General features: G+C 42.0%; 6 protein-coding genes across 6 annotated transcripts in view; 4 read left to right on the top strand and 2 right to left on the bottom strand.

The window, feature by feature from the left end:
• rab25b (RAB25, member RAS oncogene family b) overlaps positions 1-10167 on the bottom strand; it is a 13024-nt gene extending 2857 nt beyond the window's left edge. Inside the window, exons 1-4 of the mRNA XM_026183869.1 lie at positions 10011-10167; positions 9817-9919; positions 2112-2307; positions 1-45 (exon numbers count right to left, since the gene is read on the bottom strand). The exon at positions 1-45 is cut by the window's left edge and continues 149 nt beyond it. Of these exons, the coding sequence (XP_026039654.1) occupies positions 1-45; positions 2112-2307; positions 9817-9853 (278 nt within the window). The 5' untranslated portion in view covers positions 9854-9919; positions 10011-10167. The remainder of the gene's footprint in view (positions 46-2111; positions 2308-9816; positions 9920-10010) is intronic.
• A 1686-nt stretch (positions 10168-11853) lies between these two features.
• lamtor2 (late endosomal/lysosomal adaptor, MAPK and MTOR activator 2) lies at positions 11854-15836 on the bottom strand. Its single transcript, XM_026185869.1, has 4 exons — positions 15597-15836; positions 14304-14466; positions 14069-14158; positions 11854-12401 (listed from the first exon to the last, which is right to left on the bottom strand). Exons 1-4 carry the CDS (start codon positions 15662-15664, stop codon positions 12345-12347), a joined length of 378 nt encoding a protein of 125 aa, XP_026041654.1. The 5' UTR covers positions 15665-15836; the 3' UTR covers positions 11854-12344.
• A 1936-nt stretch (positions 15837-17772) lies between these two features.
• Positions 17773-19094, top strand: LOC113032798 (uncharacterized). Its single transcript, XM_026185922.1, has 3 exons — positions 17773-17820; positions 17965-18037; positions 18131-19094. The coding sequence occupies exons 1-3, from the start codon at positions 17790-17792 to the stop codon at positions 18975-18977; spliced, it is 951 nt and encodes a 316-aa protein (XP_026041707.1). The 5' UTR covers positions 17773-17789; the 3' UTR covers positions 18978-19094.
• Positions 19095-27706: 8612 nt separating this feature from the next.
• LOC113032023 (transmembrane protein 176B-like) lies at positions 27707-35156 on the top strand. Its single transcript, XM_026184659.1, has 7 exons — positions 27707-27802; positions 30682-30879; positions 30993-31106; positions 31704-31760; positions 33581-33847; positions 33968-34090; positions 34814-35156. The coding sequence occupies exons 2-7, from the start codon at positions 30703-30705 to the stop codon at positions 34877-34879; spliced, it is 804 nt and encodes a 267-aa protein (XP_026040444.1). The 5' UTR covers positions 27707-27802; positions 30682-30702; the 3' UTR covers positions 34880-35156.
• Positions 35157-43934: 8778 nt separating this feature from the next.
• Positions 43935-44890, top strand: LOC113032848 (uncharacterized protein K02A2.6-like). The gene is given in 2 exon segments (XM_026185999.1): positions 43935-44079; positions 44082-44890. Coding segments are annotated over 2 exon segments (954 nt in total).
• A 1048-nt stretch (positions 44891-45938) lies between these two features.
• LOC113032024 (uncharacterized) lies at positions 45939-60743 on the top strand. Its single transcript, XM_026184660.1, has 7 exons — positions 45939-46051; positions 47598-47804; positions 47918-48031; positions 51067-51123; positions 55050-55295; positions 55416-55538; positions 60351-60743. The coding sequence occupies exons 2-7, from the start codon at positions 47619-47621 to the stop codon at positions 60423-60425; spliced, it is 801 nt and encodes a 266-aa protein (XP_026040445.1). The 5' UTR covers positions 45939-46051; positions 47598-47618; the 3' UTR covers positions 60426-60743.
• The last annotated feature ends 10489 nt before the right edge of the window (positions 60744-71232 follow it).

The following is a 71232-nucleotide window of genomic DNA, read 5'->3' as shown; positions in this document are numbered from 1 at the left end:
GTGATGTCATAGACCAGCAGGGCTCCAACAGCACCTCTGTAATACCTGTTAGGATGAGGCAGCCTTTACAGTTGCACACAGAAATCTTTACGCTTGAACTAAGCAGCTAAATGACAGCGATAATTATGAAGTGATTTAAAAAAAAAAAATCAGATTAAAAATCATCAGAGTGACATCGTGTTCATAAGGAGGGAGTAGATGGACATATGTACTCAAGTGCTTATGGTATTAGCTTCAGCTGTCGCCAGTATGGAAGCATAATAGGCAGCTCCTGCCGCCGTCCATTGAAAAAAATTAATTAATGACTTCTGATTGCTCTGAAGTTACGAACCAGTCAATACTTCCCCGACAATCACAATTCTGCTCTCCTCTTCCAGCAGCATAATTAATTCCACTTTAATAGGTTTTAGCTGCTTGTTACAGCACAAATGGGAAATTCCATGGGAGTGAGAATTTGCATACTGGAATAAGTTGGCCAGTAATTACTCAAAAAGCCACGCTGTCAGAAAAGAGCTAATCCAGTGGTGTAGCATATCCTCAGATTTCCCCGTGTCTTAAAAATAAAACGGACATGGTTCTATTGTTTTAAAACCCGTTTCCACACTCTTAATCCTTCTAGTTTAATTAGGGAAGAAAAAAAATACTGAATCAGTTGGAAGAGAGAAGCACTGAGTGTTCAAAGGAACATCACTGTCCTAACAAGTGGATTTTAAATGTGCCAGTTGGAAAGAAAATGGAGACAAGAATGTGCTTGTGGTTTTTCAGGTAATGCGGGAGGTAACCGAGGATCAGCACCTGTCCTCGTGGCTGTTTTGGCTGATAACAGCACCGCCTTAAGATGTCGACATACAGGTTTGCTCAACAACTAAGCAGCAGGAAAACAGGCATGTGGACTGCAAAAGCATTGTGCGTGTCGGTTTGCAGGTGTGCATAAAAGTCACACATTTTTAAGATGCATTCTTAATGAAGAACACATATTAGTGACAAAAGAAGATTGCAATGTGAACCATTATTTTATACCCACCAGTTTAGATTAATAAACTTGATTTAAGACAAGAGTTGCACATACTGATTGTTGATTTTAACAAACACTGATTGCAGCAGAGTTTTCTGCATGTGCTAGCATTCAGATAGAATGGCAACCTGCCCTGACCTATGAAAACTGGAGTCTCTAGTTCCCCCTATCCCATATGGACTGATACAATGACCTAGATAAAATAGGGTCATGCAAGATGACATGACTAGGTTACAGCCTCCTAATGTGGACTTTGTAGGTCTATAAAATGGGACTGTTGTATGACAACACTGATGTTGACAGACACCTTGTGCATAATGGTGAGACTGTGGTGACAGCTGACAAGAAGGCATTATGTGACATCCTGGAAAAAGAATGTAATGATTTTTTTCTGGACTGTAGCGTTATTCATTAGTGAATTTAGCTGTTTCAGCCCAACTACGCTGGCCAAGTGGGAAGCAAACTGTCAATACAGATGATCTGAGGGAGTTGCCTTTGTGTCCTGTTAAGCACAGGATTTTTGTCACGCCTGCTCCTGCACAAGGACACAGTTGGTATGCGTAGTTGAGTAGAAAGAAAGTAGTTCCTACAGGAACCTGATCAAAATGACGTAAAGCAAACATGAAGCCAGGGGGTCGGAGTTGGCCTGGCACAGACTTCAATCCGGCACACTGGATGTTCATAAGTTGTGCAGATTTTCCTACTGATAAAGACTTCCCCTGTAGCCATTTAGGCTATGCCAAAGTAATTAAATATTAGAGAAACAATTAAAGAAAGTGGTTTTCACTATCTACTATAGAAATTTGTGATTTTTTTTACAACTCAACAGTTTAAAAAAGGACATTTTCTGTCAATTAACAAATGACAGAACATAACTTGTTCACAGTGAAGTTTTACTAACACGACATCTGCAGACTGGTTCTTGTTGACGTTGTATTTTGATAAGCAGGAATGAAAGTTCACATCCTGATTTGAACAATAACCCCTATTATGCATGTGCATTTTATAATTACAATATAATTACTGGGTAGTGAGCTACCATAACCTTCTGTAATTATTCTCATTTATTAGTGGGATATTAGTAGTATATACTCACGCAGATGTGATGGCCCGGTATCGCTCCAGCCCAGCAGTGTCCCAGATCTGAGCTTTGATGGTGAAGTTGTTGAGCAGCACTGTCCGTGTGCTGAACTCCACCCCAATGGTTGTGCGGCTGTCATGGTTAAATTCATTTTTGGTGAAGCGGGACAACAAATTGCTCTTTCCTACACCAGACTCTCCTATTAGAACCACTGCAGAGGACAGAGAGAAATTTTAATTAGACATTTCTTTTTTTGTTGAAAGCCTGCACTCAGCCATTGCAAAACTAACAAAGCCAATCCCCCGAGATCCACTTCATCCTTTACAACCATTTTTGTCTTATGCCTAGGTGTGTCTCCTGTAGTTGCTCCATAAATCCACAGTATTTGCTGTCTGACATTGGGCTAATTGCACAATCAGGAAATAACTTCATGGTGAAAGAGTTAATTATTTGAGCTAAAGCACGCAGAGGAAAGAATGCAGATAGAGGGCAAACAGAGTTAAACGCCTCTGCTTAGTTGTAGTTTGTGGGGTTTGAGTATATCTCAGTGTACACTGGACGAGAGGGTGGCTGTACAATCAGCTGCTTATTTGATTTATTAACAGCAGTAAATAAGTGTGACAGTTTATTTTTTCTTTCACAGTTTGGCTTTAGGCAGTGTTTTTATTTCTGAGTGAAGCTGTGCAGCACACAGATCCTAACCTTTTTCTGGGCCGTTCATTGTTCTTGGTGTGACTGATTAATATTTTTAAAATGTATTTTCTTTTAATGCGCTGCAGATTGTGTTTTTTTCTCCTTCATTTATAAATTCTGTGAAACACACGTTTCCCTCCTGGAAAACTGAAAGCCTTTGGGGTCTTTTTCTCTTTTCCACGAACAAGCCGTTGTTTTTGGAAATAAAACCATCTGCAAAGTTATTCCAAATCAGGTGGAACGAGTTCAACTGCTACTTCCTTTTTGCCAGAGCAACCTACCTACTGAGTAAACAGGAGAAGTAACACAGACACCCCCTGTGTACATGTCAGTGACTAATATTTGGGTTTCAGTTGTTAAGTAGCTGACTCAGAGAGAAAAAAGAGGCTTGGCTTAATTGACAAAGATAAAAAAGTATGACCACACAAAGAAAACAGAAAAAATGAGACCAGTGAATAACTGGATAAGATGAAGTTACATGTAACTGCTGTAGATTCAGTGAGCCAAGGTGTTATGACATCTTCAAGGCCATTAATTATGACATACTGTTTTTGATATTTGTTAACCCCATCTTGTTCCTAATCTCAGCTTCAGCTCATTATTAACGAGGAAATACAAGCCTGATGTCTATACTTCCTGCCCGGATGTGGCTCTAAAAAATGTAGTTTTTCTGTATCTTTATCTGTATTTATCTTTATCTAGATTAGTGTAAATAAATACTGAAGAGGCAAACAACTAGCCTGGCAATGTTGTCCCATAAAACTAAACCTACTCAGTGCATCAAATGTCATTTTGTAAAGAGTTTCTAAAGGTGTTTTAAGGGATAAATCAGTGAAATTTTAGATGTGGTAGTGAATAGATTTTTTGGATAGAGTCAGCTGGCAAGCAATTTCTATCCATGCACATTATAAAAAAACATCAATGCAAGAAGTTATTCAGTGGTTTAGTGAAACTTTTAAGTTTGAGGTGAGCTAAAAACCCTACCAATGACAGAGATGGTTTACCTGGGCAACCAGAGCCTGGACCGACCGCTATAGTGACCAGCCGTCCACAACAAAGAAATGCGTGATGTCGGGGTGTACACATGTCCAAGAATAAGAGGATTCTACAAAAGTATTATTTATTTATTACATAAATAACTAGTGAGTCTATGATGTCCCAGTGAATATTAAAGTAAAAGTTACATTTTAATAATGTTTTAAAATTACTGCGCAAATAAGTTCCATGGAGCTCTACACAGACAGCTGCTGAGTGGTAAGTCTGCCTTTGGAAACAGGGATGTGAAGTAAACTGGGACTGTTGTCCCAGGAGGGCCATACCAGTAAGCTTATACAAGTTCAATTTAATAAATTTGGGCAGAATTGAGTTCAGCTTAGTGGTGCAGCCCTCCACAGCAGTCCCAGGCTCTCATATGGCTCCTTGGAAACATTAATTCCCCACCCCCGTTCATCAGTCTAACTATTACAAACGTGAAGAGCTTATTTCTCCCTGCAACTGCATGGAAAATTTAAATCAAGAATTCTCAAATAGCAAAAGATAAATTTTTTTGTGTATCTGTGCAGTTACCGGGAAATCTAAAGTACTTAAAGATTTTTATCACGAGACTAAATTCAGTATTTGCCAGTTTAAACTCACATATGCTGAAAACTGTTATTTTTAGAGACAGACTCTCAGCAGGGTTGAAGATATTTAAAGTAAAGACGTGATCAGTTCTTCACCTTGATAGCAGTAAATTGTTGACTGCATGAACACGCTATTGGAGCTGTAGCAATGTTCCATTACCACGCTAAATGCTGAGAAAACAATCTCACCATAAGATCTAGTTCTTCGTAACTGTTCTTCATCATCAGGGTTGCCCATTAATGCAACGTGTTAATTTTCCACTTCCATCTGCTGAAAAAGCCGGTGTGATTTACAATGTCAGAGCAGTTACTAATTTAACTGTGGAGTGACACTTTTTTTTAACTTATCTTCTTTTCTAAGTCTTGCGAAGGAACTTTGAACCTTGTCTAACATGGCCAACAGCTTTCAAAAATGTGAAAAAGAACTCCAACAAAACCAAACAACAACTGAGCAAAACTCCATCTGCTGTTTTGGATTTATTGAAAGCTGCAGAAAAGCAAATAAATTCTGGGAGATTGTTTTCTCCACACTGCTGTTTCCTTGAATCAACATCAGTCAGGGTTTGAAAATAATTTGTTTTCCTTTTTTTTTTAACTCTCTGAGCCACAGGACATAAAAAGTGCTATTTTCCGCACCTTAACACCGGCTGAGTCCCATAAAATCTAAAAAGACAAATAAGTAAGCTGTGCCTATGTTTGACCTGAAGTCTGAGGTCCTGCTGAAGAATATTTTAGGTTATTGTTCACCAAGATAAGTGCGCTGCTTTTGCTCCCCCCTTTTCTCCTTGTCTACTGAGTAACTTCTAATCAAACAATGCCTCATGTTTCCATAGCAACACAGGACAAGCGGCCTTCGAGCATGTGGCCAGTCTGGTTTGATCCTCAGGAGGCCAAAAGCTTAAATTTTCACTTTCTTTGCTTTACTTTGCTGTCATGACCTTCAGGCCTGGAAATGTAGTTGGTGTAATGTACACAGTTCTGCTGCAGGTTGAAACTAAACACCTTAACGGGTGAATGTAGGGTTCACTTACAGCAGTGGGAGGAGCTTGTGGTCTGCTGGTCATCCCCCAGGAAACACTTCATTTGGGGAATTTTGCTGAAGTTTTATACACCAGTTAGGACCTTTTACATGTTTATGGTGGAAAGGCTTCTTTTTGTTTGTTTCTTTCTTTAAGAAAAATAAAAATCAGGCGTGAAGCTCTCTGGCATTCTGTACCATTGTCATGGTCCTGGGTCGTGCGACCCAGTGTTTTGTGTTTTAGCCTATTTTGATGTTTATTCTTTGTTTAGGGTCACTAAGGCAGTCCAGGCATTTGTACATATTACCCGTGTATTAAGTCTCCCTTGCCCTTCGTGTGTTTATGTCTGCGTGTCTTATATTGTCAAGTCCATGCTGTCGGTTATGTCATCTCCCCTGTACTACGTCTCCCCGGTTCATGTGTCTTGTCTAATCTCCATGTTTCCTGTTTTACTTTGAAAGTCTGTATTCACGGTCAGTGTATTCAGTTTCACTCCTTCTGTCCTGTCGTTAAGTTCATGTGTGTCAGCTGTGTTCCCATGTGTGGCCACTTCCCCTGATCATCCCTCATGTGTATTTAGTCTCTGTGTTTCATACAGTCTGTCTCGCGTCGTCTGTGTTACCACCTCCTGTGTTCTGTACCTCCAGCCATAGTCTTTCCTTAGTTTTGTCCAGTTTAGGTTTTCTGTTGAGTACTACACGTATGCTGCCCTCATTCTGTTTTTGTTCTTTTCATCAGCCATAATAAAAGGCTCATTTTGTTGGAATCCACTCCTGCATCCTCGTTTGTGTTCGCACCTGGGTCCACCACACACCTTTCCGCACGGTCTGCCTCCGCAGACCGTGACAGTACCATTGTCATGTAATTATTCTCAGCTTTTCTATTTAATATTGTCCCTCCCGAGTTAGCACACATGTGGGTATGATTAACTCTTTGGTCCCTGTGAGAGCTGAGGCTTCTGTCCGATATCAGTTTTATTTTGTTTGAGCAGCAGCCTGTTTCAATATGCACGTAGAGCCAAACCTGCTGTCATTTCTAAACACCTGGACTTTATAGCTCAAATACGATTTTGCAGGATTTGTGTCCATGCTCAAAACTCTCTGCAGTTGCAAATGCTTTGGATGATTTTTATAAATCATTTACATTTCAACTGGCTTTAAATCTAAGGAGGACAGGCAACATTATCTTAAGATTAGTCAGCAACCTAGCAAAAACACTTCTGAACAAAGAGAAAAAACTATTGCATAACTTACTCTACTAACTACATTTTCCACAAAAGGTTCAGTAATAGCGCTTCCACCACCACATTATTTATTATATTTTATTAAGATGCCATGGTACACACCCTACAATGTTTCCTGTAACCCAAATATCATGTATACAGTGCATGTAGTGTTTTTTTCTTGTATATTGTTTTATTTACTTTTGCACCTTTGTAATCATAATTCTTAATTTTACTGGGGGACAAATGTGTGCGTGTCACCTCAACCCTGCCTTCAGATCTACAGTTATACTTAACAATACCAAAACCACATTAAATGTTCATAATGGCATCCTACATGTTCATTTGAAAGAGTCAATATTAGTATGTACATAAGCCTGCTAATTAATTTTAATATCTAATTACCAATTCAATTTTATTTAAATTTATACAGCAAAGCATTTTAGGCAAAATGAAGAGACAGGAACACCAAATTTGGCGCTATATAAATAAAACTGAATTGAATTGAACACTAATACAATACCTCCTTTTCCAAAAATCTGCTCAAACTGATTTCACTGATTAGTTTCTTTGAGCTATCGTTGGATGGATTGAGGCCTGCACACATGCTGAAAAAGGCCTCTAGTTTTGGTTTGGTAGATTTGGTTTCCTGGGAAGTTTGTTAACGTTTATCAGCCAGAGAAACATCCCTTCACTGTCAAGATCAATACTGCAATAACGAGTGTCCATTAGAAGCAAAACTTCCAGGGAAAAATGATTTTTAAAACCTCATTTTGGTGAGAGCTCTTTTCAGAAACACAAAAACTTGGTGGTGATGTGCTGCTCTCGCTCCTCGTGCATGCAGTAATTTGTCCTACAGCAGGATGCATGATGGTTTACAGTGTCTGGATGGTGACCACTGGTTGCACACTACTTATTATGAGGCACAGTTAGATACTTTTAGTGCACTATTTAGGGTATAATGATACTTGGTGAATATCTGAAGATACACCCACGTTTGCTAACACCTTAGGCCAATTAACCAATTGACTAACATGTCTTTGGACTTTGGCAGAAATCTGGGGAACCTGGAAAAATCTCAATACAGACCAGCAGGTTCACACCCAGATCACTGATGCAGTCAGGCGGCAGCACAAACCACCGTGCTACCCCTTTGTAAGAGTTACTATGAGTCACATTTGCATCTCATTGCCTGTAGGCCTTTTTCACAACAGATTATTTGTCTTGTCAAAGCAGGAAAAGCACAGGTATGGATTTCACTACACCAACAATGACCCCAGCTTCATTAAGTGTTTCAGTAAACTGGTCCAGTGAGCCAGCATTCACAGTGCTGAGGCTCTCCTTAAGCAGAAGACAGGAGTCATTAATGTGATGAATTCACTTGTGGCTGCGTGCTGATAAATTAAAATGTTTGGTGTGAAAACACTGTGGAAGGAGTAGCCAACACACGCCTGCATGCTTTGGTTACAATAAAGCCCCCTTTGTCCTGTGAAGTGTTTAAAGATTAAAGTCTTTATCATACCGACAGAGTTTTTGTGGCAAAGCTGTGTCGTGATTTTTAAGATTCTTTTTCGGTTGTTCTGATTTTATCTGGGAATATGGACACAGAGCGTTAGGACATACACCACAATGCTCTATAATCCACAATAATACCATTTGCTGGGTGAGTCTGTGTGTGATCCCAGTGCCTTTGGAGGCAAATGTAGACCTGAGGTAGGGGGTCGGTGTGTGGACAATGAATAGTTGCTGTAGCATCTTAATAAATAAAAAGCCTGCTATTATGACTTGTCCTGCCTATTATACTGAAGTACAAGGTGAAGTATATTTTGCACTGTAGTGTTCTGCAGTCGCGTCCATCTGGCCACAAAAAGCGTGGGCGTCTGCAGGGCTTCGTGTTCACTAGCTGATTCGGACTCTCACATTCATGGAAGTGGAAACTCACACTAGCATGACAGTACGTTTCAGACTGGGTTTTTTTTTCTTTTTTTGGATATGATGTCACAGAGAGTGGGTTGCTCTTTCTGGCTGTGGATGCAGGAGACCCACTGTGCTGTTCCACCCTCCTCCGAGAGGGGAGACGTTCAGAAAAAAATGTATTAAAGCTAAAACTGAGGGGCTGATCCAAGGCCCAAGCATGACTCATGCAAAGCTACTTTAATTCCAAGAATAAAGATGAGCTCATTAAGAGAAATTCAGCACCTTAAGCAGCAGGATATTAGTTTTTCCATTAATTGGGAGTCTATGAAAGTAGATGGTATCAAAAGTTGGAATAAATGAAGTCAGTGTGTATGGAAATGACTTAAGCAAAAAAAAAGAGAAAAAGTTCTCTGCCCATAGCAACAGCCCCAACTTCCTGAATGTAAATTTTCAATGTAAATTTGAATCCACAGACTGTATATAAAAGATGGCTACAGGCATGGTGAGGTCACCCACTGGTTTTCCATTCTGCTTTTCCAAGCTTCTACATTAGCGCTTTGGTCTGGCTGTTAGTTGTCTTCATTATTATTAATATTATTATTATAGCCCCGGTTGTGTCCACTTGGTTGAAACGTGCTGGTCCTTAAATGCTACCATGTGGAAAAGCACGATAGAGCAAATACTTCCTCTGTTGTGCAGACTGAATTCTAAATAAAATTATTAAAATGTGCTATCAAAGCTAAAGCGGGTGATTTTTTTAATAACAGAAAATAATTTGTTTACAGTGAAGATTTACTAACGTGACATCTGCAGACTGGCTCTTGTTGACACTCTAGTTTGACAAGCAGGAATGAAAGTTCACATCCTGATTTAAACAATGGCCCCTATTATGCATGTCCGCCCACAGAAACAATATGCTGAAATGATGATATCACTACAGTACTGCTCGGCTTTGTTGTATTTCACCTGGAGCAAATATTTCAAACAGCTGACTGAGCTGCATCCAGAGACCTACTGTACGTGCACACTGTCGTGCATCACTGTGTACCGTTTATTACTGATCTGTGGCATTCTGTTGACACACAATCATGCATACTCCTCTGCTCTTGTTCCTGGAAACTGCCAAGTTAATCATAAACAAGGAAGTATAATTAGAGTCCAACTGGACATTACTGTGTGATACCTTTCTGACACTTTGGGAATATGCCTGGTGATTGACTAAAGCGTGCAGAAGGATATTTACTCACCCTTAAAGACAAAGTTGTAAGCCTCATCTGACCCCATGTTTTGTCCATTCAGTGTTGCCTCCTCCCAGTTTACAGCAGTCTGATCACAGGATGTAAGATGACACTGAGCAGAGACCAAAATCAGCTTGACTTCAGGGAAGAAACTGGCAGCAAAAAAGGTTTTAACACGAGTGGCAGTCAACAGCTTTCCTGACCTTCACATCCTTCCCCTCCCGTGTGAGTTAAGAGAAGGCTGACTTGTTTAAACAGGACATGTGGAGCGTATCCAGGTCGTTCTCCTGCAGCAGGCGGGGCCTGAGTCAGGAAAAGGCAGAGCAGCAGTGGAGGTGTGTCCAAATAATGGAGTCACTGCAGGGCAGGTTGGACAGGTGGGGCCAGTGGCAGGTACACCAGAGGCGGACTCTCAAATGCCTCCTGGTGGAGGAGACGGCTCCAGGAAGCGAAACTGCCCTGAAACAGAGCTCACATGCTCCTTCAAAAAACCTTACCCTGCATCACCACACCTGTCACTGTACATCCTGTCCGGTCAAGCTCCTGGACAATAACAGACCAAAGTGCAGACAACAAACAGACTTTCTTTAAGTTAAAAACGAGTTTCTAAGATCAGTGTAAAAGGTTGGGCTCAGTTTTAGCTTTCAGTTTTCATCACAAATGTGTTTCTGAGAGGACAAATCAACGCACAGCTGCTTGTAGATAATGAGAAGTAATTAGTATTGAACACAACATCATCAACTCATTACTAAAAGAAATGTAATAGCCCAATATCACTCAGTATTTTCCTTAAATGGTACTTAATAGAAAAACAAAATACCGTACTTAAAGAAATGATGATACTCAGCCCTGCGTATGCAGTAAAACGTCTTCCTCATTAAAGAGTTTTGTCTCCTTCGAGCAGCAAATAAATCAGTCGTCTGTTGAGAGTGATAACAGTAAATGGGAGGACGATGTGACTGCTGAGAGCACAGATATGATACCAGTGTATACAATTAAAATATTAAAATAATTGTAGGTCGCTAGAAAATAGTCACACGCAGTAAAAGAAACAAATGAAATCCCGATGTGTAAAAACCTGTTTAAAATGTATATTTAAAGAAAACAGATGGAGCCAAACAAAATAAGAGTATTAAACACATTCAAATTAAAGGGTTCAATAAGAAGTTAAAGTTGCTGAATGAACAGCTGTTTCTATGCGCTTCCATGAAAATACGCTGCCTGTGGCCTCACAGCACCGTGACCCTGAACTGCGTAAAACGATAGAGAGATACTGACAGCAGCCTGAGTAACGTGTCAGTGCTGCTGAGATTATTGGCACTTTATGGTACTTTAGTGTTTTCCTGAGTCACTTTACTTAAAGGTTTAATGTCTTACTTTTGTACTTCTGTAATTATCTCACTGCTTTTGTTTATTTCTGTTTGCGTGGTGTTTTGGACTCTGTGTTCTGAAAGCAAGCACTTCTTTGTGCATCAGCAAGCTTTATTAAAATGTTCTGTTCTTCTGCATTTGGTTCTTTTTAAAATATCTGATGATTCAGACGAACTGGAACGCCTTAAAAATGAAAATATAAGTTGAACAAATGTCATTCTTTCAGCAACATTTCAGTGTGATTTGTCATGTTTCGGTATCTGTGCATAAAGAACAAAAGCAGCCATTTACCCAGCGACTGACTGCTGGAACAATAAAGTAGTGAAACTTATGCTTTCTGGATTCCTGTCGTAGATGCAAGCTTGCTACGTTACCCTTCCTGCCCCACGTTTCCATCATGTTTTCTTCTGTGGTGCCAGGAAATGAAGCAAGGCAGGGCGAGCCCCCGGCTCGTCAACGCTGCCTCTAAGAATTAGACATTAAAACTAATTCCAGGGATTCTGGGTCAAAATTTTAAAATGCATGTTCAGTTTTTTTCTTTTGGCATGTTATTTCCAGGTCGTGACAACATTTTTATTTTCTAAAGCCCTCTGTACATCACACTGTTAGTTTTAATATACATCTACACCTCCATCATTCCTCTCGGTCACGTCAGCGTAGAGAACAAAGATTGTGCAAATTTGAATGTACATTTCTTTTATTTAACACCTCTGAAATAATACAATCATTCTTAACTGCAGCTCAAGAAAGTTCAAAGTTTCCACACATATTTCTCTTTTCATGAGATTTGAGCTCCTGACAAGTTTCAAAATGCTCAAATTTCTGTGTAGCCTTGATCAGCATGCCTGAGCGAAAGCTGCAAATGAACAACTCGACTGTGGGAACGTTTGATAATGGAATCATTTCAGCAGACAAATTTAGCCAAATTTTGAAGGGAACGTATTCACAAGCGAGCGGAAAGAGTTACGCACCATACAAGCTGGTAATTTTTTAGTACAAACACACATAGATACATATATACACGCGCACACACACAAAAGCTTGCCCGTTCATTGACATATATGCATTATGCATTTAGTGAACAAGCAGAGTGGCACAGTAGTCCATGAATGGATCACATGGATCACATGACATAAGCATCCAGAAGAGCGTGAGTCACATCTCGACTACGACGCTGCCACTTGAGTTAAAGGTTCCTCCAGATACTGGACCAGAGCTTCTGCCTACAATCACAACACACACAGCACAGTTATGTTTGGAATAAATACATATCTTTTCAGCATAACAAAGTATTATTATAAATAATCAATATAAATTCTACTTGCATAACAACCTTCTGATGTGAACAGGACAACCTGTATTTCGTTGTGACATGATATTTGACTCAATACATTAAATTTTAATTTTGATCAACATAAATGTTAAATGATGAGCGGGTGACATGTTTTATGATGCTTATAAATGTTAATCATTATCATTGAGAATGTGATTGAGACTAAATTTTAAATGTCTCTTGTGACATGTCATGAACTTGCAAGAAAATTTTGCTTTCTTGGAAGAAGAAAATTTAGTGATGTAGTATTTATTAATTAATTAATTTTTATAAATCAGCTTGGTTGAATCTATCCACAATGGAAAACAAATGGAACAGAAAGCCTTGCCTTGTTCAGACATCTGTTATCTGTTACCCGGATGTCCTGAATACAATACGAGATTAGTCAGCCTCCGGAGGCTGTGTCAGCAGATTAGCTGACTGGGAAAAGTGGCTAAAGTTCTGACTAAGAAAAATTGGAAGCACATTCAAAAAGATGGACATAGTCTTAAAAAAACAAAAACAAAGCTCAGTCATACTGAACTCATTATAAGAGGCACTAGTTCACTGTTACCTCTGAGTCAGACTTTTGTTAAACTAAAAGCATGTTTTGCCAAATTACATCAAACTGCTGAACTTCCTTCATTAGCAGAAATCCTCTGCCTCCGTAAAAGAACTCTGAAGTAAAGCGGAGGTAAAATTAAAAACACAAAAAGCTAAAAATAAATAAAAATCCTTGTTGTTTCATGTATTTATGTGCAAACAAATAATGAGCCACACTTTACCCTCAGCTGTTTCTATATTAAATCCATTCTCAGCTGGTCTGGAGGCTCAAAATAAGAGTTATTATTCATTATTTTGTCTTTGCATGCGAGAGCTTCTATATGATTTAAAGAGACATAAAAGTACTGCGATCATTCATGTTCAGTCACAGGTACTGACAATAGCAGAAGAGTAATAAGCAGCTACTGAAAGAAGCTGCTTATTACTATTACAATGTTTACGCTGATTTAAGAAGATTTCTTTTAAACTTTACAGTAAACTGAATTTAAACCTGCCAGTCGGAAAAAATAAAAGTATTTAGTGACATCTCACAGGCTTTAGAAAAGCATGACAGGCAATAATTGCCAGTTACAGAATCAGTATATTAAACTGTTGATTCAATGCGTCAAAGACACCGGCCGGCTGCCAAATTCAATATGCTACAGATGTTAAGGTTTCTATTTTTTCTGTCCATTTAGATTTGACTAGAACACTTAGTCTGCGCGTAAAGTCCACTTAAAATAGTAAAACAACATGCTGGGAAATCAGTTATTGTCTCAGATGCTTAATAATATAATTAACGACTTATGGATTTAATAAATATTAATATTAATTAATTACATTTCTGATTTTTTTTAACTTAAAAAAAAACAACTCACAAATTGGCAACAAAGAGAACTTTTACTTTATATGAGTAAATTTCCAGTATTTTCAAACCTGGCCCTAAATCATTAATAGAAACAGTAACAGTTGTTGATGATCCACATTCAGGATATGAAACATTATCTCATGAAAAGGCGGAGTTTAACCTCTAACCTTGGCTTTAAGCATCCCGAAGCCCACCGTTTCTTTGGCGTACATGCACAGCAGCAGGTTGGCGACACGAGTAATGGCCACTCTTCCCTCCTGAGAACGACAATGTTAAAGGGAAGAAGACCACAGTATCTCAGTTTATTACTTAATGATCGCTCCACTTTTTCTCACATCACACAAATCTTTCACATATACCTGAAAAAAAAGTAATAAAAGATGATGGAACAGCATGTCTCACCATACAATCCATGAGAATGAATTTGAGTTTGTCTTCGTTAAAGGCTTGATGGCCGTTCTTGTCATAAGCTGCCCAGATGTTGCTGGCGATAGCAGCTGTCACTCGAGCGTCGGTGTCCCCGTACCCAGAGTACGCCAGCAGTGAGCCTTCATTATTCAGTAAGCTGATGAGAAACCACATAACCAGCAGATTAATATTAAATTAATATAATAACTTTCAGAGCACAAAGTTACCAACTAAACAGAATATATACTCTAAGGTGTATACTACACGAAAATGTATTTTATTTGTATAGGATTTCTTACTACACCATTTTACTAGGCAAGTCTGTTTAAGTAGTTTAGGACTACTTTGAAAGTTAGGACAAAAACACCATATGTACAGTGGTCCCAGTGGTAACGGAGCAGATCCCAGGAACAACAACGGAGATCTCTGTCCAGAGGAGCACAGTCCTCGGGGCAGCAAAGATACTGTGCAGGACCCTAAAAGCTCCCAGGCCTCCCAGGGTAGAGGTCTGGGAGCTTGAAGGACCCCTGCAGTGGCAAGAGTTTTTTTTTTAAATTATTATTATCCCCATTAAAAGCGTATATAAATGGTGTCATATACCAACTAATGACAGAAATAGTGATGACTACTTGATTCTATAGGTGTGATTTCTTTTTCGTTTTCAAAGAGGAATTTTGGTGACACCTACTCAGGTAAACACAACTGATCAACATATAGTCTCCGTCTGTATTGTCTTACACAAAAAAATCGTTTTAGTACATATCTGATGCCCTTTTTCCTCTTAGTGGAAAATATCATTACATAAACGGTTATTTTAGTTTGTAACTGTGTATTATTTTGATATAAAATTAGGACAACATTGTCAAATTTACAAAACTAAGTAGGTAAACAAACAACTGTTTATTTTATGCTTAAGGAAATTAAACCCCTGTGGGGAAAAATGCCTGACATGAACCCTTATCAGTTATTTGGGACATTATACTGAGACGGAGATGATGATCCGATACACTGACTATATAATAAAGTACCCTGAAGTTTGCGTTGAGCACTTTCAAACAGACTGTGCTGGTCGTGAAACATTAGAAGCTCCTTTATGCAGGATGCACACTGTTTCATATAATTACGTTTTAGTCGCCCCGCAGGGGTTATATTCAGTTTTATCGAATATTCAGAAGACTTATCATGTGTATTGCCTTTAAATTTATATGTAATCGTCAAAAAATGCACCGCTGAAACTCCAGCAGCAGTTAGCATGTGGCTAGCTTGCGGCTAGCTCGCCGTACTCACAGAGTGCTCTGGACTCCGTTTGTGTTCGCCTGGCTGAGAACCTGCGTCAGCGCCTTCGGCCGTAACATGGCTGTGCACCCTCTGATATAAGAGATCGAATATAATAACACTTATTGAATTTACGGGACGCGACGAAGAGCTTTAAAGTGCCCAAACTGCTCAGAAACACACAACCAAGTCAGCTGATTCGGTTTTCATTTCCGGGTCCGATCGCAATGCATCACGGGAAATGTAGGTATTTCAAAACCTTATTTCACCCCTAAATTCTTTTATAAATACCACACACAGACCACAACGCATGCGTCAGGGTCAGTGAAGGTTAAAAAAAGACCAGGGAAAAAGGGAGTGAGTGGATGGACGTCGTGAGGGAGCAAAATCACTAAGAAAATTATTTTTTCATTTTTTTAATACAATTTTTTAAAACACCTTTTAAACAAAATATCAAATATTCTGATAAATATAAATATCATAAAATCAGATTTTAGATCAGATGCAAATTTGTGAAAAAACACATGGAAAATTGTGTTGTTTTTTTTTATTTGATGAGCTTTGCAATCTGTCCAAGGGTATCCTGTCATTCGCCCCATGAACCGTCCCCCCGACACTAGACTGAATACCTCAATTCAATTTTCAAAGAAAACAAAATTAGAAGACCATCAATAGTCCTGTCCAGTAATATCCTTTATGCTGTCTTTGACCCTCATAAATGTGTATGTGTTTATGGCGTTTTAACCGTTTTAGCCGTTTTTTCAGTGTCCTGTTACACACTTGTAAAATATGCATTTTTTTTTTTACCATGCTTGCTATCCCATGTTTACCAACATTACAATATTAAAGAGACCCTTAATTTGCCTATTTATTACTCACTTTGACATGTAGAGCCTTGATTCTAACAATTTCATGTCTAACACTGATAAGATTACAAAGATCGTGGTATATACATAACATTTTTCTTTTCCTGATTTAAATAATAATACACATTAGAGGTCCAGCTGGTACCTGCTCCTTGAATCTGTATGACTTGGCTTGCATCCACCAATAGTCTTGGGTTGGTCAACATCAACAGTGCTCTCAGAATCAGTGTCTGCTAAAAGTTTGGATTTCTGCATCTTCATAGAAAATTACAAACACTGGGATCAATCTGAATGTCATTAGTAACACACTATTTCTCTTCTTAGAGGACAGGAACCGGTGAGGTATTCTTGGGTGTTCCTGTCATAGTAGTGACCTTCTACACCTGATCTGAAGAACAAAGAAAGCCTGCCCATGTTCTGCTACTACACATTTTACCTAATCAAATTGTTCTTGGGTTCATTTTCCTATCAACAGAACAAAGAAAGGAAGACTAAACTGAAAGAATAAACAGTCGAGTCCAGTCAGGACAACTTTCCTGCAACATCAACTCTAAATCAAGGCCAACCTAACGAGTCTGCCAGACTACAGCAACATTTACCATAAGGTCTTCATTTTATTAGCACAAGTTCTCTCTGAAACCTGTAAGAGCTGACATTTATTGTATTTTTCTTCTCTGCCCAAATAGCTACGACATCATTTTCACCCTGATCTTCAACATTCTTGTTTTTTTTCCTGTTAGAATTTTGTTTTTGTTATGGGCAGTTTCCTCTGTATATTCTCACAGGAGATACTGATTTTAGTCATTCAATCGTACTGAATAAACATGTCTTTAAAACAACATGCTTTGAACTGCCAGATATCTATTTAAAGATCATTCAAGCAGCTGAGACCATATAGAGGGACTCACTTACAGTGCAAAAGGTCAGTAAATAGTTCTATATTTTCAAAGCGTGGGTGATGATTATCAACAGATCTGCTCAGTAAGCTCGGTCAACAGCGCTACACCCAGTCAGTGATAAGTTTAGTCATCAGCCACCTCCCTCTCTGAACAACAGACTTGGTATCGCTTTTGATTAAACTTTGCAAACACTACCTTCACTGGAGTTACTCAAATCCTCGATCTGCACTAAAATGCCCTGTAATCTTATCAGTTTTAACCCTGTTTTTATGAAGAGAACAATCTGTTCAGATGACTGCTTGGATTTTAGGGAACACCTTCTCAAACATCACAATCTGAACAAACATTTAAAGACCTATCGAGATCAGTCAATCTGTGGCATACACCTAGAATTTTTCTGATAACTGAACCATATAAGTCTCAGGTTTTTGCTGCTCTGGATGTTGGCTGTGAAATTTCCCTGGCTACAAGGTACAGTTGAAACCTGTAACATAACTGAAATCTTTCAGTTATCTTGCACAATTCATTTGGTTGCATAGGTATTTTTTATTTAAAAAATGGGATGTTAACATAAAAAATGCATAACTTATTCTTGTATTTTCTGCAATTTTCCAGTTGGCTCACATTTCTTCAAGATGAGTGCTGGTGACAAGCGTCTTCTTTTTCATTGTGTTCTTCTGTCTGCCATGTAGGTATCATATGTATCATAAAAACAGGAATACATTATTTTTTAACTTGCATTGGCTTTATTGTAACTTCAACAAATCTTCAAAATCTTCAGGGTTTCATGCCATGGCAACAATCCTTTCTTCAATGATAATAAAAACCTCATACTTCCGGCGTCCTACAATATTCCGTGGATGGCTGGCATTGAGGATTTCCGCCCCCTGTCTCTTATCACCATCCCCGGCAGTCACAGCAGCATGGCTCGGCATGGAGGCCCTGAGTCAGAATACCAGGTCCTGTCTCTGAGTGACCAGCTCAGAGCTGGGATTCGTTTCCTGGATCTCAAAGTGTTGGAACTGGAAGGCACCCTCTACGTCATGCATGGGGTGATATATGAGCGCAGCACATTCAGAGATGTTCTGGACACTGTTAAAGCTTTTTTGTCTGAGTTTAACAGTGAGGCTGTGCTCATTAGAGTGGTGCCAGCGATTTTGAACAAGAATAAGGTAAATGAAATGGTGCAGAATCTGATTAGCAATGACCAGCACGTGTGGGTGACCTCTGGCATGCCGAATATAGGCCAGGTGAGGGGGAAATTGGTCTTTTTGCAGAAAAGCACCTTCACACTAGGAATTCCCCTCACAGAGACGGATGAGAATAGCAGCAACAAGGTTAGCAGAGTTAAAGAAGAGGACAACAAACTAATCAAACAGCTGGCCCAAGCCACTGAGGCTTGTGGGGGTGATAACGTTGTTTTGACTTACACAAGTGGCACTGGCTTTGGGACTTTCCTAGGAATGTTTCTGACCCCAAAAAGAGTGGCAGAAAAGGTGAACCCATGGCTCAATCAGTACCTCAGGCAGTTTTATCCCAATCATCCCAGACCATGCTTTGGGATTATTGCCATGGACTTCCCTGGCTTTGACCTCATTCAAACTGTTATCAATTTGAACTGGTGGTAGAGGTTAAGTAGCTTTAACTCCTAATCAAAAGATCGAGAGCTAAAATGACATGCATTACTATGAAATTGTTCCTATGACATTTCTGTCATTCTTCACTGTAAGGCAGTGTTTCCTGAACAGCACAACAACCTCTGATGTTAACTTTGATGAAAGTGAAATCAATAAATCAATCAATCTTATTTTGTTGCCTGTTTTTCAGTGAAGCCTGTTTCAGGCTGTTTCATCTCAGTGACAGTTGAATATGGTTTAATCTGATTTTTATAGTAGGTAAAAGCAACACTATAAGTGTAAAGAAAATACAAGTGCATAGTTCAAAAATCAGTAAAGGTATCTGCAAACTATTGTATATACAAAGATCAAAAGTGCAAAAATACATACACACACACACACACACACACACACACACACACACACACACACACACATATATATATATATATAAGCCCCACACACCTACTGTTTAAATCTTTACACCAGCTCAAAGTGCAAATTTGTAGATTTTCTGCCTGAATAAACTGAGGGGCTGCACAAAGGTTCATAAGATAAATGAACTTACTTTGCAGAGTCCCCAAACTAAAAAGAAGTTGGAAGTGAGCTTAATCGCTCTTCTTTAAAAGCATAGGAGAACGAGGTGTAGAATAAAGTACTGTTTGTTGTTCATTTAGTGCTCCCTCTGCAGATTATGGTTGGGCTTCTCAGTATTGGACTTGGAGTTATCCACTCATGTGCCGAATCAGGGTTTTTGTGGCAAATTGGTTGCACAGGCTTCACATTTTGGTCAGGATCATTAGTAAGCAAGCTAACACTTAATTGGGGATATTATTAAAAAGAATTTCAGAAGCACTTTTACCATAAACATACAGTCCTTTAACAATGACACACAAAAATACAAACTTTTGATACAGTAGGGAATTTTTGGGGTTCAGCATCGTACTCTACCTCTGTAAGTACCTCCTAATGACCCTCTTGGGTCAGCTTAAGCAGCTTAAGCAGACGTAAATGACATATTTTACTTTTAATTTAGTGTTTGAGTGAAAGAAAGGAACAAGATGAGGAAAAGGAAAAGCTTGAATTAAAGTTGCAAATTATTTTGATAATTGGAAATTAAACAAAAATATTACTAAAGTGTTCAGTGTGAGTTTTTCAATCAACTGTACAACATATATCCATTACATAAATTAGTTTCATAATCTTTCTCTTTTTTTTTTTTGAACATTTTAATTGTAATTTTTACTTTGGGGGGGGGGGGGGGGGGGGGGGGAGTTCTTCATGAAACTTCATGCAAAGTTATCTTCATATACGAAAGGGAAACTAATGTAGTCTTTTATTTTATTATAGACGTTCACAAAAATAACAAAACCTTATAAACATCGTCTAGGAAACGGAAACAGTTACATTTATCACAGCTAATAAAACCAAAGAAAAATTCTACCTAAATGCTCAAATCTGCTTTAAATTTCTCAGAGATATTTTATTTAGGTTCTGATCAGCAACTGAGCAGAGTTCACTCCACTCCTGCCTGAGTGCAGGTCACGCTGTCCTTCATATCAGTGTGAAATAAAAGAACAAGAGAAGGTCGTTTTATACACATGCATAGAACAGATTGAGTGTCTGATTCAGATCTGGTGACGGGTGTTACCGTAAGCTCTTAATTTTTGGAAATCAAAGCTCTCCAGCAGAGAAGAAACGAGGTAGAAAGTAGACACTGTCATTGCTGTGTCCCTGACATGGTCCTAGTTTTACCCAGGTTACCACAACCCAGCTGAGATTCTGTAGCATAACCTGAAGCGAGATCTTCAATCGAGACAGAATGAAAATACTGATGAGGTGAACCATCTTTTTTTATAAAACAATGGCCCAACATGTATTTTCATTGTGCAACTCTCATAATTAACAGGAAATATCTGGCAGAGGATGTTGCTGCATAAATTCAAAGTATCAGCCTGAAAAGTTCAACAATAACAGAGTGTTGTGAGTTTAATCAGACTGAGTTCAAACACATTTAAGAATAATCAATATCAATCAATCAATCAATGTATTCAACTTTTTTTGAGTTGAATAAAACTGTAATATTTCTTTCCACCAGAGAGCGCTGCTGTTTTTCTTTTCAGCATCCTAAATTTAATGGGGCACTAAAATATTTTTAAAGTTATTATGTGACATTTAATACGGAGATTATAGTTTTCAAATACTGATAGTTGTCAAAAGGAATCTTGCACTTTAGCCTCTAAGCTGTCATCTAATCTCACACCAAATATGCCCATTTTATAATTAAAAGTATTGTAAAACAAATAAAAACTAGTAAAAAATAAAGACTAAATGCATTATGCCATGATATTTATTATGTTTATTTTTCTTTGTGTTTAGCTGAATGTTCAGTTGAACTTGATAAAGTTTTTGTATGACTCCCACAGAGGAGGAAACTTCAGGTAACAGGTTTGGCCTGTTAAGCTCCTTCCTCACTGTGTTTCTGTTTTGTTTCTACTTTAACAGCTAAGTGTTCATATTTACTTTGGGTTACAATGCAAATCAATTAAATAGCAGGCAATCTAAATTACACACATCCCTTCTTGTTGTTCTTTATATCTAAAGGAGTCTGCACTTTGACCAATAACTGAAAATCTTAATTCTAATTTAGTAGATTTTTGTTTGTAAAGTGACGCAGCGAATCAAAATCTACACTTTATTGCCAAAAGTTGTCATGTCTGCTGTGGCAGAGGCATGGAGAGCAGATTGCAGCATGCACTGAAGATGGACTGGAACTGAGAGTGAGCCTTTATTACGGCGGAGCAGAATACAAACAAAAGCAAAAGGGGACAGAGACCAAACAAGCCAAACCTAAACTGGGAGAAACCTGAAAAAACAACAACAAAGAAAATAAAAACCTGAGACATGGGACATGCAGTTGGTAATAAGCAGATGGATCAGCGATAAACAGACGAAGACACGGGGCTTAAATACACAGAGGGATGACGAGGGAATGAGACACAGGAGGAGAGCACAGACATAATGAGACAAAGGGGAAGCAAACCTCAAAACACTGAACACAGGACACAAGATGATCAGAGTAAAACAGGAAAGGACAGAAAGTTAAAGTTTGTGCTGTGCTGACTTTCAAATTCAAATGATTATCACTGTCTTTCAGTTTCAGTCTCCAGGATCTCTATGCAAGATGTCTGCGCCCAAAGCTGCTGGGATCACTATGTTTACTTTTACCTCCAACTCCCAAAGTCCCTGCCGTCCTCTGTTCCAGATCCTCAAGAGCCCATGTTACAGGCCATTGTTCTCCGCTGTGTCCAAGCAAACTATTGTATATACAAAGATCAAAAGTGCAAAAATACATACACACACACACACACACATACACACACACACACATATATATATATATATAAGCCCCACACACCTACTGTTTAAATCTTTACACCAGCTCAAAGTGCAAATTTGTAGATTTTCTGCCTGAATAAACTGAGGGGCTGCACAAAGGTTCATAAGATAAATGAACTTACTTTGCAGAGTCCCCAAACTAAAAAGAAGTTGGAAGTGAGCTTAATCGCTCTTCTTTAAAAGCATAGGAGAACGAGGTGTAGAATAAAGTACTGTTTGTTGTTCATTTAGTGCTCCCTCTGCAGATTATGGTTGGGCTTCTCAGTATTGGACTTGGAGTTATCCACTCATGTGCCGAATCAGGGTTTTTGTGGCAAATTGGTTGCACAGGCTTCACATTTTGGTCAGGATCATTAGTAAGCAAGCTAACACTTAATTGGGGATATTATTAAAAAGAATTTCAGAAGCACTTTTACCATAAACATACAGTCCTTTAACAATGACACACAAAAATACAAACTTTTGATACAGTAGGGAATTTTTGGGGTTCAGCATCGTACTCTACCTCTGTAAGTACCTCCTAATGACCCTCTTTACCTGAGGGGGCCCAGAGAGCTTCTGAGACAGTGTCGGAGGTGAGAAAACCTCAAACAGTCAAATTATTGTGTAAAATTTTTTACTTTTAAAACTTTGAGTGATTTAATGTTACGCTTTTTTGTTTTACTTTTGGTCTCTAATAGATATCACTTATATGGTCATTTCATACATACTGGCTGTAAGCACAGAAACTGCAGTCACCTGCAGGTCTTTATTCTAGCTTAAAGGGAGCTAAAATGGTTTGTTTTATACAGCAGATTAACCAAAGGACTGAATAAAGGCCAATAAGATAAACATTTTTTAGCCTGAACCATGACTCCTGCAACGCTACCCTAGTGGTGTCCCAACAAAGATGGAAGTAATAGGTCCACCTTAACAAACAGCATGGAAACATAAGAAAATAACATGCCATAAGAAGTATGCTTATGTTTGCTGTTCATTCTGTACGTTTACTAATAGTAGTGCTCATTGTACTATTATGCCATGTATGACTGTTCAATGACAATAAACAGTTATCTTACTTCCTGTTTCACAGGTTCTGCAGGTTAGGATTGGGCTGCTCAGTATTGGACTCGGCGTTATCTTTTCATGTACTAGTCTAAACTATCTTGGTTTCTCTAGCTTCCCATATTGGTCAGGAGCAATGGTAAGAAAGCTAATGTTTAATTAGTGTTTTATTTATTTCAGAAACTTTGTGTGACCATCAAACCAAACAGCATTTCCTTCCCAGACCCCTACAGCGTTTTGGGGCTGTTTTGTTAAATCACATCTGACTCCTCCTCTCATGCAGGAACATAGTACTGACAACATAAAGTGAGGACCATAAGAATGTGGACAGGCACAAAATCAGTAATGTTGCCTCTGTAATCAGTGAAGTGTAGACATTCAATTTTAACTCAAGGGCTGTAAAAATGTATTGTAATAACTTTTTAGAATTTACAGCCAGTTGTACAAATCACTCTCCATGTCTAGGTTCAGTTTGCAGTTTCAGATGTCATTAAAATCATTTAGATGTCGCTTTATCAAACAAAGGTCAACCTACCTGGCCAGTGTTTTCTTTCACATGCGAATCAGAGTCAATCACCTTTAACTGAGCTAAATCTTTTAGTTCTCAGGCAACATTAGAGACAAGTGGATAATGAGAACATGGAAGATAATGCATTTACATAGTGTTATCAACTAGTTAAAATTCATATCATTTTACTATACACACACTTAATCACACACAATTAGGGCAGCAGTTGAGGTTCACCATCTGCCTCCATCGGTACCTCCTGGGGGCCATGTTGGTGCGCAAGTTGCTGTTTACTCAGTGAAAAATAAAGGAATTACTTGTATAGAGTATTTAAACGGAAGTATGTAACTTGATTAAATATTGATTTTTGTGTGTGTGTGTTTCTAGTTCATTGTGCTTGGCATCAAAGCCCTCTTGTTTGATAAGCACCCAACTGGGGTGAGTAATTCAGCTTTATTATATATACATATACTGAGCAAGCATAACATTTGTGTTTACAAAAGGTGACAGAAAGGTGTCAGAATGCACAGTGCATCACTGTTTGTTGCATATGGAGCTGCATGGCTGCACAGGTGGTCTGGTATGATGAATCTTTTTTCTTTTTTTTTACATCACATGGATGGCTGGGTGTGTGTGCTTACCTGGGGAACGCGTAGCACCAGGATTCACTATGGGAAGAAAGCAATGCTGGGGATGCAGTGTGATGCTTTGGCCATTGTTCTGTGTTGGGTCTTGCCATGCATGTGGATGATACTTTGACACAGACCACTTAACTAAGCATTCTTTCAGACCATGTACATGCTTTCATGGAGATGGTGCTCCCTGGTGGTTGTGGCCACTTTCAGCAGAATAAAGCACCCTGCCACAAAGGAAAAATGGTTGAGGGATGGTTTGGGGAGCACAAATGAGTTTGAGGTGTTGGCTTGGTCTCCAAATTCCCCAGATCTCAATCCAGTCGAGCGTCTGTGGGATTTGCTGGCCAAACAATTCCGATCTATGGAAGCCGCACCTCACAACTTACAGGACCTTAAGGGACCTGTGGCTAAAATGATGGTGCAAATATTACACCATCATCTTTTCTACATGATACATGTAGCAGTAGATATCTCCAAATATGCACCCACATTGTGTTGAACAGCGTTGAAGAAATTTCCTCCAGTGAACAGGAGTCACACAGTGACTTCCACTGTGGAGACAAACTGTTAAAGTTGAAGCATTTGTTGGCTTTTTAAGTTGTCTGAGTGTTAAATGCATATTTTGTTGTGCATAAAGTGACACAAGTCTTGTATTTTAGGTCATACTCAACATGATTTTGTATCTCATTTTTGTTTTTGTTTCTAATGTCTCTGTAAAGCACTTTGAATCACCTTGTTGTTTAATTGTGCTATACAAATAAACTTGCCTTGCCTTGCCTAGTTCACTGAGTTTTGAATGAATATGGACAGTGGACAACAAACAGTGACGTGTGTATCTCTACATGAAGTCTGTGTGGTCACTGCTCTTTGAGATTTGAGTGTGTCAGCACCTTGTCAGGAACTTAGCCCACATTATTTTTCTCTTTTAGAGCACTGATGACCCAGAGCTCCACAGACCAGTGCTGATAGAAGTGACTGCGCTGCCTGTGGTCTGAACATCTTGACTCTGTGTAATGTCACATCAGCGATCAACAAAAATTGTGACTGTACGGCCTCCAACTTCTGAGAGTTTTCTAAATGTTCCTAAAAATAATCATATTTAATTTTTTTAAAGAAGTCCCCTGTAACTGTTATATAATTCATTTTGCTTGTATTTTTGAAATTTTATTTTTAGAGAATTTTATATTAAACTTCAACATTAAGCTTTTTGTGTGAAAACAGGAACATGTCTGAAGATTACCGTTACTAACATTTTTAGGTGTCATGGTGTAGAATATCTGAATTATAGCACTGTGTATATTTACTCTGTTACTGACGAACTTAGACTTAGTTACTTTTTATTGTAATCAATTACTCGACCCGTTCAGTAAAGACATAAACACACAACAATGTTTGCCTGAGAATGTGAGATCAAACCTTTGCGACACTGTTGCTGTGACACAATTTGTCCACCAGGGAGCACTGTTCTCTTGTCACAATTGTAATGAGGTTGGAGGTTGAAGGCACACGGAGAGAGTTAAGGGGAGCGACCGCAGCAGCGGCGGAGCAGGTCCGGAGGCTGAACTGCTCTCCCAGCTGTCCAGAACTTTGTTTTTAATGGATTCTTGTGCTCCAGTTTGTTTTCCTCTTTTTTTGGGTTCATCTGCTAACCTCCCCTCTGTCTCCATGGTTCATGTTTTCAGATATTTCCAGGTTTCATTGTTTTAGTTTCTCAGTGTTTAGGGTTTTCTTAGTTCTCGTCCTGTTTGTGTTTTCGTTTATTTTATGTATTTTTTTTTGGCCACAATAAAGGCTCACTTTTTGTCAAGTTCAGTCCTGCCTCTCGTGTGTCTGCTTCTTAGTCCACACTTCAACACACTGGCTACCCAGCCATGACAACAGCCGAGTTGTGGTCAGCTGTCCAGCACATCAAGTAATCCATATTACAGCATGAGTAGCACTCAGTTAGGTGAAGTGAAAAAACTTCAAACTTGCTGGGACCTGCCCTCATGTGGACCAGCACAGGAAAGGAACTGATTGTTTTATTTTTGGCAATTTTTGCACATTACACTTTATGTAGTCCCGTGTTGACTGTCTGTTATATGTGATTTGTAGCACCGTGGTCTTGGAGGAGCGTTGTTTTGTTTCACAACGTACTGTATCACTTTACATGGCTGCAGTGACGATAAAAACACTTGACTTGACTTAAAGATGAAGATAGAGCTCAATATCAGCTGACATTCATAATGAAAACATCAATGAAGACAAAGGATGCTGGTTGTGGTTTGGAAGTTTTTCAGTATCTTTTCTGCAAAGCACTGCTGGAGGAAGTCACTGCACAGCCTGTGGCATAAACGTCTTGACTCTGTGTACTGAAATATCAGCGATTTACATTCTTACATTCTGACTGTACAGCCTCCAGCACTTCAACTGCAATCATCTGTAACTCTTACATAATTCATTAATGCTTGGATTTTTTTTCCAGTGAACTTTATAGAAAACTTTAAAAGATATCTGCTGGGTATCTAATGAATAGTTGATATCTGGAAGTGCAGAGTCAAAGAGTTCCTTTACTTTGACCAGCCTGGGCTGAACAAAGAGAAACAACGTGGCGTGTTCAAGAAAGCATTAAAAATACAAATGTTTCATTATTTGAGTCAGATTGTGTTTGTGTATGAACGTAAATCAAATCAACATCAAAAGATTTGTTTGTGTTGTCTGTGGAGAAGTGGACACGGCTCATAAGCTTTTACTTATAATTGTACAATAAAGGTACAGTAAGAGTGTTGCTGTGACAACCATAGAGCGCAGTCGTATTTCTTTCCTGGTTTATTTTTTTTCCAAACTGTGCAGCAAACACACCAAGTTTGTTAACAGGTGATTCTTTTAGTCATGTTTGACTGATTGCCCTAATTAATTAATTGTTATTAAATCTTTACCATAAAATTACAGTTTTAAACTAGTCAAGTTTGTTATTTGGTGAATGTCTGAAGTTTAAGTTTGGCATGTTTGCTGAACATATTTGATTCTTGAAATGAACTGACGTAAACTTGTGGCTCCTCCGATGTCACCGCTACCTTTTCTGCAGGTTTAATCTTATACATCTTTTTTTTTTTTTTTTTTTTTTAAATATACGGAGAGCATAAAGAGGAGGTGCTATTGGTAGCGGTGTTGCCCAGTTCCTGGTTTCCTCTTTCCAGTGTACCGCTTACTCGATCAGACTCGTTTATTTTTCATAGGCAGTTGTTTAAGATTTTGTTCTTCACTAACAGGTAAGTCTTGTAGTCATGTTTGATTCAGTAAAAGATGAAAGTCCAAATTTTGTCTTACTTTACTCGCATTTCGCAGAATGTGTATTTGGTAATATTTTGACTTGAATTATTTTGGATGAGGATAAAGTGTAAGATAATGCTGATTTTCAGTTTTTACTTTACAATTCGGTTTAGTGTAATATTTACCGTTAAGTAGTGTTTTCTTGCCTTATTTAATTTTTTATATATGGTTCTGTTAATACATGTTAATTGCGCACAGGGCGACGGCATTGTGGAGTGTAGTAATGGAGGGTTAAACTGCTTCGGAGTCAGTTTTCTCACCGTGTTTGGGAGTGTACAGGGACATTCAGGGTGATAACGGTGAATTCCAGACTTTGGAAATAAATGTTTGCATGCTTGTTTTCAACTAGCGGACTTTGTGGATTATTTTTCAACTGCCCAAGAACACGTGTACGGTCTGACTAGCAGCGGGTGCTTCCGCGGTAATATTCAGCTTGTAATTCAGACTAATTAAGAGTTGTGTCTTTATGTAAAAAATTGTTGATTAAGCTAATCGTTTTTCATCGATCTCCATGTTGTAAGTTTAAACAACATCAGAAAAGACACAGGTTGAAACTAATTTTATGATTTTTGGGTAACAAAAATACAACTTCTAAAGTTAATATTAGTCTAATCATTAATATAAAATATAGTACATATATTTATCCATTGGTACAGGTGTTCCAGGTTATGGATGTAAAACAACACAAAAGAGGCAACTGGCCAATTTTAACATTACTTCCTTGTTCCTGAACAAGAGCGTGCAGTAAATAAAGCTGGGGGATGGTGCTGACTTCACTGGAGTTTTTAAAATGTGTTACATTAAATAGAAAGTTTCTATTATCTAGCTTTGCTGATATAAATGTGGTGAAAATTATTGAGAGAGAGAGAGAGAGAAAGAGATTTTAATTTAAAAACTGAAGGAGCAAGGAGAAACAATTCAGCAAAAATGAATGATTAAATAAATAATCATGACAACTTTATGTGAGGCAGAGGCAGGAAGTGGACTCAAACTCATGACTCAAACACGAAAAAGTAACTGGGGTCGGCAGGTTTATTGGTGGGGAAACTCCTTCATAAAAATAAACTCGCAGAAAAACAAACCAAAAAACCTTGAGAATAAATAAGAACAGAACACTGGAAACTAAAATTAAATCTCCAGGAAACTAGAAACATAGGACTGAAACCGGAAACACGGAGAGACTTGCACACACAAGGAGGTACAACAGGACAAAAGGCAAAGGAAAACACAGGGTTTAAATATACAAGGGAATAATGAGGGAATGGGGAACCAGAAGGAAGCACATCTGGGATTAATTAGACATAACAAGACAAGGGGAAACAAAACTAGCCAATTGCAGTTTTCAAGAATGGCCACTACTAAGTTTTAATATTACTCTTATTATTTTGTGACCCAGAAAGAGTAAACGTTTAACATATTTTCAGGCGAGGATGTAGCTGTGTGAACTTCAAATATCTGCTCGATTTATCAAGACATCACATATTTGCACAAGTGCTTCGACGTTTTCGGAGACATCTGTTACCCACCAGCTCGATAGCTAGTCGGGAGCTCGAGGGTCACTAGAGCCGCCGAGAACGGCACAACTCCCGGCACATCATTTTCACATCACCGCAGTCTTTCGCTACTCAGGTTAAACATAATATATAAGTCACTTAGACAACCTAAAAATGTAATTTTTTGGCTTTTTTCAGTGTTTTATTTGTTCGTGAGTAAATCGGTTTGGCTGAGATTAAGGTTATTAGATTAGATAAAATAAAACTTTATTAATCCCCCTCCTCCTTGGTTTTCACACAGCTGACTAAACGTCAAACAGAAAACTGATTAAACAGAAGTGTGAGATGGTCGGGAATTTACACCAGTGTCCTGTTATATTTTAGATAGCAAGGAGCAGACGGCCGAGTTTATTAAACTCCACCGAGACAGCGGTGACGTAAATCTGAAGGCTAGACGGTCCAATTTCACAGCCGTTTACTTCCGGCCTACCCGACTTTCTGAGGACCCGGCCCACGAAGACCGCGAAGGACGGGTCCTCAGGAGGATGCAGCCCATGAATTTGGACACCCCTCTAGACACACTGACATTGGACATGGGACTGTCAAAGTAAAACAGGAAATAAAATGAACATCGAACCAGGACCACAAGACACAACACAAGGAACACAAGGGAGGCACAGAGACAAAACCTAAAGGCTGGAAAATCACAGCGGTGCTAAAGAATAAATAAGGAAAAATAAATACAAAAAAAAAAAAAAAACTAATCATGAAAATCCCACATAAACTGAGAACATTGAATAAACAAAAACCAAGTCACCCGACTACGGACCATCACACTTTTACTATGAATCTGATTGTCATTATTATGCCAGAAATTATCTATAGAGACCAAACCCATTTTTGTAGCACACGACAAACTTTTTTCTGCTGTGAAGTGAAAATTTTAACATAGAAGTTTATGACATGTGACCTGCTGTTGTAGCTGACACAGTAAAGTGACTGGGTACATCACTGCGGGATTCCATTTTCAGCACCTGGAGGTTGCCTATATATGTAAAACATTCTTGTAAACTAGTATCAGCACAGTGTTATCCATATGAAGAACCAGTGTCACCTGTTAAAGCCAACTTGAGAGCGTCCAGTGATGTGACAGCCTCCCAGCATCAAGTCGGTTTAATTAATTAAAAGATTACTTTTAAAATTCTGTTTAAAGCTCCTTTGGTGGAAAGTGAAGTTAAGTGAAGGGAAGTGAGGTGTTTGGGTCAAATTGTTTTTCCACTAAGACTTTAATCTGATTCTTATTTCAGCTTTTTCTTGTCTCTCAGTCTCCAGGATCTCAAGACAGGATGTCAGTGACTGTGTCCAAGGCTGATGGGGTCACTGTACTCACTCTGACCACTGACCCCCAAAGTCCTTGGCCTCCTCTGTGCCAGATCTTCAAGAACCTTTGCTACAGTCCAGTGTGCTGCACTGTGTCTCAGCGCCTGAGAAGTCTCAACAGAGCTTCTCAGACAGTGCTGGGGGTGAGCTACAACCATCTACACATCACATTTTATATTATGCCTATTTTTTAATTTGTAGTTTTTTCTTAAACTGCACAATGTTCACTGTTCATACTGTACTTCATTTTTCACAGACTCTGCAGATAATGATCGGGCTTCTCAACATTGGATTGGGATCTATACTCTATAGCACTTGGACCTCCTTTTACTTAAACTACTTAGGCTTTCCATTTTGGTTGGGTGCATTGGTAAGGAAATAATCATGGGTATATGTATATAAAAAAAAAAAAATCTGAAGACAAAAAAAAAAAGTGTCAGTACTCTGTTTGTGGATGATCGAAACTCTTAGATTGATCTTCAAGTTCCAGCTAGGATGATTTTTGAACCTCTTTATTTGCTCACTCATTGGTTACTTTTAGGCATTGAATAGACTTGGAAAGCTTTAAGAGAAGATCATTTTGGGGTTCAAACATATCTTTCCACAGTGTTAAATATGTGACAGAAAGGTTAAATGCCAAGTTATGTCCAAGTAATATCTACATGTGATGACACCAGTGCACATTTACAAACACCGATTCATAGTTTTGCTAGGTTACATTAAAAAATTAGCTATAGTTCAAAATAGCAGTTTACACAAACAAACTATACAATTGTTCTCTCATGATGAAAGGTTTTATTTACAACTTGGAAAGAAAAGCATCTGGACTTCTTTAGGTTGCTTGAAGACATTTCACCTCTCATCCGAGAAGTTTCTTCAGTTCCAGAACTGAAGAAACTTCTCTCCTGTTCTTAAGATGGACATGAACTTTTTATTTATGTATTTATTTATTTTGTCTTTTGTCTAGTTCATCATGTTCGGCATTGTGTGCGTTTTGTCTGAGAAGTATCCAAGTCCATGTTTGGTGAGTATTTCAGCTGTAAAACATTTTCATATGATCTCTAAAGGACTTTTTGATGTCATGTGACATCACTAATGTCACATAACTTTGCCGACATGTGGCCAGCAGTAATGTTTTAATGTTCTTCGTTATTAAACATTCGCACATAAATAAGTAACATAATATGCAGTACTTACTTTTAAAAGTTTACTCTTCGGCCGCCCCTTTTCCGCCGTTTTTTTTTCCGGCAAAATTATCCACACCCACCGACGCGCTAAGCATTCTGGGATATGTTGGGCCACGAAGTCTACACCGCCACATCCTTAAAATTCAGTGAAATGAAGGACGCATTTGAGGGCTGCATTTCAAGCAGCCTTCGAATTGGGACAGCCTTTGTCGCGTCACTGTGCTGTAATTGGCCTTAAAATGCGGCCTTTAAGGCTGCAGACCCTGAATTGGGATACAGCCAGAGACTAAATACACATAAGGGATGATCAAGGGAAGTGGCCACACATGGGAGCACAGCTGACACACATGAACCTAAAGACAGAACAGGGGAAGTGAAACTAAATACACTGACATTGGACACAGACTTCCAAAGTAAAATAGGAAACATAACAGATGCGGACTTGACTAGGGAATACAGCAGACCATAGAACACAGGAACCAAAAGACTAGAAAAGATAAACTATGACAAAATCAAAATTCAATAATGATACAAAACTCAAAACACTGGGTCACCGAACCAGGACCATGACACCAGGTCTTAGGGTAGAGGCCTTAAAAAGTGCAATCCAATTACATGACAAAAACATTTATCCAGATTAGGGCTGCCATGATTAGTCGAGTTGTCATGATTACGTCAACTAATTTAATAGTGGGCACGTCGTTTGAAACTTTGTAAGATCCTGAAAGACGTAGGAATAAGTAGTAGGATTTAAGAGTGTAATAATGGACTGGAACAGAAGATGGCAGCACTGTATGTACAAGGATGCCAGCTGCCATTAAATGCCAAAGAAGAAGAACAAGAAGAAGTAGCTGTGTCCAAATTTAGGGGCCACATCCTTCAGAGGCTGCATTTGTAGGCCGATTACGTTACAGCGATGCAACAAAAACTGTCCAAATTCAAAGACTCCTCCAAATGCGTCCTCCTTTTCCCCAGATTTGAAGGATGGGTCGGGTGTATCCTTCGTGGCCCAACCTATCCCAGGATTCATAGCACTTAGTTTTAAACTTTTAAGACATATATTACCACCAGCTTGACAGCTAGCCGGGGGTTAGGGTTAGCCGGCGAGAACAGCGAACTCCTGGCACATCATTTTAAACCCACCCATGGTCTTTCGCTAAACATGATATACAAATCATTTAGATAACTTAAAAATATTATTGTTTGTTTTTTGCGCCTTGAGGCGACTTTTGTTGTGATTTGGCGCTATATAAATAAAATTGAATTGAATTGAACTGAACTGAATTTTTTCAGTGTTTTGTTTGTTCCTGAATAGATCGGTTTGGCTAAGATTAAAGTTAGCCAAAGTTAACCCCCACAAAACTAAAAATACAAAATTCCATTCACAGACAGAATCAGATACTTCATTAATCTGAAGTGAAGAATAACATTAACAAACCAAAAACAGAAACCCAAACTTAACATGAAAATAACAACCATCATATCGTAAAGCAGCAACTAGACAGAAACCAACGTTTAGATTAATGAAGAATCCAGGCATGACTATGAAAACATGCGTACTCACAGAGGCTATGATACTTTAGTCTAAGAATGCACTAAGTGTCATTTATGGTTTGGATATTTTCTTGTACATTAACTGGTCATTTTTGTTTTTCAGGTCATCCTTACTGTGATTCTGAATCTGACTGGAGTTGCTTTTGCCATCACAGCCATTGCTTTGTACAGCATTAATTTAGGATACATTGATTCTTGGTGGAACTGTTATGAATACTACAATGGTTACAATGGTTACAATGGCTACAATGGTTACAATGGTTACAATGGCTACAATGGTTACGGGTATGGCAGGGAAACGATAAGGTCTCCATCTTTGGAGGAAAAACTCCTTCAGGAGAAATGCTTGGAGGGCCGAGCAATGCTGGTGGTAAGTTAGGGAGAGCAGAAAGAAAAATAGCACATATACACTATATGATACTATCTTATATACTGCAGTATATATCATTTTGAGACTTTAGATGAAGCACTGTTGTTTGCGTCCCATCAGATGCTCCTGAGAAGCATCAGTGCTGTGATGATCACCTTGTCTGTTCTGGAGCTCTGTGTTGTGATAAGCTCTGCTGTCCTGGGAATCAAGGCTCTGAGGAACAAAGAAAAAGGACAAAACAAGGTAGATAATGGACAACACAATGGTTCAAACACATTCTGATAAACATGTTAAATAGTAGAAGATGTTGGCTGAACACATGAAGTGTTCTTGCAGGAATTCTGTTTGTTTTGTCTGAATATCAGTGAAACCAGGTAACAGTGAGTCTGTGCAGTGTTCTCATGCTCTCTACCAGTTTGAGTGAGTCAGTTAAAGTTTATATCTGATGTACAGACAGAGAGCAGGATGACAACATAAAACAAAACAACAGCCCATCATGACTTTAAGGCATGAAGCTCAGTCAGTCCAGAATATTTGTGGAACTTCAAACTCTTTGTAGAAACTGGCTCCCACGTGGACCGGCCCAGGACAGCAAGTCCAGAGTTCAGGCTGCAGATTTTAGGGAGAGACTGTGTGAATCAGAGCTTGGTGGTGGAACTGCTGCAGAGAGAGAGAGAGAGAGCCATGAGGAAGAAGAACTGTTGGGACTAATAAAAAAATAGACCAGAGGAAGTTTGAACAGCTGTGCCCAACTTTCTGTTAGTGTGGACAACAACAGCTTACCACAGTTTGTTTTAATAACAATAAAATAAATTGTAATTGCACTTTATTTTTAACGTCACCTTAAATGTTGATTCCTTTTTGTATCCCTGCATGAAATTGTCATCAAAGTGTGCGCAGTCATGGTTTGTGACTGGAGGGAGTCGACACTTCATGCACTTTACAAATATTATTTTTCTCTTTTAGAGCACTGACGACCCAGAGCTCTACAAACCTCTGCTGGAGGAAGACGCTGCACAGCCTGTGGCATAAACATCTTCACTCTGTGCATGGAAAATTGATGGATATTGAATGTGGAGTACCTCAAGGATCAGTATTGGGTCCGAAAATGTTTATTATGTATATAAATGATATTTGTAATGTATCAAAGATACTAAAGTTTTATACTAAAGTAATTTTTGCAGATGATACCAATGTACTTTGTTCAGGTGTGAAATTGCAACAGGTTTTGGATGTGATCGCACAGGAGTTAAAGATATTAAAGAAGTGGTTTGATAGAAACAAATTGTCATTAACATTAAATAAAACAAAATTTATTTTATTTGGAAATTATAAGAAAAAACATTAACATTGAAATTTGTGTTGATAATATATATCTAGAAAGAGTTAATACTATAAAATTTCTTGGTGTGATCATTGATCATAAGGTCTGTTGGAAATCACACATCACTGAGGGGAGAGTTAGCACGGGGCATTGCTGTCTTGGGGAAAGCAAAACAATTTCTGGATAGGAAAACATTGTATATGTTATATAGTGCTTTACTATTAGCGTACATGAGTTATTGTGTAGAGGTTTGGGGAAATACATATAGAAGTAATATTCAGACTATAATCATAATGCAGTAAAGGGTTATTAGATTGATAAATCAGGAGGGGTATAGGGCTCACACAAATGCACTCTTTATTAGGACGCAAGCTATAAAATTCCAGGATCTGGTCAAGTTCAAAACAGTGCAAATAATATATAAGGCAAGGAAAGGGATGCTCCCAATCGAAATAAGTAAATGGTTCTTAGAGAGAGAAGGGAGATATAATTTTAGAGGGAAGTGGAATTTAAAATTACAAAGAGTAAGAACAACTTTGGAAAGAATGTCTATTTCTATAGCGGGAGTTAAATTCTGGAACGAGTTAGAAGAAGAAATAAAGGTCAGTAGTGATATAAACCAGTTTAAAATAAAACTCAAAAAAGAAATTTTAAATAAGTATAAGAATGAAGAAAACGCAATTAACCCAAGAAAGCAGTCAAAGTGATGTTTGCTTTCCTTTGCAAATGAGTAAATCTAAACATAGTATTGGTTGAATATGAGAAAATATTTTTTGTGACGTCATGTTCTAAGTTGAAACCATTGTATAAGTTTTTGTTGTTCAAATTTAGATGATGAGGAAATGATTAAGATGTAAACCTAAGGGGGTAGAGCTAAATAAGTATATACTTCTGCCTACTCCTTTTCAAACAACTGCATGGAATGATATTATGAAATGTTGGTGAATGTATATGTTTGAAATAAAAATGAACTGAACTGAACTGAAATGTCAACGATTTACACACATTCTTACTAATAACTGACTGATAATATACGAATTATGACTGTGTGTTGACGCAGCGATGTATATCTTATGTTTAATTAGATCCCACCACCTGTTATGTAAAAAATGATTGACAAAGGAAAAAAATAATTGTTAAAAGTCATAGTCCTGAGCTCAGATGCTGTGCAATAACCTGAAGTTTATTAAGTCAAAATAAAAACTAGTAACTCTTTTCTTTCTTTTTTACAGAAGTGTTTAAACAGGGAATGTCAGGTGGAGGTTGTTACTTTTAAATGAGGTTTGAAATTTTAAGAAACTCCAGTTTTTACTGTTCCCAGCCTGTGTTGTAAATGAGTTCTTGGTGTGTTCAATAAAACATGAAAAGTTCAGCTGTTATCTTTTTTTCTTCTTCTTCTTTTAAATTCAGATTGTTTGCCTGTAATTGTGAATCAGATCGAGACCAAAACACATTCTCATTTCTTCCAAATGCAAGGAGCCACTCCTGGTAACAGGTCTGCATTTAGTTCCTGGTTTCTGTTTTTCTAACTGCACAGCAAGCAACCAGTCTGAGTTTAGTTTCGTTTCGTTTAGAAGCTTTTTATTATAAGCTACATGCTGTGTTCTAAGTTCAAACTCATTAAAAGACTCATGGAAACATACATGAACTGCTGGAGAAAATCACTGCACAGCTTATAGCCTAAATGTGTGGCCTCTGTCCTTTAACGTCACTGAGTTGAACAAAGTTTTCTTAGTATCAGTATTCTTGATGTGCTGCTGTTGTGGAAAATCTAACAATAACCTGCAACACACTCAGTGAGCTTGATTTGAAGTGGGTTTAATAAACACATTGCAGTGTGGAGAGAGCATCCCACTGAAACACTAGGACCATCTCTGAATTGTTGCCCTTACATCCTATATACGCAGACGCAGACACTCTTAAACAAAGAACATTCCACAGCAGATCAATTATTAGCAGATCCTTAACTGTTCAGTCTAAGAAAAGCTCCAACCAACCGTCACCTCATCTGCAACAGGATGTCCAGAGCCCTCAAGAGGAAAATGAGTCTGCTGTGAAGGTGCAATAAAACTTGGGCCCTACTTGTGATCACATTCCACATGCATACAAACTGGTGACAGGAGTGGTCTTGCTGTACTAAAGTGAAAATATGTGATTAATACATGAGAAAAGGAATCTGCCACCGCACTGCTTGAAGAGTGCATTCCTGCTGTGTCTTGTGTTTCTGACGTTTTGCATTAATTGATTCTGACACAGTCAGTTTTCCATCATTGTTGGTGTTCTTCTTTATCGCTACAGTGAGGTTTTTTGTGGGTAGTGTTTTATATTAATTATTCGTGAAGGTCACAAATATGTGTCATATATTGTGAGGTTTTTATTAAAAATGATTTAAAATTGGAACATGTAGCACAAAATTGATGCCATCTTTAGCTGTTGCATGGTGTTATTGTTTCTAAGTATGGAGGAAAACTCAAGAATGGATTTGAATTTGTGTTTAGCTGCAAAAATAGGATTTGAGTGAGTTTGACAAAAGGCCATTACTCACGCCGGTCGCTTAGAGTACTAATCAGGTGGAACCAGATAATCTTCACATTTTCTTTTACATCACATGGATGGCCAGGTGCGTGTGCTTACCTGGGGAACATGTAGGACCAGGATGCACTATGGGAAGAAAGCAATGCTGTGGGTGTAGTGTTATGTTTTGGGCCTTGCCATCCATGTTGATGATACTTTGACACAGACCACTTACCCAAGCCCCAGACCATGTACACTCTTTCATAGAAACGGTGCTCCCTGGTGGTTGTGGCCACTTTTAGCAGAATAAAGCACCCTGCCACAAAGCAGAAATGGTTGAGGGATGGTTTGCCACACAAAAATGACTTTGAGATGTTGGCTTGGCCTCCAAATTCTCCAGATCTCAAACCAGTCGAGCATCTGTGGGATTTACGGGCCAAATAATTCCAATTCATGGAAGCCACACCTCACAACTTACAGGACCTTAATGGACCTGTTGCGAAAATGTTGGTGTAGATATCACAGCATAATTCTGTACATGATATGTGTAGCAGTAGATAGCCCTATACAATATATGCACCCACATTGTGTAGAACAGCGTTGAAGAAATTTCCTCCAGTGAACAGCAGTCACTCAGTGACTTCCACTCATACATGCCAACACTCCCGATTTTTCTGGGGGAATCCCGAATTTCAGTGCCCCTCCGAAAATCTCCCAGAGTCACCATTCTCCCGAATTTCTCCCGATTTTTCACCCGGACAACAAAAATGAAAAACCATATCCCAGATTGGCCCAGCCAATTCCAGTTTCCAACAATGGCTACTATTACTGCAGCTACTTAGTTTTAATATTACTCTTATTACTCTTTCTGGGTCACAAAATAAACCTATAACATATTTTCAGGCGAGAATGTAGCTGTTCAAACTTCAAATATGTGATCCGACGAGAAGAGCAAACTCCCGGCACATCGTTTTCAAACCCTCGCGGTCTTTCGCTACTCAGGTTAACTGTCTGTTTGCTGAAAAATAGTAACGTGACCGCGCCGCATTTTCTTGTTGGTAACGGTAACGACATTGTAACGATAGAGATAGTAATTAGTTACTGTTAAATATCAACACTTCACTGAGTTCTTTTGATTTCTTAAAGGCATCCAATGGAAGAGCTGCTCAGTACACCATTTCACACTTTATTTTCTTACACAATTACTAGAAGGGAGATGCGTCCTGCATGACACGGTGCCGCGGATCTCAAAATGGTGGTGTGCCCCTAACAGTTTTATTACAGAAGCTCTCTCATTCTAGTCTAAACAACAGTGTCTCAGTAACTTTCCACTAGAGATGGTCCCCTCTTATCTACTTTATCCCAGGCAAGCGTGAGCGAGAGTCTACAGTATTCTCCTTACTGAAAAAAGTAACGGCATTAGTAACACCGTTACTTCTAACGCTGTTATTCCCATCACTAGTTGCCTGTGGAGAAGTGGACACAGCTCATAACCTTTGTTCTTGTAATTGTACAATAAAGGTGTAAGAGTGTCGCAGTGACAACCAGAGAGTGCTGTTGTATTTCTTTCCTGTTTACGTTTTCCAAACTGTGCAGCAAACGCACCAAGTTTGTTAACAGGTGATTCTTTTAATTATGTTTGACTGATTGTCCCAATTAATTAATTGTTATAAAATTGTTATGTATGAACCAAGATTAATGGTGTGCTGTACAAGCTATCGCCAGTAGGGGGCACCACGCCCAGTTATGTGTGTGTGTGTAACTTCTGTGTTATGTTAATAATAATAATAAGAAGTCAACATGTAAACAAGCTACCGTGTGTATCAGTCTGACTCTGTATAAGCCCTAATAGTGTATTGACACCATAGAGGGAATATAACATAAATTGGCGACGAGTTGTGACGTCTGGAAGACTTGGCCGTCTACTGAGCATGTTTTGACTGCGTGGCTGAGTTTGGACGGAAAATGGACGATCGCGTGGTGAATTAGCATCGGAGCTGTGGATGCAGCTAGCTGCTTTTTCTCCGACGAGTCAGAATCGACAGTGTTGGCTGTGGACAGCGGATACATCATGGCTGGAATGATTGGGCAGATTGACCCCTTTGATGATGTTGGTGAGCAATGGGCAACATATATTGAACGTTTTGAGCATTGAATGCGGTGCTGTCACAAAAAGGTCATAAATGCCACCGCTGCGGGAAAATGAATCATACTGATGATGACTGCTGGTACAAAGACCGTGACTGTCACCAGTGTGGGAGGAAGGGCCACACGAAATGCATGTGTAAAGGTAGAGCCAGAAGCAGCCAAGATTGGAACAGGAAAGCGAAAGAGGGAAAACCTGAGCTGAAAGGCAATGCAGTTAAAAACAGAGGAAAAGACAAAAAGAGGAGAGTTCATCATGTTGCTGCAGAGGAGAGTGAAAGTGAAGGAACCAGACCCGACACTGATAGTGAGTTTGAGCTGTATTCTTTGTCTCCAAAAGAGAAATATTCACGTATCTCCCTAATTCCTGTAGTTAACGGGAAGAAAATGGAGATGGATATAGGGGCTGCTGTATCTTTGATCCCATGGGAACAATACAAAAGTATGCTGAATAAGTTGAACTGAATAAGCAGTGTGCAACACTACCCTTGTACGTGGTAAAGGGGGATGCTCCACCACTGTTTGGTAGGGAGTGGTTGAGAGTACTCAGGCTGAACTGGAAAGACTTAAAGATGGTTCATGCCAGAGAGCAAAGTGGATATGGCAATCTGGAGGCTGTGTTAAAGAAACACTCGGCCCTTTTCTCTAAGGAGCTGGGCACAATGAAGGGAATTAAAGCCAGATTGACTCTTAGGCCTGATAGTGTCCCCAAATTCTGTCCACCACGCAACGTGCCTTATGCCCTCCGCCCTCAGGTGGAGGCAGAACTGAAACGCCTGACTGAGCTTGGGGTGATCACACCAGTGGAGCATAGTGATTGGGCTACGCCCGTGGTCCCTGTCAACAAAAAGCATGGCTCAGTGAGACTCTGTGGCGATTTCGAGGTCACTCTTAATTCGCAGCTCGGTGTGGATAAGTACCCACTTCGACGCATTGAGGACCTGTTTGCTTCTCTAGCAGGGGGTCAGCATTTCAGTAAGCAAGACTTAGCAAATGCCTATCTACAGATGGAGGTAGAAGAGGAGTCTAAGAAGCTGTTGACTATTTCGACTCAAATGGGGCTTTTCTGTTTCAATCGCTTACCTTTTGTAGTAGCGTCATCACCTGCATTGTTTCAGAAGGCTATGAATCAAGTGCTTCTCGGCCTGCCATACACCCATTGTTATCTGGATGACATCCTCGTCAGTGGTCCTGACAAACAGACACACCTGAGAACCCTTGAGGCAGTTTTAAGCAGGCTGGAGGACTATGGCCTGCATCTCAAACAGGAGAAGTGCCTGTTTTTCCAGGAATCAGTGGAATACCTGGGCCACATAATTGATGCGGCAGGGTTACACAAATCACCAGAAAAGGTGCGTGCTGTTATGGAAGCTCCAGCACCAGATGATGTCAGCCAGTAACATCCTTTCCTGGAATGCTCAACTATTACGGACGTTTCATACCTGATTTAGCTACGGTCCTGAAGCCGCTGAATTAGCTGCTCAGTAAAGAGAAGAAATGGCAGTGGACATCAGCCTGTGAGTCAGCTTTCCAAAAAGCTAAAGAACGTCTGGCCTCACAAGAAATACTCACCCACTACAATCCTTAACTGCCTCTGTTTGGCGTGTGACACTTCACCATATGGAGTTGGAGCCGTGCTCTCACATGTCAAGCCAGATGGCCACGAACGGCCAATTTCTTATGCTTCACGAACTCTCAGTAAAGCAGAACGAAACTATGCTCAGATCGAGAGGGAGGCGTTGGCAATTGTTTTTGGAGTGTGCAAGTTTCTCCAGTATCTCCATGGTAACAAGTTCACCTTGCTCACTGATCATCGCCCACTGACCTCCATTCTGAGTCCAGTGAAAGGTACACACAAGGTCAATGGCAGCTGTGCGGATGCAGCGTTGGGTGCTCCTTCTGTCAGCACATAATTACACCTTACTGCCAGCACCGGAAACGTGCTCGTCATCTCCGAGCATGAAGTTAGGAGAGCCTTCAAGAGAGTGAACACCAGGAAAGCAGCAGGACCAGACGGCATCCCAGGTCGTATCCTAAGAGACTGCGCATACCAGCTAGCTCCTGTGTTCACTGAGATATTCAACATCTCTTTATCTCAGTCGGTTATCCCCACATGCTTCAAAGAGTCCATCATTGTTCCTGTCCCGAAGAAACCCCACCCTGCTTCTCTCAATGACTATCGCCCTGTAGCCCTCACCTCAGTAGTGATGAAGTGCTTTGAACGCCTGGTCAGAGACTTCATCATTTCTTCACTACCAGACACACTGGACCCACTACAGTTCGCTTACCGTCCAAATCGTTCCACAGACGATGCCATCTCTCATCTCCTCCACACATCACTCACTCACTTGGACACTAGAAGGGGGAATTATGTTAAAATGCTCTTCATAGACTACAGCTCTGCATTTAACACCATAATTCCCTCCACACTCACCACCAAGCTGGAGCATCTGGGACTCAGCTCATCTATGTGTCAGTGGATCTCCAACTTCCTAACTGGCAGACCACAGGCAGTAAGGATGGGCGGACATGTCTCAGCCTCCACCACTCTCAGCACTGGAGCCCCCCAGGGGTGTGTTCTGAGCCCCCTGCTGTACTCTCTGTACACATATGACTGCATGGCCACTACCAGCTCCACCACCATCATCAAGTTTGCTGACGACACCGTCGTGGTGGGCCTGATCTCTGATGACAACGAGACGGCCTACCTGAAGGAGATTAAGAATCTGGAGAACTGGTGCCAGAGGAACAACCTCCTTCTAAACGTCAGTAAGACAAAGGAGCTGATAGTGGACTTCAGCACTAAGCAGGAGAGGAACTACCAGACCCCCGTCATCAACGAGTGCCCAGTGGAGAGAGTGGACAGCTTCAAATACCTCGGAGTTCACATCACGCAGGACCTGTCATGGTCCTGTCACATCAACACCGTGGTGAAAAAGGCCCGACAGCGTCTCTACCACCTCAGACGCTTGAGAGACTTCCAACTGCCCTCCAAGGTGCTCAGGAACTTTTACTCGTGCACCATAGAGAGCATCCTGACGGGAAACATCTTAACCTGGTTCGGGAACAGCACCATGCAGGACAGACGAGCTCTACAGAGGGTTGTGCGGTCAGCTGAGCGCACCATCCGCTCCGAGCTCCCTGACCTGCACTCAATCTACAGCAGGCGGTGCTGGACCAAGGCCAGGAAGATCGTGAAGGACCTCAGCCATCCCAACAACAGAATGTTCTCTCTGCTGAGGTCAGGAAAGCGATTCCGCTCCCTGAAGACCAACACAGAGAGACTGAGGAGGAGCTTCTTCCCGCAGGCGATACGGTCTCTCAATCACACCACCACACAGTACTGACCCACACATATAGTTCTTACACACACACTGGACATTCTGGACATTGTTATCACTTAAATCACTTTAAGCATATTTGCACTGCACAAGACATAATGTGGATTGCACAACACTGGTCACTATATTCCTCATTTCCAGTTAATACTTGTACAGCTGCTGTTATTGTGTGTGTGTGTGTGTGTGTGTGTGCATATATTTATTTATTTATATTTCCTCATACATTCTTATATAGTTCTATACTGTGTATTGTGTATTTTGTTGTACAGTTATTTTATTTTCAACTTTAATTTATATATTTTATCTTATTCTTTCCCAGTTAAATTTACCCTTCATTCTAATTTGTGTTGTATAGTTATTTCATTTTTAACCTTAATTTTTTATATTTTATTCCTTCCTAGTTAAATTTACACTTTAATTTTTCATATTTATTTCCTATCTTATTCATAGCCCTTTTTTCTTTTTTTTTTTTCTCTTTAGGTCACGAGCAGTTGTCTAAGCATTTCACTGCATATCGTACTGTGTATGACTGTGTACGTGGCAAATAAAAATTTGAATTTGAATTTGAACCTTGCAGTACCGGAAGGGTGCACATCATGCCAATGCTGACGGTCTGTCACGTTTACCTCTGCCCCTTGCACAAAAAGAGAAACCGGGAGCGGTTGAGGTATTCTACGCATCTCAACTGGACACATTACCGGTCAGTGTTACAGAGATCAGATGTGACACTGTGTCTGATGTGACTTTGTCTCGTGTCCTGAAAATGGTAACAACTGGACGTTTCCCAGCAGCAAAGGACACAGATCAAGACCTGTCACCTTATCTGCTGCAAGAACTCACAATACAGCAGGGATACCTCATGTGGGGCGTAAGGGTGGTTGTGCCACCTAAGCTGCGCTCTCGTGTCCTGAAGAGCTCCACACAGCACATCCAGGGATAGTAAGGATGAAGAACTTAGCTCGCAGCTATGTTTGGTGGCCTGGCATTGAGTCACAAATTGAGCTTCAAGCTAAAGCCTGCTACTCTTGTCAGCGTGTGCAAAAAGAGCCTGGGTTAGCACCTTTGCACCCTTGGCTGTAGCCTTCCTGTCCGTGGGAACGGATCCATGTGGATTTTGCGGGTCCATTCGAAGGTCACATGTACCTGGTGGTGGTAGACGCATATTCCAAGTGGCCTGAGGTGCATATTATGGATGGCACCACAGCTGGTAAAACAATACAAGTGCTACAGGGTCTCTTTAGTCGCCATGGCATCCCTCACGTCCTGGTGAGTGATAATGGACCGCAGTTCTGTTTTGAGGAATTCAGGGTGTTCCTGAAAGCTAATGGAGTCAAACACATCCACTCCGTGCCATACCATCCTGCCACTAATGGTTTTGCTGAGCGTTTTGTGCATACATTCAAGCATGCATTGAAAGCTTCCAGGGGTACAGCACCTGTGCAGCAGCACCTTGATGCGTTCCTCTTGACATATCGCAACACTCCCCATGCAATGACTAGAGAAACGCCAGCTATCTTGTTCATTGGACGCAAGCTGCGCTCTCGGCTGGATTTTCTGAAGCCCAGTGTGGTCGGAGCAGTGCGTCGACAGCAACACTCCAGGGACAGATGGTTCACTGTTGGCGAGCCTGTCCTAGTGTGTGTGACTATAGGAAGGGAGAGGACAAGTGGACGCACGGTGTCGTACTGGAGAAGACTGGGCCAGTGTCATACAAGGTGAATGTGGGAGCACAAGGAGTGTGGAAACGTCATGTGCCACGGTCACATTGTCATGGTCCTGAGTCTGCAGACTCAGTGTTTTGTGTTTCTTTATGCTTTTGTTTATTCTGAGTATATATTCTTTTATAATTTGCCATTTGTTAGGTTTGTGTGCTGTGCCTGCCCTGGTCCCACTTCTGTGTTCTGTCTGTCTATGGTGTCACACGGTCTGTTTGTGAATCTGTCTGTTTAGTTCAGTGTCTTGTCTGGTTCTCGGTGTCTGAGTTTCGGTTTTATTCTGAAGGTCCCCGTCTCATGTGAGTGTGTTCACTTTACGTTTCCCCTGTCCCGTCAGCTCTGATTTCTCACAGGTGTGTTGCCCTCCTGTCTCTCGTCCCCTGATTACTGCTGTGTGTATTTAAGCCCTGTGTGTTCTCCTGCCTGTTGCTGGTTCATCTGTGTTCAGTTCCTCTGTCTGCGGCTCTCTGCCCCGCACCCTGTTTCTTTTGCTCTCAGGTTTGTCATTTAGTTCTCCCAGTTTAGGTTTCTCCAGTCATCTGTCATTCCTCACTGCCTGTTCTGTCACTGCCACTTCTGTAAATAAACGTCACGCTCATCACCAGTCAACTGCCTGTATTTTGGGTTTGAGATATTATGTATGAACCAAGATTTATGGTATGCTGTACAAGCTATCAACAGTAGGGGGCACCACGCCCAGTTATGTGTGTGTGTAACTTCTGTGTTATGTTAATAAAGAGAAGAAGTCAACATGTAAACAAGCTACTGTGTGTATCAGTCTGACTCTGTATAAGCCCTAATAGTGTACTGACACCATAGAGGGAATATAACAAAAATATTTATTATAAAGTTGCTGATCAAGTTTATTTCAAATGTTTGAAGTTCAAGTTTGGCATGTTTGCTGAAAATATTTCTTTAACTCTTGACATGAACTGAACATAAACTTGTGGCTCCTCTCATGTCACTGCTACCTTTTCTGCAGGTGTTACCTTATACATCATATTTTTTATGCTCACCTTTCTCACAACCGAGAGCATAAAGAGGAGGTGCTATTGGTAACAGGTTTGGCCAGCTCTTGGTTTCCTCTTTCCAGTGTACCGCTTACTTGATCAGACTTGTTTGCTTTTCAAACGGAGGTGTTTAAGTTTTTGTTCTTCACTAACAGGTAAGTCTTTCATGTTTGATTCAGCTTGTAATTCAGACTAATTAAGAGTTGTGTATTTATGTAAAAAATGTGGTTTAATCTAATCGTTGTTCATTTATCTCCATGTTGTAAGTTTTAACAACATCAGAAAACACATCAAGTTGAAACTGATTTTATGATTTCTGGAAGACAAAAATACAACTTATACAGTAAGAAGTCTAATAATAAATATAAAATATAGTACATATATTTATCGATTGGTACAGGGGTTTCGGGTTATGGGTGGAAAACAACACAAAAACATGACTTCTTTGTTCCTTGAACAAGAGCGTGCAGTAAATAAAGCTGGGGCATAGTGCTGACATCACTATGTGCTGCACATTTATCTGCTAAAACTGTGGATTTAACTACATTTCTGGAGTTTTTGAAATGTGTTGCATTAAATAGAAAAGGTTTCTTTTATTTAGCTTTGTTGATATAAATGTGGCAACGATTATTGAGAAAGAGATTTTTCATGTAACAACTGAGGGAGGAAGTAGAAACAATTCAGCAGAAATGAAAGATTAAAAAATTTATAATGACAACTTTTTGTCATGTGAGGCAGAGGCAGGCAGGAAGGGGATGCAAACACAGGACTCTAGTTTTAGTTCTAGAAAACTAGAACTAAAACTCCAAACCAGAAACACAGGGAGACTTACACACATGAGGAGGTACAACAGGACAAAAGGCAAAGGAACACACAGGGTTTAAATATACAAGGGAATAATGAGGGAATGGGATGTAGGAGGGAAACACAGCTGGGATTAATTAGACATAACAAGACAAGGGGAAGAAAATTAGACACACTGACATTGGACATGGGACTGTCAAAGTAAAACAGGAAATAACACAAACATCGAACCAGGAAAATAAGACACAACAGAAGGAACACAAGGGAGGCACAGAGACAAAACCTAAAGGAAATCACAGCAGTGCTAAAGAAAAACTAAGGAACAGAAAATACAAAAAAACAAATCATGAAAAACCCAGAACATTGAATAAACAAAAACCGAAACATGGAGTCACCCTACTACAGACCATCACACTTTTATTATGAATATAATTGTTATTATTATTATGCCAGAAATTATCTATAGAGACCAAAGTCATTTTTGTAGCACACGACAAACTTTTTTCTGCTGTGAAGTGAAAATTTTAACATAGAAGTTTATGACACGTGACCTGCTGTTGTAGCTGACACAGTAAAGGGACTGGGTACATCACTGCGGGATTCCATTTTCAGCACCTGGAGGTTGCCTTTCCATGTAAAACATTCTTGTAAACTAGTATCAGCACAGTGTTATCCATATGAAGAACCCGTGTCACCTGTTAAAGCCAACTTGAGAGCGTGCAGTGATGTGACAGTGTCCCAGCATCAAGTCGGTTTAATTAATTAAAAGATTACTTTTAAAATTCTTTTTAAAGCTCCTTTGGTGGAAAGTGAAGGGAAGTGAGGTGTGTGGGTTTAATTGTTTTTCCACTAAGACTTTAATCTGATTCTTATTTCAGTTTTTTTCTTGTCTCTCAGTCTCCAGGATCTCAAGACAGGATGTCAGTGACTGTGTCCAAGGCTGATGGGGTCACTGTGTTCACTGAATTCACTCTGACCCTTGACCCCCAAAGTCCTTGGCCTCCTCTGCGTCAGATCTTCAAGAACCTTTGCTACATTCCAGTGTGCTGCACTGTGTCTCAGCACCTGAGAAGTCTCAACAGAGCTTCTCAGACAGTGCTGGGGGTGAGCTACAACCATCTACACATCACATTTTATATTATGCCTATTTTTTAATTTGTAGTTTTTTCTTAAAGTGCACAATGTTCACTGTTCATACTGTACTTCATTTTTCACAGACGCTGCAGATAATGATCGGGCTGCTCAACATTGGATTTGGACTTATACTCTATAACGCTTGGACCTCCCTTTACATACACTACTTAGGCTTTCCATTTTGGTTGGGTGCATTGGTAAGGAAATAATGATGGAATGAATGAATATATATATATATATATATATATATATATATATATATATATATATATATATATATATATACATTAGGGGTGCAACGATACACAAAATTCACGGTTCGGTTCGGTTCGATACTTTGGTGTCACAGTTCGATATTTTTTCGATACAAAAAAAATGTTCATGCCTTTTTAATTTGTCATTTATTAAAATTATAAATATATATTTTAACTCAAAAGTACAGTTTTTAAATTTAACCCTAACCCTTGTGCGTGTTTTTTATTTTGACAGCGAATACGCACCTGCGGACCACTTATGTGCAGCCCTGGTTATTTATCTGATCATATTGCAGCCACAGAAATTCTTTTGTCCATGAAACCATAAAGCTGCACTTTATTTTTGCCTTATAGTCTGATTTGTCATAACTTCTCCGTTTTGTGGTAAGCTTTTCTTTGGCTGTCACTTCTTCACCCTGACCGGTCTTATTTGGCTCAGCAGAACTAAAATATATATCTGTCTGTGAAGGTTCTCAGTCATCCAGGTTATAGTCAAATATATATCCTGCTGCTTTTACACGCGCACTCACATAAGCTCAGCGATTCTCTGCGTGATCAACCTCTCACATGTTTAAGCTTGCTGCGGGAGATTTCACTTGTCATGTTTGCATAGTAAGCTAACAATTAATAAGATGATGTCAGAGGAATTGGTGCACAAATTATCATCACTCACAGATCAGTGCTGTCGCTCTCTATACACAGTTCGCGCCATTGCAAAGTGAAAGCAAAAAAACAAGCGCAAATTCAAACGCGACTTCAATATGTCACATATTGACAGTGGCTCACCGATGCCAATGACATAATTACCCAGCTACATTTCTGAAAGAATGCAAAAGCATTGACATATATTTTCCTTCCTACAATAGCCCGACGGGCAGGGAAGAGAAAGATTTTGGTAGCCCGACTGAAAAAATCGCTAGCTTCGGGACGTCGGGCTAGCGATATTGCAAGCCCTGTATCTGATTGAGGAATCACTCATCTTTGGAAAAGAGAGTTTATTACAGAGAAATGTCTCTTTCCAAAATAAAAGCTATACTATCCGCTTCTTCCGGGCTATATTCTCAGCAGCATATTAAACAGCTGTCTAAATGACTCGGCTAAAGATAGTAGCATGCTTGCTTGTTTTTTTTCTGCTTCCACTTGTCTTTGCACTAGGATGATGTCGGCGTAAATGTGCAGTCATATTCGTTGTGTTCCCACTAGTGCTGTCAGGTTAATCTCGTTGAAATGACCTTAACGCCACAACACGGCAAATCTCCGTTAACGAGCTACCGCCGATCGCCCCGTGCGTGGGGCTAGACGGCCAACACGTTAACGAGCTAACTGCGCTAACACACTAGTTCTCACCCATGTAATTCAGCATTGCATGGCACATCCAACATACTGTTTTACTTTAGTCCATGACTCGCTTACCTTCAGGGTCATACGTCACATTAAAACCAAAATAATTCCAAACGCCAGATCTGAATGAGGGTGGGGGAGGTCCATGTTGTAAGAAGAGCTTAACTTCTGTCTCGCTAGCTTGCCCTGCGCTCTTCCTTCTGACGATGCTGTCTGTGTTGAGCGCTCAGTGAATCTGCGTTCGACTACTCCGCCTAGGCTGCACTGTCGACCCTAGGCGGAGTAGTCGAACGCAGATTCACTGAGCGCTCAACACAGACAGCATCGTCAGAAGGAAAGTTGATAAAATAAATTACAAATTTTGTATTGTTCGATACATATGCGTACCGAACTGAAAGCACTGTATCGAACGGTTCAATATCGATACGAATATCGCTGCACCCCTAATATATATATATATATATATATATTAGGGGTGCAACGATATTCGTATTGATATTGAACCGTATATATATATGTGCATACATACATTGTCTAATAAGCAGCACAGTGGTTGTTATTGTTGCCTGATAGCAACAAGGTTCTGGACTGGGTGTCAGTTGTGTGCGAGTTATTTCTGGGTGATCCGGTTTCCTCCACAGCCCAAAGATGTGTTTCATGTTAACTTGTAATTCTAAATTGTCCTTAGGAGTGGAAATGAGAGTGTGTGGTTGTCTGTTTGTCATAAATTGGTCACCTGTGTTGCTCCCTTGTTAGTGAGATTTGGTTACGAAAAAAAAGATGACCAGATTTGTTTTTCCATTTCACATCAGGTCATACTGGATACACAAGATGAGAAATGAAATGCCAACAAAGGGCCATGTAAACCAAACCTGTCACAGTAATGGAATAGGAATCAACTGAGTAATCTTTACGAGAAGATCATTTTGGGGGTCAAACATATCTTTCCTAAATATGTGACAGAAAGCTTAATTGCCAAGTTTTGTCCAAGATCTATCTAAGTGTGATGACACCAGTGCACATTTACACGCACCAGTTCATAGTGGCTCAAGAGTTGGGAGTTCGCCTTGTAATCGGAAGGTTGCCGGTTCGAGCCCCAGCTTGGACAGTCTCGGTCGTTGTGTCCTTGGGCAAGACACTTCACCCGTTGTCTACGGGTGGTGGTCAGAGGGCCCGGTGGCGCCAGTGTCCGGCAGCCTCGCCTCTGTCAGTGCGCCCCAGGGTGGCTGTGGCTACAATGTAGCTGCCATCACCAGTGTGTGAATGTGTGTGTGAATGGGTGGATGACTGGTTGTGTAAAGCGCTTTAGGGTCCTTAGGGACTAGTAAGGCACTATACAAATACAGGTCATTTACCATAGTTTTGCTAGGTTACATAAAAATTGGTTATAGTTCAAAATACCAGTTTACACAAACAAACCATACAATTTGTTTTTGTAAACAAACAAATTATATAGTCTTTCCAACCTCCTTAAACTGTACAATTGTTCTCTCATGGCGAAAAGTTTATTTACAACATATCCTGCAAGAAGAGGGGATAAAATGTCCATAAAGACCCCTCTGTTTTCTCTGTTGCACTCAGTAAAAAGATGGATGTGAACTTTATTTATGTATTTATTTATTTTGTCTTTTGTCTAGTTCATCATCTTCGGTATTATGTGCATTTTGTCTGAGAAGTATCCAAGTCCATGTTTGGTGAGTATTTCAGCTGTAAAACATTTTCATATGATCTCTAAAGGACTTTTTGTTGTCATGTCTTATTCTTATTTGCATTCATGATAAATATATTAAACATGTACAGTATGTCCTACAGCATACACACACTTACATAAATACTGGAGGGAAGTTTGCGGAGAGAGGGCTTAACACCCCTCTAGTCTACATATAATTGCTAAATTATTTTTAGCAAATAAAATACTTTGATAAAAATGATTTCCCACTCCTGACCCCACCTCCAACTTTTCGCACTGCATCTTGAAACAGTTTATATTACAAACAACAATCAGGATGTTACATCCTCATCATGGAAAGATTGTCCACTGGCCTGTAGGTGTGAATAGACTGCAGAGTCCTGGCCTGATGAGGTAGCTCTTCTGTGTGGTGCCATCCATTTCTCCAAAGGTTGTTTGGTTTCCCTGATTCCCCAATTTTTGGCGGCGCATGTTCAGGGTTTTAAAAGCCACAGAGACACGGTGTTTAGAAAAAATGAGTCTTAATTGTTCCGATGCTCATGACACATACAGGAACACAAAGGGTTTTCACTTAGGCAGCACTTGTCCTTCCCTCCTGGATCAGTTGGAGCTTTCTTTAGGAGCCTTCCCAGCTTTGACAAATTGTTATGACCCGGCGCTGCTAGGCGACAGCGGATGTAACATAAATGAGCCCAGAGACCAGGAGGTTAGATAAAAAGAAACACACGAGGTTTATTAACACAACTGAAAACCGTTAGTGAGAGGCACAGAAAAGAAGACCAGACACCAGCGAAGGAGGATAAGAAGGACAGACGCAACAACATTGTCATCCCCTATGTAGCCGGTGTATCAGAAAAACTCAGGAGAGTTTTCTCCAAGCATGACATCCCAGTGTATTTCAGACCCAGCAACACACTCAGACAGAAACTGGTTCACCCGAAAGACAAAATGCCAAAACACAAACTTAACAACGTGGTGTTTGCTGTACAGTGCAGCGAGGAATGCTCAGACCTCTACATCAGAGAGACCAAACAGCCACTTCACAAGCGCATGGCACAACACAGAAGAGCCACCTCCACAGGACAAGACTCAGCAGTCCATCTGCATCTTAAGGATAAAGGACACTCTTTCGAGGATGCCAATGTTCACATTTTGGACAGAGAGGACAGATGGTTTGAAAGAGGAGTGAAAGAAGCCATCTATGTCCACTGTGAGCGACCATCTTTGAACAGAGGCGGGGTTTACGACACCAACTCTCTGCCATCTATAATCCAGTTTTGAGATCCCTCCCAGACGCCTTAACGCCCACTCACATCCTGGGCCATCTGACCTCAGGAATTCGCATGACAAGGTGGGGCCAGGTTTCACAATGAACACACCCGAAACTCTGGCTGATTGGGACCCACACCCAGTTTCACACCTTGGCTCAGGTGATTAGAGGATCATCAGGGGGTCCTTTTGTCCCTCTGTGGGGGGTCACTCCCACTAGGTTTATATCTGGGACTCTCCACCATTTGACCTTAGAACTGAAGAAGCTTCTCAGATGAGAGGTGAAACGTCTTCAAGCAACTTAAAGAAGTCCAGACGCTTTTCTTTGCAAGCTCCTTTGACCCGTTAGTGAAACAACTCACTAGGCAATAGAGTGATTTTAAACAAACATAACAAACAACTCAAGTAACACCAATAACACCAGTAGAACACTACTCATCTAAACATCTCACAGGAGGCAACTCAAAACAAAGGCTCAAATGAAGGCAAAAGGAGGGACAATCTACACAGTCTGTTCGAGTCAACAAGTCCCTCCACGAATGAAGCATCCTCAGCCTTTTATCTTCTCAGGTGATTGCAGGCAGCTGTGTCATAATTGCAAGCAGCTGTGTCATTGGTCTGTCGTACTCAAGGCTCCCTCAGCAGCCAATGGTGTGAGTGGTCTGGCACGCTCTGACCTGCATGAAGGTGGGGCGGGCATAGGTCCGGGCCAGCCAATCCCCCGTGAGTCCTGGAACACTTTGATTTCCATAGAGGAAGGCCAGAGGCCGTAACACAAATGTCCAGCTGGGATAACCACATTAACTCAGGGCCTTCTTGATGTGATGTTCTTCTGCTTCCCTGACCACTTTGTCTGTGGGGATGGTGTTCATTCTGTGTTGTAGCGCACTGGTGATACCCAGATTGTGCTCCACTGGATGGTGAGAGTCAAACCTTAAATACTGATCTGTATGCGTGGTTTTACGGTACACATCAATATTTAAATGTCTCTCGTTACTGATGGAAATCTTACAGTCTAAGAAGGCTAACCTGCAACTTTTCATATTCAATGGTACTCATGGCCACTGATCAATGGTCTTTGATCAGTAGTTGTAGATCAGCGGTCGTGACAATTTGCATACTAATGGTCAAGAAACTGACCTCACAGCCCATTGTTCATCAGTGGTGCTAGTTTCAGTAAGTATGCAAATGAGACTGAAGAGGATGGATGAGTGACCAAACGTTTCTCCCACTGAACCAGCTTTCTGGGATTTCCTTACCTGGATGATTGAGCATTCATGAAGACAACAGTCACAATAGATTTCCTGAGAGATTACACTGAATAGGGGATGTGATCCAGAACTCGTTCTGTTTCTATATTTCATTATGTCAAGAAGAATAAAGGAAGAGGAAAATGAAAAAGAGGCAGATTAGCTGGCTAAGGTTAAAAAACTGCTGCCTAAGTTTAAACGTAACTTCTGTACAATTATAATTCACGTCGAAGAAGCTCTCATTTTTTAGAAATCTGGCCAAATTAGTGAACCCCCCTCCACAAATGTGATTATCTAGACTTGGGACCAGGAAGCAGAGTTGCAGTTTTATTATGTGTCTCTGCAGCTTCTCTCCTCCTGTCACCCCCCTTAAAAAGAAAAATCCCATCCTCTGAGAGACTGTGTCAGCTGCCAGATAAAAAAAAAAGAACAAACAATCCAAAAACATTTAAAAAAAATCACAAAGAATAACAGCAAAGTCCACAACTATCCACAACTGCACCAAAGCGTTTTGAAAGCGCTCTCGAAATCGCATATATTTCCAAACAGAGCTGTCCCATTGCAGTGTGGATGTTTGAAAACGCAGACTTTCTAAAACGATGATGCATTTTAGTCATGTGATGCAGTCATGTGACCAATTAAACAAAGATAGCGGAGTGCATTATTCAGCAGCTGTTTTGATTTGTCTCAATTTTGACAGCCCTAAAAAAAGATTAACATCAGTTTGTACGTGCTCCAGATAGCTTTTATTCAAATTCTTTAATTTGCGCAAATTCACTCGCTTTTGCGCAGGACTGGAACGTAAGCGTTTTGGGCCGTTTCAATGTGGACGCACAATTCTGTGAAAATGACTGAAAGCGCTAGTGTGGACGCAGAGAGTTTTCAGATGAAAACGCCATTTTCAAATCTATCCGGGCTAGTGTGGATGTAGCCTAAGGGGAGACAATGCTAGGGACACAGACATGAGACAAGGGACCGTCAAAGTAAAAAGACATGAACACAAGGGAGCACAGTGAACACCTAAACACTGGAAGAAAATAACAAAAAAATCAGAAAACTAAAAATTGATAAACACAAAACATAAACATGGACTCACCAGATTCCGGACCATGACATCTACGACAGAGATTCCAAATCTGAAGAATCATCAGAATCAGATACTTCATTAATCTGAAGTGAAGAATAACATTAACAAACCAAAAACAGAAACCCTAAACCCAAATTCACAACCATCATATCCTAAAGCAGCAACTAGACAGAAACCAACATTTAGATTAATGAGGAATCCAGACATGACTACGTAAACATGTGTACTCACAGAGGCTATGATACTTTAGTCTAAGAATGCACTAAGTGTCATTTATGGTTTGGATATTTTCTTGTACATTAACTGGTCATTTTTGTTTTTCAGGTCATCCTTACTGTGATTCTGAATCTGGCTGGAGGTGCTTTTACCCTGACAGGCAGTGCACTGTACGGCGTTTATTTAGAAGACATTGGCTTTCGTTGGAACTATGATTGCTACAATGGCTACAATGGCTACAATGGTTACAATGGCTACAATGATTACGGGTATGGAAGGAAAACAATAAGGCCTCCATCTTTAGACGAAAAACTCCTTCAGGAGAAATGCTTGGAGGGCCGAGCAGTGCTGGTGGTAAGTTAGGGAAAGCAGAAAGAAAAATCGCACATATACACTATATGATACTATCTTATATACTGCAGTATATAACATTTTGAGACTTTAGATGAAACACTGTTGTTTGTGTCCCATCAGATGCTCCTGAGAAGCATCAGTGCTGTGATGATCACCTTGTCTGTTCTGGAGCTCTGTGTTGTGATAAGCTCTGCTGTCCTGGGAATCGAGGCTCTGAGTAACAAAGAAAAAGGACAAAACAAGGTAGATAATGGACAACACAATGGTTCAAGCACATTCTGATAAACATGTTAAATAGTAGAAGATGTTGGCTGAACACATGAAGTGTTCTTGCAGGAATTCTGTTTGTTTTGTCTGAATATCAGTGAAACCAGGTAACAGTGAGTCTGTGCAGTGTTCTCATGCTCTCTACCAGTTTGAGTGAGTCAGTTAAAGTTTATATCTGATGTACAGACAGAGAGCAGGATGACAACATAAAACAAAACAACAGCCCATCATGACTTTAAGGCATGAAGCTCAGTCAGTCCCACGTCTGGCTCCCACATGGACCGGCCCAGGACAGCAAGTCCAGAGTTCAGGCTGCAGATTTTAGGGAGAGACTGTGTGAATCAGAGCTTGGTGGTGGAACTGCTGCAGAGAGAGAGAGAGAGAGCCATGAGGAAGAAGAACTGTTGGGACTAATAAAAAGATAGACCAGAGGAAGTTTGAACAGCTGTGCCCAACTTTATGTTAGTTTGAAAAACAACAGCTTACCAAAATTTGTTTTAATAAGATCCATCCATCCATCCATCTTCATCCGCTTTATCCGAGGCCGTGTCGCGGGGGCTGCAGCCTAAGCAGAGAGACCCAGATCTCCCTCTCCCCAGCCACCTCCTCCACCCAGCCACCTCCTCAAGCTTATCCGGGGGAACACCAAGGCGTTACAAGGCCAGCTGAGAGATATAATCTATCCAGCATTTCCTGGGTCTGCCCCGGGGCCTCCTCCCGGTGGGACATGCCTAGGGTTGCCAACCGTCCCTTAAAAAACGGAATCGTCCCGTATTTCGAAACAAAAGTACACGTCCCGTATTGAGCTAATAAGGGACGCACTTTGTCCCGTAATACAGTGAGAATCAAAAGTAGTCTATAAATGTTAATGGAATTAACGCTTTGTTTGAAAACATAATTCCCAGCCCCTCTCCTGCTTTGTGACCAATGAGCTGACAGCACACTTATGACAATTCGAGTATGACGATTCAGATTACCGCTCATCTCATTGGTCGAGGAAAGGTCGCTTACGGAGAAAATACCGGAAGACAACAGATGACCACAACAAGAAGCATGGCCAACAGGGAAACAAACGCCGACACTGCGGTGCAAGTCTCGGACGACAGTACACCTAAAGCTGGGCAGACACTGTGCGATTTTTTCAGTCGCGTTATTCAGCTCCTGCTCAAACTGCACGATTGACTCGCAGGGGTTAGAAGTTGGTAGGTCACGATGCAGGTCTCACACTATACGGCCCGATGCTCTGATGCGACCTGAGTGCTCACACTGTGCCTCCATAACATGAAGGTTATAACAGAAAATCTGTCGCGCTCTCCCTCTGTCTTACACTCACACAGACACACCACCACCATCAACTTTGCTAAATTGCTAATGAAAAACATTGATCAGGCAGCTGTGGTTGAGCAGCAATGTAAATCCAACTATTTTCATGGTTGTTGTGGTCGTGATAATTTTGTGAGGCCACATCGAAAAGGCTCGGATGAGCTTTCCAAAGTTCTACAAGTTGTGCCTCCATCGCTTGTGTCCAGATCACACGCTGCACAGCCGTGCTGCTCCGTCTTTTTCGCTGACATTTGTGTTTGCGCGTGCGCAGTGTGACAAACTGCGGTGACACCCTCACGACCAAGCGATTGATGATCGGGAGCTGGTCGTGAGGTGTTAATCGCTTCTCGTTACCCCACGTATACTACACGATGCACGATGAAGGCCAAAATCGGGCCGATCGCCAAATCGGTCGCACGACTCAAAAATCGGTTCAAAATGGGCCAAAAATCGCACAGTGTGAGCCCAGCATTACACTCACACAGACACACCACCACCACCATCAACTTTGCTAAATTGCTAATGAAAAACATTGATCGGGCAGCTGTGATTGAGCAGCAATGTAAATCCAACTATTTTCACGGTTGTTGTGGTCGTGATAATTTTGTGATGCCACATCGAAAAGGCTCAGATGAGCTTTGAAAAGTTCTACAAGTTGTGCCTCCATCGCTTGTGTCCAGATCACACGCTGCACAGCCGTGCTGCTCCATCTTTTACACCAACGTTTACGTGTTTGCGCGCGAGCAGTGTGAGCGGCTGTGATGAGACCCTCACGAGCGATTGATGATCGGGAGCTGGTCGTGAGGTGTTAATCGCTTCTCGTTACCCCACGTATACTACACGATGCACGATGAAGATCACTCAAAAATCGGCTCAAAATGGGCCTAAAACCGCACAGTGTAAGCCCAGCATTAGAGCAGCAATGTTTGTTCCCCTCAGAGAAAGGGAAGAATGGGAAAAGGAAAACACCTGGCTGGAAAAAGTTAATATGGGCATGTGCAGTGAATATCAGCGCTATGTGGCCAGAAGTGTGATAATATAATTTATTTTGTGTAATAAACAACTGCAAGGATAGATGATTACAACAAATAGATGACTAATACATAAAAGTAATACATAGATGAATAATGATGATGAGTTAAGATGCGTAATCATGGGAACAAGCGGGTTTACAAACAGGAGCAGCTGATTAGCATTAGAAAAGCTGAAATAATACCTCAGCTGAAGCCAATTGTACTAAATGCACTAAATGTGCACTGTTACAAGAATGTTTTTCTTTCTATTGTTTTCTATTATTTTAAGTTAAGCAGGACAGAGTTCTTTTAAAGAAAGATTTACTTATATTCTCAAAAGTTAAGCATGACAGGCTTCTGTTTAAGAAGGAGACCTGTTTTATTGTGTTAATGTTGTCATTTTGAGCTAAAAATAAATGGCTAAATGATCATTTGTTTCACATGTGTTCATATCACAAAGAATAAACATCTACTTAAATCAAATTCAAGTCAAATGGTTAAAAAAATAATTTCACACACAAAAAAAGAGCTAGAAAATTCACCACACTGGGAAGGGTGAAGACAACTGGGTCGCCCGGCCCTGGCCACGAGGTGTCCCTTATTTATTTTTCAGGGAGTTGGCAACCCTAGACATGCCTGAAACACCTCACCCAGGAGGCACCCAGGAGGCATCCTTGTCAGATGCCCGAACCACCTCAGCTGGCTCCTTTCGATGTGGAGCAGCAGCTGCTCTACTCTGAGCCCCTCCTGGATGGCCGAACGTCTCACCCTATCTCTAAGGGAGAGACCAGCCACCCTTCGGAGGAAGCTCATTTCTGCCGCTTGTATCCGCGATCTCGTTCTTTCGGTCACTGCCCACAGCTCGTGGCCATAGGTGAGGGTAGGGACATAGATCGACTGGTAAATTGAGAGCTTCGCTTTTACACTCAGCTCCCTCTTCACCACGACGGACCGGTGCAGCATCCGCATCACTGCAGCCGCAGCCCCAATCCGTCTGTCGATCTCCGGCTCCCTTCTCCCATCACTCGCGAACAAGACCCCGAGATACTTGAACTCCTCCATTTGGGGCAGGAACTCATCCCCGACCTGGAGTGGGCACTCCACCCTTTCCCGGCTGAGAACCATAGCCTCAGATTTGGAGGTGCTGCTCCTCATTCCCGCTGCTTCACACTTGGCTGCGAAGCGTTCCAGTGCAAGCTGGAGGCCCTCACCCGATGAAGCCAACAGAACCACATCATCCGCAAAAATCAGAGATGAGTGAAAGCCCTCCGCCACTTGGCTGCGCCTAGAAATCCTGTCCATAAAAATTATGAACAGAACTGTTTACAAAGGGCAACCCTGGCGGAGCCCATCACCCACCGGGAACGAGTCCGACTTATTGCCGGCAATGCGAACCAAGCTCTTGCAACGGTTGTATAGGGATCGAATGGCCCGTAACAATGGGCCAGACACCCCATACTCCCGCAACACCTCCCACAGGACACCCCGAGGGACATGGTCGAATGCCTTCTCCAAGTCCACAAAACACATGTAGACTGGTTGGGCAAACTCCCATGCACCCTCAAGTATCCTCGAGAGGATAAAGAGCTGGTCCAGTGTTCCGCGACCAGGACGAAAACCGCATTGTTCCTCTTGTATCTGAGGTTCGACTAGCGGACGAACTCTCCTTTCCAGCACCCTGGCATAGACTTTCCCAGGGAGGCTGAGGAGCGTGATCCCCCTGTAGTTGGAACACACTCTCCGGTCTCCCTTCTTAAAGATGGGGACCATCACCCCGGTCTGCCAGTCCAGGGGTACTGCCCCTGATCTCCACACAACATTGTAGAGGCGTGTCAACCAGGACAGCCCTACAACGTCCAGAGCCTTCAGGAACTCGGGGCGGACCTCATCAACACCAGGGGCTCTGCCACCAAGGAGCTGTTTAACTGCCTCAGTGACCTCGCCCCCGGAGAGTGGCGGGTCATTCCCCTCATCCCCAGACTCTGCTCCCTCCTCGGAAGCTGTGTCAGTGGGATTAAAGAGGTCCTCGAAGTATTCCTTCCACCGCCTGACAATTTTCTCAGTCGACGTCAGCAGCGCTCTGCCAGCACTATACACAGTGCAGGTAGAGCACCGCTTTCCCCTCCTGAGACGCCTGACGGTTTGCCAGAATCTCTTCGAGGCAGTCCGAAAGTCTTTTTCCATGGCCTCTCCGAACTCCTCCAACACCCGAGTTTTTGCTTCAGCCACTGCCCGATCCGCATTCTGCTTCGCCTGTCGATACCTGTCGGCTGACTCCGGAGCTATTGTTTTAATAACAATAAAATAAATTGTAATTGCACTTTATTTTTAATGTCACCTTAAATGTTGATTCCTTTGTGTATTCCTGCATGAAAATGTCATCAAAGTGTGCACAGTCGTGTTTGTGACTGGAGGGAGTTTACACTTCACAAATATTATTTTTCTCTTTTAGAGCACTGACGACCCAGAGCTCTACAAACCTATGCTGGAGGAAGTCACTGTACAGCCTGTGGCATTAACAGCCTGACTCTGTTCACGAAATATCAGCGATTTACACACATTCTTACTAATAACTTACTGATAATATACGAATTATTACTGTGTTTTGATGTAGTGATGTATATCTTATGTTTAGTTAGATCCCAGCACCTGCGTATGTAAAAAATAATTGTTACAAGTCTTTTCTTTTCTTTCTTTTTTTACAGAAGTGTTTAAACAGGGAATGTCAGGTGGAGGTTGTTACTTTTAAATGAGGTTTGAAATTTTAAGAAACTCAAATTTTTACTTTTCTCAGCCTGTGCTGTAAAGGATTTCTTGGTATGTTCAATAAAACATGAAAAGTTCAGCTGTTGTGCGTTTTTTTTTTTAAATTCAGATTGTTTGCCTGTAATCGTGAATCAGATCGAGACCAAAACACATTCTCATTGCATTTGGAAGAAAAACAATAAAAGGTGAATCAAATAGACCATTACGGTAAGGCTGGGATGGTCAATGTGGTAAAGTAAATCCGTTGGGCATCTTCCCTCGTCTTTAGACAATAATTCTGATGGAAAAAGAGCCAAACGGGACAGGCAAAAAAAAAAAGAGAAAAAAAAAAAAGGATGTAAATCCTTAGGTGACGGCCAAGCAAAAAACAAGGTCATAGTCCCCCCGTGAGAGGGGCCAGCGTGTAAGAGTTTGTGGAATGTTCTTTGTCTGTGTCTCTGTATATAAGATGTAAGGGCGATGGCCACAATTCAGAGATGGTCCTGGTGTTTCACTGGGATGCTCTCTCCACATTGCAATGTGTTTATTAAACCCACTTCAACTCAAGCTCACTGGGTGTGTTGAAGGTTATTGTTAAAATTTCCATAACACAAGAAAGGTGTGGTTTGTGTCTATGAACAGTGAACACCCGTGTGTACACCTGTGTGCACACCTGTATGGATGAGCGTGTTATTATTCAAATGGTTTCTCCATATAATCATCTTCTAGGGGGTATGGGGAGCCATAGCCCCGTCCCCCAGGTCATGAAGCAGGCATTGAGGAGATCAGGCCCGAGACATCCAGAGGCCCCAAGAGCCCAAGGAGGACCATCGGAGGGGCATCCTTGCCACCCTCCTGGGAATAACTGAGTAGAGCCCCAGACAAGAGGCCAACCAGCAGCCATGGAGCAGAAACCAGAGGGGGCTGCAGTGGCGTTCCCGCCAGCTGTGCCCAAGTGAACCAAACCGTAGGCCCAGAGGCCTGAGGGCCCTCCATCCCCCGGAGGAGACCTGACCAAGCCCGGCCCCTCCAAGGAGCCACCAGGAGTGAACTGGTACATACCTGAGTGCCCAGCCCAAAAACCACCAACCGACACCTGAGGGCATCAGCAACCAGCAGGGAGTGTAGTGAGAGGAGATAGGCTTCCATACTCTGGAGGGCCTGAGATGTTCCCAGACGTGGAGTCTAAGACCCGACCTGACATATAGACACAGACACAAACATACATTCCCCCCCCTCCCCCCCCCACCCCACCCCATGGACGCATATACAAATACTCAGCACTCACCCAATGTAAAGGCAGACACTAATGGACACTGTACACACAATCATACTCCCCAAACATACTCTATACCCCATGTCCAGGTAAACTCACCCCCCGAGGGTGAAACCACACATAGACCCAGGAGATGTTGCCCTCTCCTTTCGGGTGGAGGCAAGCAGACATCCCAGACCCCAGTCGGACAGCCAATATCTCCTCCCAGCCCCTCCGCCCCGATGGCTAACAGAGAACGGGAGTGTGTGAAGACCCCATACCTCCCTCCTCCCGCTCATGTGTAGTGTGCTGCGTGTTGTTCTAAAGTGCATTTAAAACACGGGAGGGCATGGTGCTTCCTGCCAGAGAGCAGCAGGTGTAGCACGAGCCCTCCTCAGAACCCTCAATGTCTACATGCATTTAAAATTGAGAGGAGGTATAGTGCTGGCGGAGCGCTGCTGACGTTGACTGAGAAAATTGTCAGGAGGTGGAAGGAATACTTCGAGGACCTCCTTAATCCCACTGACACGTCTTCCGAGGAGGAAGCAGAGTCTGGGGATGAGGGGAATGACCCGCCAATTTCCGGCGAGGCGAGGCGAGGCTGCCATATCGCCCCTCTGGCCATCACCAGTAGGCAGCAGGTGAAGAGTCTTGACCACGGACACAATACAGAGCGTGTCCGAGCCGGGGCTCGAACCGGCAATCTTCTGATCACAAGCGAACTGCCAATTCTTGAACCACGATCGCCCTAAACAGCAATGATAATAATACTTATGTGAAGTAACACAAGCTTATAGGAATCGTGTTATATACTTTTCCATAGCATTACATTTGAATTCAACAGTTCAATCTTTCAAATAACGGACAGATATTTGTGAAATCATGATACATTTGTGAATGTATTTTAACAATCTAAATATGCATATGTACAGACAGATACATTTAATAATCATGAAAATTATGTTTTATTACATTACAGTGATTTAACGTTAATTTACATTTGAAATGTGGAATCACAGTCTATTTACGTAACTTTAATGATATTCTAGAAGAACAGAACAAAACTGTAAAATGAACAATAAAATACTTTCATATTAGGATTTTTTCCCACAGTGCAGCCATACCCGCGACCTTGTGGTTGTTAGTTCACATCCATTGGCCAATGCTTAGCTTCATGTTATTATGTGTCCCAACATCCAATGGCATGTCACATTGTTTTCATGGCCACACCCTCACCCCAGGTGCAGAGGCCTATTTCTGGTCAGGAATGTTGTGAATACTTTGAGATTTATATTAATTGCAATTCCTACCTCTACATTTATTTTTTTAAATATATAATTAGCACAGCATGGCCGTGCAATGTTTTATATGGGGTTTTTTTGTTTTTATTCCTATTAATTATATTTTTAACTTGTCTCTGAATTATTGAATCAGACCAAGATGACATGAAATTTTCAGCAAAATTAGAATTCAAATATTTTGAGTAGCACAACATTAATCATCTCCGTCCTTGTGGAATACACCAGGCACAGACACACGCACACACAGGTAGGTACAGCCAACTTCCACATTTATTCAAGTGTTTGTTGTTTTGACAGCTGACTCAGTCACACAGTCTGACAGCTCACGAGCCCAGCTGATCTCTCCCTTGGCCGCTCCTCCTCGTCTCACTATAAACACAGCGGAGGGAGACCATCATCAGTCCATAAACAACATCAGCTGTTCTTACCGGCCTCGCAGCGCCGCCCTGATGAGCCTTCCGCTCCACTCCTCCCCTGCAGCTGCGCCCGGGGCCACGCCTCCGCCACACACCCCCACCGCCCGTTCGAGGCCGGGGAGCCGTCCGGCCGAGCCAACTCCCCCCCCCCCCACGAGCGAGAGAGGAAATCGGCCACTGCCATCTGCGCCCCCGGCCTATGGATCACCTTGAACTTAAAGGGCTGCAACGCCAGATACCACCGGGTGATCCGGGCGTTGGCATCCTTCATGCGGTGGAGCCACTGCAGCGGGGCGTGGTCCGAACAGAGGGTGAATGAGCGTCCCAGGAGGTAATAGCGCAGGGAGCCGACCGCCCACCGGATGGCCAGGCACTCCTTCTCCACGGTGCTGTACCGGCGCGCGCGCTCTGCTAGCTTCCGGCTGATGTATAGGACAGGGCGGTCGGCCCCCCTTACCTGCTGGGACAAAACGGCTCCCAGCCCTCTGTCCGAGGCGTCAGTCTGCAGAACAAAAGGGAGGGAAAAGTTAGGAGTGTGAAGCAGCGGCTCCCCACAGAGAGCCTTTTTCACCTGCACAAACGCCGCCTGGCACGGCCCCGTCCACTGGACCAGATCCGGGGCACCCTTTCGAGTGAGATCGGTCAGGGGGCTGGTTAGCTGCGCAAACCCCGGCACAAAGCGACGATAGTAACCCGCCAACCCCAAGAACCGTCTCACCTCCTTTTTCGTCCTGGGGCGCGGGCAGGATGCGATAGCCGCCGTCTTCTCCACCTGTGGACGCACCTGCCCGCCCCCCAGGTGGTACCCCAGATACTGCACCTCCCTCCGTCCAACCGCGCACTTCTTCGGATTGGCCGTGAGCCCCGCCCCCCTCAGGGACTCCAGGACCGCGGCCACCCGCAGCACATGCTCCGCCCAGGTGTCGCTGTGGATGATCACGTCATCCAGGTAGGCGGCAGCATACGCTGCGTGCGGACGCAGTACCCGGTCCATGAGACGCTGGAAAGTGGCCGGGGCCCCGAACAGGCCAAACGGAAGTGTCACGAACTGGTACAAACCGTACGGAGTGGAGAAGGCCGTTTTCTCCCTGGCCTCGGCAGACAAGGGAATCTGCCAATAGCCCTTGGTTAAGTCCAGTGTCGTGAAAAAGCGGGCCGTGCCTAACCGGTCCAGGAGCTCGTCGACCCGAGGCATGGGGTAGGCATCAAAGCGTGACACTTCGTTCACCCTGCGATAGTCGACACAGAACCGTATAGACCCATCCTTCTTCGCCACCAGAACGATGGGGCTACACCAGGCGCTGTGCGACTCTTCTATTACTCCCATCCTCAGCATTTCCGCCAATTCCCTCTGCACGATTTTTCGCTTGTGCTCCGGGAGCCTGTAGGGCCGTGAACGCACCGTCACGCCAGGCTGCGTCACGAAATGGTGCTCGATGAGGGACGTCCGGCCGGGCAGGGGGGAGAACACGTCCGCAAAACGCTGTTGCAACGCGACAACATCCGCTCTCTGGGCCTGTGTGAGATGGTCATCACAAGGGAGGGAGGCGGGAATGATAGAATTTGGCACCTCAGGCCCCAACTCATCTCTCTCCTTCACCAAGCTCACCAGAGAAGCGGTTTCAACCTCTCGCCACAGTTTGAGGAGATTGAGGTGATAAATCTGCGTGGCTCCTCCCCTGTCCAACCGAGCGACCTCATAGTCCACGTCCCCGACTCGCCGTGTGACCACAAAGGGTCCTTGCCACTTGGCGAGCAACTTCGAGCTGGAAGTAGGGAGTAACACAAGCACTTTATCTCCCGGTGAAAATTGCCTGAGCCTAGCCCCTCTGTCATACAGGCGTTGCTGACGCTGCTGAGCCTGGAGCAAATTCTCCCGTGACAACCTCCCCAAAGTGTGGAGTTTTGCTCTCAGGTCCAACACGTACTGAATCTCATTTTTGGCGGGGCTCGGACCGTCCTCCCAGCTTTCTTTAATCAGGTCGAGCACCCCACGTGGCCTCCTGCCGAACAGCAGTTCAAAGGGAGAAAATCCCGTGGAGGCCTGGGGCACCTCCCGCACTGCGAATAACAGAGGGTCTAGCCAGTGATCCCAATTGCGTTCATCCTCGTTAATGAACTTCCGAATCATGGACTTTAAAGTCTTATTCAGCCGCTCCACCAGCCCGTCAGTCTGAGGGTGGTAGACGCTGGTCCGAATAGATTTAATGCCCAGTAATTCGTACAGTTCCCGCAGTGTACGAGACATAAACGACGTGCCCTGGTCAGTCAGTATCTCTTTCGGGATTCCGACTCGGGAGATGACCTGAAACAGTGCCTGCGCCACACTCTTTGCAGAGATGGTGCGCAGCGGAACTGCTTCCGGGTACCGCGTTGCGTAATCCACCAGGACTAACACAAAGCGGTAGCCGCGTGCACTCCGGTGAAACGGCCCGATGAGGTCCATGCCGATGCGCTCAAACGGGACCTCAATGAGGGGGAGAGGGCGCAGCGGCGCCTTCGGTATGGCCGGCTGGTTAACAAGTTGGCAGTCCGGGCAGGACGCGCACCAGCGGCGCACATCCGCTCGGATGCCTGGCCAATAAAATCGGGCCGTTATTCGCTCCAGAGTTTTCTCATAGCCCATATGCCCTGCCATGGGGTTATAGTGGGCCGCCTGGAAAAGCGTTTCCCGGCAGCCCTGCGGCACCAACAACTGGGTGTGTGTTTCCTCTGTCTGAGTGTCACGACTCACTCGATATAATCGGTCGTTTAATAAGACGAAACGCGGGTAGGTCTGCGCGGCCTCAGGGCGCACCACGTGACCATCAATAGCCATCACTTGGTCAAAGGCTGAGCGTAGGGTGCCGTCACGAGACTGCTCCAGTGGGAAATCACCCATGGGGGACACTTCCGGGGCCGGCGGGACGTCCCGTGAGGGACCCGCCGGCTCCTCCCCCCGGAGTCAGTGTCGGACGACCCCGCGTCACCGCTGAACGCCGCGCACACGCTACACCCCGCTTCCGGTCGTGATCGCACCCCCGCGTACTGTCCCAGTAGCTGATGAAACCCCGGCCAATTGGTACCCAGAATCAGGGGGTGCGACAGGCGCGGGCTAACCGCCGCCGTTACTCTATGCGTTTTGCCCTTATACTTTAATAACAGCGGCACTATGGGATACCTGTGAACGTCACCATGCACACACCTCACCTCCACCCATTCTGCCTCCAGCAATGCCCCGGGGCGAACCAAGCTTTGGTGTACGAGGGTCTGCGTGCAGCCCGTGTCCACCAACGCCTGGCGTATACCCCCTCGAGTCCTTACCGGAATACTGTATGTCCCTCCTGGACCGGGGGAGGGTGCTGGGGCGCCAGCAACACGAAACACCTGCCCCACTTCCATAAGCGGACAATCCCTCCTCAGGTGCCACGGCTGCCCGCACTTCCAACACTCCGGCCCCGGCGTCTGTGCTGCTCTCCGTGGCTCGGGGGCGGCTCCACTTGGCTCGGCTGCCCTGGACGGCACCAACGCCGCGAACGGGTTAGTGGGGCTCAGCGCCGGCAGCCGCTCTGCCTGCCCTGGTGCCGGCACACGGCGCCTCGGGGCCGGCACCGGGGCCTGTTTGTTCGGCCTCCGTCCGGCGTCCCCGGGTTCCCCTGCTCCAGCGGCAAGGTGGTCCTCCGCCAGCGTCACCGCTACCTCCAAGCTTGCGGGCCGGTGGCACCGGACCCATCTCGCCGTCTCCGCTGGCAATCCCTCCGTGAACTGCTCCAGCACCACCTTGTCCACCAGCTTCGTCTCCCCCTCCGATGTTCCCGGTTGCAGCCAGCGTACCGCCGCGTCGCGCAGCTGCCGGGCCCAGGCGAATGGTCGGTCCGTTGTAGCCAGCCGACAGGCCCGAAACCGCCGGCGGTGGTCTTCGGCGGTGAGCCCTAGCCTGTCCACCACCGCCCGGCTCACGTCCGCGAAGCTGCTCCTCGACGCCGGAGGCAGACTCAGGGCCGCTGTTTGTGCCTCCCCGGACAGCAGGGGGAGCAGCCGCGGAGCCCACTCCTCCCGCGGCCATTGGCAAGCCTCCGCCGTGGCACGGAAGGTCTCCAAAAAAACCTGTGGGTCGTCCCCGTCCCCCATCCGGGGCACCGCCACCGACAGTGGCGAGGGCTTCGGCGTGGCAGCGGCCCCGACCAGCCGCTCCAGAACTTGCGTCTGCCGGTCCGTCTGCTCCCGCAGCGCGGCCAGGTGGGCACGCTGGTCGGCCGCCTGATCCCGGCTCATCGTCGCCATCTCCGCCAGCATCTGCGCCAAGAATTGCAGAGGCTGGGCGGGTGGCGCGGCCTGTGGGTCGGACATTTCCCCACCGGCACTTTTCTGGGTTTCGGCACCACTTGTGGAATACACCAGGCACAGACACACGCACACACAGGTAGGTACAGCCAACTTCCACATTTATTCAAGTGTTTGTTGTTTTGACAGCTGACTCAGTCACACAGTCTGACAGCTCACGAGCCCAGCTGATCTCTCCCTTGGCCGCTCCTCCTCGTCTCACTATAAACACAGCGGAGGGAGACCATCATCAGTCCATAAACAACATCAGCTGTTCTTACCGGCCTCGCAGCGCCGCCCTGATGAGCCTTCCGCTCCACTCCTCCCCTGCAGCTGCGCCCGGGGCCACGCCTCCGCCACAGTCCTTTTCTCACCCCACATGTCGCTGCCATTCTTGTCCATAGCCTTGTTACTTCCCGGATTGATTATTGTAATTCACTTCTTTTTGGTCTTACTCAAAAATCCACCCACAAGCTCCAACGTGTCCAGGACTCTGCTGCCCGTATTATCACCAGGACCCCTTCTGTCCACCACATCACTCCTGTCCTGCAGCAGCTTCATTGGCTCCTGGTCAAATATCGCATCAATTTCAAAATACTCTTGCACAAATTTAAGGCTATTCATCATCTCTCTCCTCCATATCTCTCTGATCTGGTTCAGATCACCGCCCCATCTCGGTGTCTTAGATCTTCTTCTTCCCTTTCTCTCTCTGTCCCCTCCCCCCGTCTTGCCACCATGGGTAGCAGGGCTTTCAGCTACTCTGCTCCTCGACTCTGGGATTCCCTTCCTCCTGATTTAAGAAATATCTCTTCCTTCTCTCTCTTTAAGTCATAACTCAAAACTCATTTGTTCAAAATAGCTTATCAAACATAGCTTCTCCACTCGGCTATTTTCAATTTGATTTATGTCTTATGCTTTTATGATTGTCTTCATGAACGAACATCTGATAAAAAGAAATGCGGACATTGCCAGGAAAGCACGTTACTTGAAGAAACAGGGAAAAATTCAAAATACATGGACCACCAACTGCAAAGTATTCATTAAACTCAATGGAACACCGGAACAAGCCTAAGTGTTGGTCATCAGAAATATGGAAGAGCTGGACAAATACTGAGGTCAACTTACTCTGGAGGTATGAATACACATGTGATGTGACACACAACACAACACATGGCACAGTCCAAAAGAACTTCATCTGCATCCGGCAACAATATCAACATGACTCATTGGAATTCTTTTTATGATAATCTGGAACTGAGAACATTTCGATGCACAGACCATAATGTTCTAGACTTAGAAAAGGATATAGACCCGGAAAATAATTTCTTCTACAACATCAGCTGTAACTGCTGCTACTTCACTGATGAACAGTTTAAGCACACCATCAACACGGAAAATAAATTATCAATAATCCATTTTAATAGCAGAAGTCTGTATGCCAACTTCAACAATATAAAGGAATATCTAAATGAGTTGACAAATCCATTTGGAATTATTGCCATTTCTGAAACATGGATCAATGCGGAGAAAGGAATGGACTTTGGACTGGAGGGATATGAAGTGAATTTTGTAAATAGAAGGAACAAGAGTGGAGGGGGAGTAGCTGTGTATGTGGATAAAAACCTAAACTACAAGGTGGTAGAAAGTATGACAACTGTAATTGATAATTTACTAGAATGTATAACAATTGAAATTTATAAGGAAAAAGAAAAAAATGTAATAATTAGCTGTATATATAGAACACCTGGCTCTAGTATTCAAGTATTTAATGACTTCATAGAGGAAATATTCTCTAAAACAAATCAAAAAGTTATGTTTATCTGTGGTGATTTTAATATTGACCTGTTGAATCCAAAAAAGCATAAAATGACCGACGAATTCCTAAACACTATGTACAGTTTGAGTTTACATCCTAAAATAACCAGGCCTAGCAGAATTACACCACATTGTGCCACCTTACTTGACAATATTTTCACTAACAATATGGAAAACAACATTGTGAGCGGAATATTAATTAATGACATCAGTGATCACCTACCAGTTTTTGCAGTTTATGACACTAATTATAAGAAAAATCAGCATGAAGAACAACTGAGATACAGACGTGTAAGGACAGAAGAAACTATGACTGCATTTAAGAACGATCTATTAAATCAGGACTGGGACAAGGTGTACAAAGAAGCTGATATTGATATTGCATATGGCATATTTTTAAGAATATTCATGGAGTTGTACGATAAAAACTGTCCAACAATAAAATACAACAGAAAGCACAAATATTCAGATAGACCATGGCTCACTAAGGGTTTACAAAATGCATGTAAAAAGAAAAATACACTCTATAGGGAATACCTAAAACAAAGAACAAAAGAAGCTGAAAATAAATATAAAAAATACAAAAATAAGTTGACCAATATTATACGTGTATGTAGAAAGGAGTATTATAGTAAAATATTGAACAACAATAAACATAATATGAAAGGAATATGGGATGTTTTAAACGGTATCATTAAAAATAATTCTGGACAACAAAGTTATCCACAATACTTTATCGATAATGGCAATATTATGGAAAACACTGCTGATAAGGTCAACAGCTTTAATCATTATTTTGTAAATATTGGACCAAAACTGGCAGAACAAATTCCTGAGTCACTGCCATCAGTAGAATGTAGTGAAAACCTGATTGATAGGAACCCTAACTCAATGTTCCTCACATCAGTGGAGGAAAAAGAAATAATTGACATTGTACACATGTGTAAATATAAAACATTCACTGATTGTAATGATATTGACATGAAAATCGTCAAGAAGGTCATTGAAGGAATTGTAGGACCTCTAACATATATTTGCAACTTATCATTTCAGACGGGAAAAGTGCCAAACAAAATGAAAATAGCTAAAGTTGTGCCGCTGTATAAAACCGGGGATAGACGCCACTTCACAAATTACAGGCCTGTTTCTTTACTACCACAATTCTCCAAAATCCTAGAAAACCTGTTTAATAAAAGATTAGACAAATTCTTAGATAAATATAAATTACTCTCTGATAGTCAATATGGATTCAGATCAAAAAGATCAACATCTCTGGCATTAATCGAATCAATTGAGGAGATTACGAATGCTATAGATCAGAAACAGTATGCAGCTGGAGTATTTCTGGATCTCAAGAAAGCATTCGACACAATCAATCATGACATATTAATTAATAAACTGGAACGGTATGGGATTAGGGGGGTTGTACTGCAATGGGTGAAAAATTATTTAAGTGACCGGAAACAATTTGTGAAGCTGGGTGTCCATTCCTCATCATGC

This window comes from Astatotilapia calliptera, chromosome 11 (assembly GCF_900246225.1).
Source record: "Astatotilapia calliptera chromosome 11, fAstCal1.2, whole genome shotgun sequence".
Taxonomy (NCBI): domain Eukaryota; kingdom Metazoa; phylum Chordata; class Actinopteri; order Cichliformes; family Cichlidae; genus Astatotilapia; species Astatotilapia calliptera.
This window is presented reverse-complemented; position numbering and strand designations above follow the sequence as displayed.

Excerpts from the sequence above, each read along its gene's own strand:
- lamtor2 (XM_026185869.1), bottom strand. The coding sequence starts at position 15,664 with ATGTTACGGCCGAAGGCGCTGACGCAGGTTCTCAGCCAGGCGAACACA. Across the intron at positions 14,467-15,596 it reads AACGGAGTCCAGAGCACTCT|CTTACTGAATAATGAAGGCT; the intron begins GTGAGTACGGCG and ends GTTTCTCATCAG. Across the intron at positions 14,159-14,303 it reads TCATTCTCATGGATTGTATG|GAGGGAAGAGTGGCCATTAC; the intron begins GTGAGACATGCT and ends TGTCGTTCTCAG.
- LOC113032798 (XM_026185922.1), top strand. The coding sequence starts at position 17,790 with ATGTTGGCTGTGAAATTTCCCTGGCTACAAG. Across the intron at positions 17,821-17,964 it reads GAAATTTCCCTGGCTACAAG|TTGGCTCACATTTCTTCAAG; the intron begins GTACAGTTGAAA and ends GCAATTTTCCAG. Across the intron at positions 18,038-18,130 it reads TGTGTTCTTCTGTCTGCCAT|GGTTTCATGCCATGGCAACA; the intron begins GTAGGTATCATA and ends CAAAATCTTCAG.
- LOC113032023 (XM_026184659.1), top strand. The coding sequence starts at position 30,703 with ATGTCAGTGACTGTGTCCAAGGCTGATGGGGTCACTGTACTCACTCTG. Across the intron at positions 31,107-31,703 it reads CATTTTGGTTGGGTGCATTG|TTCATCATGTTCGGCATTGT; the intron begins GTAAGGAAATAA and ends TCTTTTGTCTAG. Across the intron at positions 33,848-33,967 it reads AGGGCCGAGCAATGCTGGTG|ATGCTCCTGAGAAGCATCAG; the intron begins GTAAGTTAGGGA and ends GCGTCCCATCAG.
- LOC113032024 (XM_026184660.1), top strand. The coding sequence starts at position 47,619 with ATGTCAGTGACTGTGTCCAAGGCTGATGGGGTCACTGTGTTCACTGAA. Across the intron at positions 47,805-47,917 it reads CTTCTCAGACAGTGCTGGGG|ACGCTGCAGATAATGATCGG; the intron begins GTGAGCTACAAC and ends CATTTTTCACAG. Across the intron at positions 48,032-51,066 it reads CATTTTGGTTGGGTGCATTG|TTCATCATCTTCGGTATTAT; the intron begins GTAAGGAAATAA and ends TCTTTTGTCTAG.